The sequence below is a fragment of the Triticum urartu genome, chromosome 1A, assembly GCF_056163025.1.
Source record: "Triticum urartu cultivar PI428250 chromosome 1A, HENAU_Tu73, whole genome shotgun sequence".
In the NCBI taxonomy this organism is placed as follows: Eukaryota; Viridiplantae; Streptophyta; class Magnoliopsida; order Poales; family Poaceae; genus Triticum; species Triticum urartu.
Genome location: NC_141873.1, coordinates 484,895,361 through 484,966,040, shown reverse-complemented (window position 1 = coordinate 484,966,040; position 70,680 = coordinate 484,895,361). Strand labels below are relative to the sequence as shown.

The following is a 70,680-nucleotide window of genomic DNA, read 5'->3' as shown; positions in this document are numbered from 1 at the left end:
CTCCTCTGCCCTGCTTAGTGTGGCCGTGGGCGTGGCTCTGACTGCCCATGCACAAGTAAAGGGGTGCAAAAGGAGAGCCCCTACTTTTGTACAGCGACAGGAGCCCCCGGGCTTGGGCCACACATAAGCGTGATGCGTTGTTGGGCTAGGCCCAGAACGGTGCGCGGGCAGGTGGGGCGGATTTTTACCGCAGTAACTCTCCGCCCGCTGCGCTTCCCCATGACCCGTGTTGAACGCGCGACGTGGGGGGTCATGCGTGACGTGGGGATCATGCATGGGGCGGTTTCCGCATGCATGCGTCATGTCGTGGTAAAGAGGCGGCTCGCGCCTTCCCCATAAAAAGAGGAAAACACAGAGGCGCGGCTCATTTACTGAGTGGGCTCGGGTCGTGGTCTTCAAGGCGCCCGCGCCCCACGATCGCGGGGCGGAGAATGGTCGTCTCGTCCGTCCCCTCGATTTATGCTTGCCCACCATATGTCCCCCGTGCTCCGAAGATGGTAGGTGGTGGGTGTGGGCCTTGAATGACGAGGCGGAGAAACGGGCCGCTGCTGATTGGGGCAGCAGGTCGGCCTCGATTCTGTGCACCCCCGATGGTCAGATTGGCTGAGTTGGACGGCCGAGTCCCGACCCCGCCCCTTTATAAGAAGGGGGAGGGGGATGGCACCTCATAGTCTTTCATCATCCCTCTCCTTCCACCTCGGCCCCGCTCTTTCATCTGCCATGGCGAGAGGGGGCGCCGGTCCTTCGATGGTGGCGGCGAGGGTCTCTGCTCGACAGCGCGTCCCTCCTTCCCAAGAGCCCGCGGCGGCGGAGCCGGCCACGAGAGGAAGGGGGAGGGGGCGAGGCCGAGGCCGGCTTGGTGCTCGGGGAAGAGGGAGACGGGGCAGCGTGCCGGCCTTGCCTCCGCCAGTGATGCCTCCTCCAATGGAGGGCCACGTCGGGGACCAGCCTCGTGAGTTCTTCATCAGGCTGCGTCGGCCACCGCGCCATCGCCTTCGTCTCCCTGTGCCATTCGCTCGGGAGATGGAGCTCGATCCGCCCCAGACCCTGAGGTTGCATATGAGGGGCTGTGGGAACGGCGGCACGCGGGTCGATGTTGACTTTCCCGCCCCTCAGGTCATGTATCTTCGCCGCGGGTGGAAGACCTTCGCTCGTATACATAGCCTAACGGCGGGGCTCGTTCTCTATTTCAAATTAATGAAGAACGGCCTGCTCTTCATTAAGGTCTTTGGAGACTCTGGAACTCGCCTGAAGTTCTGCGTGGAGAGCTCCTTCGATGATGAAGACTCCTCCTCAAGCGGGAGTGATGAGGAGGACAGTGACAGCGACGATGAGAGCGTCGAGCGAGGGCACGTCGACCTCGTCTCCGACTGACCGCGTCGCCCCTCCCTCCACCGTGCGCTCTGCCGAGGGCCTTCCTCGTCAAGCTCTCCATCGGCGCGTTCCCTGTCTCCTACTTTTTGCCTTTACCTGCCGCACCTGGGAGGAAAAGGGCAAGAACGGGGATCACGGGGCGCTTATCTTTTCTAGTTTGTAAGCCTGCGGGCATTCGTTAGATTTCAAAATATATAATCCCCTTGCTCGTGTACCCATTCCGTAGGAATTGTACTTGTTTGCAACGTATGAATGAAAGGAAGGGTGTTTGCTGGGTTTCGTTTGTGCGTGGGCGAGGGCCACACTGAGGAACGCGTCCTCGTTTAAGATAAACATGGTATCCCGACAACAGGCCTTGCTGTCCTCCTGCTCTATGGCCCGACTAGCTCACGCTCTTAGTGGAGGTAGGGGACGAGTAGGATTAGGCCTTTCGCTCGCCCTCTTCCCATCGCACTACAACCAAGTTCCGATCCAAAGTAGAGTTTTTGGACATGGGACGGAGGGGGCAAGATGGTACGAGAGTGGGTGAAGCCTTATATTATCTGTTTTGGATGTTTATGGGCTTTATTATACACTTTTATATTATTTTTGGGACTAACCTATTAACCGAAGGCCCAGCCCAAATTGTTGTTTTCTTGCCTATTTCAGTGTTTCGAAGAAAAGGAATATCAAACGGAGTCCAGACGGAATGAAACCTTCGGGAGAGTTATTTTTGGAACAGAAGGAATCCAGGAGAGTTGGAGTAGACGTCAGGGAAGCTTCGAGGAAGCCACGAGGCAGGGAGGCGCACCCTACCCCCTGGGCGCGCCCCCCACCCTCGTGGGCCCCTCGTGGCTCCCTTGACTGACTTCTTTCACCTATATATGTCCATATACCCTAAAAACATCGGGGAGCATAATAGAACGGGAGTTCCGCTACCAGAAGCCTCTGTAGCCACCGAAAATCAATCTAGACCCATTTCGGCACCCTGCCGAAGGGGGGAATCCCTCTCCGGTGGCCATCTTCATCATCCCGGCGCTCCCCATGACGAGGAGGGAGTAGTTCTCCCTCGGGGCTGAGGGTATGTACCACTAGCTATGTGTTTGATCTCACTCTCTCTCGTGTTCTTGAGATGGTACGATCTTGATGTATCGCGAGCTTTGCTATTATAGTTGGATCTTATGATGTTTCTCCCCCTCTACTCTCTTGTAATGGATTGAGTTTTCCCTTTGAAGTGATCATATCGGATTGAGTCTTTAAGGATTTGAGAACACTTGATGTATGTCTTGCATGTGCTTATCTGTGGTGACAATGGGATATCACGTGATCCACTTGATGTATGTTTTGGTGATCAACTTGCGACTTCTGTGACCTCGTGAACTTATGCATAGGGGTTGGCACACGTTTTCATCTTGACTCGCCGGTAGAAACTTTGGGGCACTCTTTGAAGTTCTTTGTGATGGTTGAATAGATGAATCTGAGATTGTGTGATGCATATCGTATAATCATACCCACAGATACTTGAGGTGACATTGGAGTATCTAGGTGACATTAGGGTTTTGGTTGATTCGTGTCTTAAGGTGTTATTCTAGTACGAACTCTTGAATAGATCGACCCGAACGAATAACTTTGAGGTGGTTTCGTACCCTACAATAATCTCTTCGTTTGTTCTCCGCTATTAGTGACTTTGGAGTGACTCTTTGTTGCATGTTGTGGGATAGTTATATGATCCAATTATGTTATTATTGTTGAGAGAACTTGCACTAGTGAAAGTATGAACCCTAGGCCTTGTTTCAACGCATTGCAATACTGTTTGTGCTCACTTTTATCATTAGTTACCTTGCTATTTTTATATTTTCATATTACAAAAACCATTATCTACCATCCATATTGCACTTGTATCACCATCTCTTCGACGAACTAGTGCACCTATACAATTTACCATTGTATTGGGTGTGTCGGGGACACAAGAGACTCTTTGTTATTTGGTTGCAGGGTTGTTTGAGAGAGACCATCTTCATCCTACGCCTCCCACGGATTGATAAACCTTAGGTCATCCACTTGAGGGAAATTTGCTACTGTCCTACAAACCTCTACACTTGGAGGCACAACAACGTCTACAAGAAGAAGGTTGTGTAGTAGACATCAAGCTCTTTTCTGGCGCCGTTGCCGGGGAGGTGAGTGCTTGAAGGTATACCTTTAGATCTTGCAATCGAATCTTTTTGTTTGTTGTTTTGTCACTAGTTTATTTTATAAAAGAGACCAAAAAATGGAATTGAGTTTGCCTCATACGCTTCATCTTTTTAATATCTTTTGTGAGAATGATGGAAAGGAAAATTGTGCTCAAGTGCTAGAAGAAGAAGTCTCTAAAATGTTTGGCACTAAATCTTTGAATGATGAGCATGATTGCAATGTTGTTAGTATGAACTCCTTTAATATCCATAGTACTAATGATGATTGCACTAGTCATGATGAAAATGTCTCTTATAAGCATGTCAACTTTTGTGGAGTGCATAGAGTTTGCAAGTACACACCAAATAGGGAAGATAGATTTTGCAAGAGGCATAAGTATTTAGAAACCAAATGGTTGCAAGAGAGGCTAGATGTTTGTGCTGAAAATTTAAAATTTCTTCGCCATACTTGTGAACTTTGCAATGAACATGGTCATTTAAATCTCCAATGCAAATTGTTTCATGGTCGTATCGTGTCCAAAAATTGTGATGATTTGATTTCCCTTGCACATCATAATGAACTTAGTTTGCTTTTGGTTTATGAAGAAATGAAACGTATAACTAAGCATATTCCAGAATATAACCTTGAGAAATTCGTCGATATTGATCTAGAAGAAATTCTTATGTATTGTGCAGTGAATTGCATTAAAAATCCTTATATTGCCAATTACATAAAGAAAAGAAAACAAATAGAGGATGAAGAGAATACTAATGAAAGGGAAGAGGCTTCCCAATATCCTCCTATTATTTCTTATGATGAATCAGGTAACGAGGAGGAGCCTTCTATTCAACCAATCTCATCAATAAGGAGCTCAAAAAGAGGATTGAACCCACACATAATGTGAAGAAGAAAAAGAAAAGACGGAGAAGTAAAGGTGAAAAGGTATCCCTCCCAAATGATGTTGCCCCTATTACTCATTGTGATGATGATAGTTGCTATACTATTGGTGCTATCCATACTATTAATGATGAGAGTGATTATGCTTATAATATGAAAAGGCCCAAGCTTGGGGATGCTATGTTTGATGAGAATGACATGTTTGAGAATATATTTTCTGCAATTAATGTTTGTCCCAAGCTTGGGTATGCTATGTTTAATGAAGATGATATTTCTAGCCCCCCAAGTTTTGATATGCAAATTTGTTATGACGATAGCATGCCTCCTACTTATGATGATTATATTGATGAAAGTGGGTTTGGAAGAGTGTCAACTTTAGGAAGTAATGATCCCACTATTTTGGAGGATGTTTAATCTTATTGTGATAATTATGAAAGTGGATTTGGAGAGGTCATGACTTTATTTAGTAATGATTCCACTATCTTGGAAGAGGTTTCAATTGATTATGATGAGAACAAAGTTGCTACTTATGATGATTATTGTGATGATACTTATGCTATAAAAAGTAATGATGATTATATTTATAAAACTTGTCATGATTATGATTACCCCTTTTCTGAACATTACTCTTTTAATATGGAAACAATTTATAGTATTCGAGTTTGTTATGATACTCCCCCTATTCCGAATGAGAAGAATTTTGCTTATGTGGAGAGTAATAAAATTTCTATGCTTGTAGATCATGAAAAGAATGCTTTATGTGATAGTTATATTGTTGAATGTATTCATGAAGCTACTGAAAATTATTATGAGGGAGGAATATATGCTTGTAGGAATTGCAATAATATCAAGTTTCCTCTCTATGTGCTTAAAGTTTTGAAGTTATGCTTGTTTTGCCTTCCTATGCTAGTTGATTATTGTTCCATAAGTTGTTTGCTCACAAAATACCTATGCATATGAAGCGGGTTAGACTTAAATGTGCTAGTCATATTCTTCATGATGCTCTCTTTATAGTTCAATTCTTATCTTTGATGTGAGCATCATTGAAATCATCGTGCCTAGCTAGGGGCGTTAAACATTAGCGCTTGTTGGGAGGCAACCCAATTTTATTTTTGTTCCTTGCTTTTTTCTCCTGTTTAGTAATAAATAATTCATCTAGCCTCTGTTTAGATGTGGCTTTATGTTTTAATTAGTGTTTGTGCCAAGTAGAACCTTTGGGAAGACTTGGGTGAAGTCTTTGCAATCTTGCTGTAAAAATCAGAAACTTTTGCGCTCACGAGATTTGCTGCCATCTCTTACTGGAGAGTGCGATTAGGTTGATTCTTTTTGAAGATGATTAATAGACAAATTAATAAGGTCCACCAATTTATTTCATAATTTTTGGGGTTACAGAAGTATACGTTTGATACATATTACTACAGACTGTTCTGTTTTTGACAGATTCTGTTTTCATTGTGTTGTTTGCTTATTTTGATGAATCTATGAGTAGTATCGGAGGGTATGAACCATAGAGAAGTTGGAATACAGTAGATATTAAACCATTATGAATTTATAATGAGTTCACAACAGTACCTAAGTGGTGATTTATTTTCTTATACTAACGGAGCTTACGAGTTTTCTGTTAAGTTTTGTGTTGTGAAGTTTTCAAGTTTTGGGTAAAGATTCGATGGACTATGGAATAAGGAGTGGAAAGAGCCTAATCTTGGGGATTCCCAAGGCACCCAAAGGTAATATTCAAGGACAACCAAGAGCCTAAGCTTGGGGATGCCCCGGAAGGCATCCCCTCTTTCATCTTCGTTCATCGGTAACTTTACTTGGAGCTACATTTTTATTCATCACATGATATGTGTTTTGCTTGGAGCGTCAATTTATTTTGTTAGGATTTGCTTGCTGTTATTTAGTACAATGTTTTTAATCTTTTATTTCAATAAAAGTGGCATTGATAGCCTTTACTATGCCTATTTTACAAGTCTACATGTTGCTGTTTGAAAACAGAAAGTTTACCGGTGTTGCAAAGATTCCCTAGAAAAGTAAGAATGTGATAAAATGTTGAAACCTTTTGCATAATAAGCTCTGATAAATTTACTACAGTGGGAATTTTCTTTAATAATTTTTGGAGCTAGGGAAGTATGGATCTTGCTGCATTCTTTACAGACTGTCCTGTTTAGGCAGATTGTTGTTATGTTTGCATATGTTTGCTTGTTTGATGATTTTATTTGGGGATAGGACTACTAAATATGCAGAGGCATTTAGTATGCAATGTTCAATAATAATTTTAGTGATTTGCTACAGTAGACTATGATAAGGTTTTTGCATTGGCTTATACTAACTTATCTCACGAGTCCTTGTTGAGTTTTGTGTGGATGAAGCTTTTGAGATTTAGGCAGGCTGTGATATGATAGGAATTAAGGAGACACAAAAGCTCAAGCTTGGGGATGCCCAAGGCATCCCAAGATAATATTTCAAGAAGTCTCAAGTGTCTAAGCTTGGGGATGCCCCGGTTGGCATCCCACCTTTCTTCTTCGACAACTATCGGTTAGTATCGGTTGATCCTAAGTTTTTGCTTCTTCACATGATGAGTGCTATCCTTGAATTGTCATTTTATTTTGTTTTGCTTGCTGTTTGAATAATATATCAAGATCTGAAATCCTTAAATGGGAGAGCCTTCACATAGCTAAATAATTATTTAACTATTCATTGATCTTCACTTATATCTTTTTGGAGTAGTTTGTCATTTACTCGTGTGCTTCACTTATATCCTATGAGTAAATAGTTGAATGGTTTGAATATCATAAATCTGAAATTATATATGTTTCATATGAGTATCCCATGGGGAGTGATCACTTCCCATATAAGAAGTAGAGGTGGTAAATTTATTGAAGGTTAGCAAACATTGTATTGGTCACTTGAACAATTCATGAAAGAATATTGAGGGAAGAGAGATTTCACATATAAATATACTATATTGGACATCTTTTGTAATTGTGAGCACTCATTAAAATATGACATGTTAAAAGGTTGATATTGGACAAGTAAGACAACGTAATGGGTTATGTTTTCTTATATCTGAAATAAAGTATATTGTCATGGATCATTCAACATGCTGAGCTTGCCTTTCCCCCTCATGCTAGCCAAATTCTTTGCACCAAGTAGAGATACTACTTGTGCTTCCAAACATCCCTTAAACCAGTATTGCCATGAGAGTCCACCATACCTACCTATGGATTGAGTAAGATCCTTCAAGTAAGTTGTCATCGGTGCATGCAATAAAAATTGCTCTCTAAGTATGTATGATCTATTAGCGTGGATAAAATAAGCCTTATACGATCTTGTGATGTGGAAGTAATAAAAGTGACGAACTGCATAATAAAGGTCCCTATCACAAGTGGCAATATAAAGTGACGTTCTTTCGCATTAAGATTTTGTGCATCCAACTATAAAAGTGCATGACAACCTCTGCTTCCCTCTGCGGAGGGCCTATCTTTTATTCTTGTCTTATACCTTATGCAAGAGTCGTGGTGATCTTCACCTTTCCTTTTTACATTTTATCCTTTGGCAAGCACATTGTGTTGGAAAAATCTTGATATATATATCCAATTGGATGTAAGGCGTCATGAACTGTTATTGTTGACATTACCCTTGAGGTAAAAGGTTGGGAGGCGAATCTATAAGCCCATATCTTTCTCTGTGTCTGATTAAAACTTTGAACCCATAAATATCGCGTGAGTGTTAGCAATTGTGAAATACTAAATGATAGTTGAGTATGTGAAGTTTGCTGAATCAAAGCTCTGACATAGACTCTTCCTGAAAATAAGATGAATTGTAATTGTTTGATGACTAATAACACAGTTTGTTAGTTCTCAAGAAAGTTTATGATCTATACTTTAACATGTGAATAGTTTGTTACTTGATCATGAGAAGCTTTATGATATGAGCCATTGTTATGACATATAATGATGCTAGAAAAGGTGATTGAAATTACCATTGATCAAACTTGTGCACCTGCTAGCATTCACACTTCATAAATTCTTTCTTTTATCATTTACCTACTCGAGGACGAGCAGTAATTAAGCTTGGGGATGCTGATACGTCTCCAATGTATCTATAATTTATGAAGTATTCATGCTATTATATTATCTATTTTGGATGTTTATGGGATTTATTATACACTTTTATATTGTTTTTGAGACTGACCTATTAACCGGAGGCCCAGCCCAAATTGTTGTTTTCTTGCCTATTTCAGTGTTTCGAAGAAAAGGAATATCAAACGGAGTCCAAACGGAATGAACCCTTCGGGGGAGTTATTTTTGTAACGGAAGCAATTCAGGAGACTTGGAGACGTCAGGGAAGCTTCGAGGAAGCCACGAGGCAGGGAGGCGCGCCCTACCCCCTGGGCGCGCCCCCCACCCTCGTGGCCCCTTATGGCTCCCCTGGCCGACTTCTTTCGCCTATATATGTCCATATACCCTAAAAACATCGGGGAGCAGAATAGATCGGGAGTTTCGCCGCCAGAAGCCTCCGTAGCCACCGAAAACCAATCTATACCCGTTCCGGCACCCTGCCGGAGGGGGAATCCCTCTCCGGTGGCCATCTTCATCATCCCGGCGCTCCCCGTGACGAGGAGGGAGTAGTTCTCCCACGGGGCTGAGGGTATGTACCAGTAGCTATGTGTTTGATCTCTCTCTCTCTCTCGTGTTCTTGAGATGGTACGATCTTGATGTATCACGAGCTTTGCTATTATAGTTGGATCTTACGATGTTTCTCCCCCTCTACTCTCTTGTAATGGATTGAGTTTTCCCTTTGAAGTGATCTTATCAGATTGAGTCTTTAAGGATTTGAGAACACTTGCTGTATGTCTTGCATGTGCTTATCTATGGTGACAATGGGATATCACGTGATCCACTTGATGTATGTTTTGGTGATCAACTTGCGAGTTTCGTGACCTCATGAACTTATGCATAGGGGTTGGCACACGTTTTCGTCTTGACTCTCCGGTAGAAACTTTGGGGCACTCTTTGAAGTTCTTTGTGTTGGTTGAATAGATGAATCCGAGATTGTGTGATGCATATAATCATACCCACGGATACTTGAGGTGACATTGGAGTATCTATGTGACATTAGGGTTTTGGTTGATTTGTGTCTTAAGGTGTTATTCTAGTACGAACTCTTGAATAGATCGATCCGAAAGAATAACTTTGAGGTGGTTCCATACCCTACAATAATCTCTTCGTTTGTTCTCCGCTATTAGTGACTTTGGAGTGACTCTTTGTTGCATGTTGAGGGATAGTTATATGATCCAATTATGTTATTATTGTTGAGAGAACTTGCACTAGTGAAAGTATGAACCCTAGGCCTTGTTTCAATGCATTGCAATATTGTTTGTGCTCACTTTTATCATTAGTTACCTTGCTGTTTTTATATTTTCAGATTACAAAAACCATTATCTACCACCATATTGCACTTGTATCACCATCTCTTCGACGAACTAGTGCACCTATACAATTTACCATTGTATTGGGTGTGTTGGGGACACAAGAGACTCTTTGTTATTTGGTTGCAGGGTTGTTTGAGAGAGACCATCTTCATCCTACGCCTCCCATGGATTGATAAACCTTAGGTCATCCACTTGAGGGAAATTTGCTACTGTCCTACAAACCTCTGCACTTGGAGGCCCAACAACATCTACAAGAAGAAGGTTGTGTAGTAGACATCACAGCCCCCGGCAACCTTGGCCTACCGCGGTTACATCCTTGTGTCTGCAGCCCCCGGCAACCTTGGTTTGCCGGGGCCGGAGCGTCGGCCCGTTCTTTTTCCTCCCAATAGCTCAGCGGAAATGTCCATGTACCCTGCGAACCAAAGAAGATGGAAAGGAACAGAGTGACGCACACTCGACCTCTATGCTAGGGGTTAGCCGCCGCTAAGCACTATCAACCCTAACCGAGGGAGAGACTTAACCTAGCATGCATGCTAAAACTTAGGGTGCGAGCGCTTCATTTCTTTATGCTCAGGGTCTGCGCTTGGCTTTGTACAAAGGGTTACATGCCTTGCCGGCAAGGCTTGTACAAAAGGTGGTTTGCCGGGGGGCCAGGAAACCGCGCCTTATGGGTAAAACTTGCGAAGATGTTCGATGTTCCAGGAGTTGCTCACTGGAACGCCATCTTCGGTCTCCAGGCGGACTGCGCCAGGCCTAGTGACTCGTATTACCCGATAAGGGCCTTCCCACTTCGGCGTCAACTTGTTGGAATTCTTGGCCGACTAAACGTGCCGAAGAACAAGGTCGTCTTCCTCAAAGCTTCGGGCATGAACCTTGCGGCTATGATAGCGGCGCAAGGCTTGCTGGTAGCGCGCTGCTCGTATAGCCGCCCGAAGACGATCTTCCTCAAGGAGCGTTGCGTCATCTCGCCGCAATTGCTCTTGCTCAAGCTCATCATAAACGAGCACTCGAGGTGACCCGTATGTGAGTTCCGTGGGGAGAACTACTTCTGCCCCATAAACGAGGGAGAAGGGTGTCTGACCAGTGGCTCGATTTGGCGTCGTTCTGATTGACCAATGAACCGCCGGCAATTCATCAATCCAGCGTCGTCCGCACCTGCGTAGCCTGTCAAAAGTCCTTGTCTGGAGGCCTCGCAACACTTCAGCATTTGCCCTCTCAGCCTGGCCGTTGCTCCGTGGATGTGCAACAGAAGCAAAACAGACCTTACTGCCGAGGTCCTGGATGTACTGCATGAAGGCGTGGCTCGTGAACTGTGTGCCGTTGTCGGTGATGATTCTGTTTGGCACACCGAAATAGCAGACTAGCCCCTTGAAGAATTTGATGGCTGATTGTGTTGTCACCTTTCTCACTGTCTCCATCTCCGGCCACTTTGTGAACTTGTCGATTGCGACGTACAAGTACTCAAAGCCCCCGACAGGACGGGGAAAGGGGCCCAGTATGTCGAGCCCCCAGACTGAGAATGGCCAGGAGAGAGGGATTGTTTGGAGCGCTTGAGCTGGTTGATGAAGCTTCTTCGAATGGAACTGACACGCTTCACACTTGGTTACTAGTGCCGTTGCATCCTGGAGGGCGGTGGGCCAGAAGAAACCTTGCCGGAATGCCTTGCCGGCAAGGGCCCTTGACCCTATGTGGGAGCCACATATGCCTCCGTGTATCTCTATCAACAAGTCCAGTCCTTCCTCCTAGGGGATGCACTTCAATTTCACACCGTTTGGTCTTTTCTGTACAGTGCGTCATCGATGAACTGATACATGGCAGACCGATGGGCTATTTTCTCCGCTTTTTCCTGCTCCTCAGGGAGTTCCCCTGTTTGGAGGAATCAGACGGTATGTTGTGCCCATGCCGGAGCCTGAGGCTCGATGGCAAGGACTAAAGGCACTTCCTCTACCATGGGAACAATTGTCTCTACAGCTAGGACTTGACGCCCCGCCGGAGTTGGTTGCCCCATGGCTGGCTCAATGTCCACGGCAACATCCTTGCCGGCGGCTCCTGGGAGCTCGGCGGGAAGGTACTTGTCGGGGCCTGATTTCCTTCACTTGTTCTGCTCTATTTATGGTTCAACGGATGGTTGAGTAAGCTGAAGCACAAAAGTACCTGGTTCCATAGGTAGTTTGAAGGCGGCGCGCTTCGACAGGTAGTCGGTGATGTCGTTCTCCACTCGGGGAACATGCTCTGCCTGTATACCATCGAAGCGCTCCTCCAGCTTCCTCACCTCGTCTACGTAGGCCTCCATCAATGGGCTTTGATAATCTTTGTTGACTTGCCTGACAACAAGCTGCGAATCACCCCTCACGATGAGCTTCTTGATCCCGCGGTCTGCCACGATCCTGACACCGGCAAGCAACCCCTCGTATTCAGCAGTGTTGTTTGTGGACATCTCCCTGGGAAAGTGCATCTAGATTACATACTTGAGGTGCTCTCCGGTGGGTGTGACGAGCAACACACTAGCACCGGCGCCTTGCAGCGAGAAAGCCCCGTCAAAGTACATAATCCAGTTGCGACTTGCCTCCTTGCCAGGGAGGGTGGTCTCCTGGATCTCTTCGTCTAGCGTTGAGGTCCACTCGGCAATGAACTCTGCCAAGACTCTGCTCTGGATTGTCGAAGTACTTTCAAACTTCAAACCAAAGCTCGACAGCTCCATGGCCCACTCTAGAATCCTCTCGGTTGCGTCTGGGTTATGCAATATCCGTTGCAACGGGAGGCGGGTGACGTCAGTGATCTCGGGTGCTTGGAAGTAATGACGAAGCTTCCTCGAGGCCATAAGGAGGCCGAAAAGCAATTTCTACACACCAGAGTACCTTGACCTAGCCCCCTACAAGAGGGAGCTGACAAAGTAAACGGGGGGTTGTATCATTTTCTTCTTCTGCAGCAATTCGTCTGGTTGCGCAGGCCCTGCCCCGCCAGCGTCGGACCCTGCTGGGGACCTTGCCTCTTCGTCGACCTCCCTCTACGCCACTAGTGCGGCACTGACCACTTGGTTCGTTGCCGCCAGGTATAGCAGCAACGGTTCTTGTGGTTTGGGAGCAACCAGTATCGGTGTAGAGGAGAGGTATTTCTTCAGATCTTGCAGCGCTGCTTCGGCCTCTGGGATCCATTCTATTGGGCCCGCCTTTTTCAAGATTTTGAAAAAAGGAAGGGCACGCTCAACAGCATGGAGATGAATCTGCTCATGGTGGCAACGCAACCAGTGAGCCGACGCACGTCCTTGATCTGCTTGGGTGCCCTAATATGCTCAATAGCCTTGATCTTGTCTGGATTCGCCTCGATCCCATGCCGTGACACAAAGAACCCGAGAAGTTTGCCGGACGGAACACCGAAGACACACTTCTCAGGGTTCAACTTGAGGTTTATCTTGCGCAGATTCGCAAACGTCTCTTCCAAATCTTGTACAAGTGTCGCCCTATCTTTGGTTTTGACCACTATGTCATCCATATAAGCTTCCATATTTCTATGTAGCTGGGGCTCAAAACCAATCTAGACCGCCCTTGCAAACGTCAAGCCAGCACTCTTCAACTCAAAAGGCATCTGTAAAAAGCAATACATGCAACATGGGGTGATGAATGTTGTCTTCTCCTCGTCTTCTCTCGCCATGAAGATTTGGTGGTACCCCGAGTAGGCGTCAAGGAATGATAACAGGTCACACCCGGCCGTGGAGTCAACAATCTGGTCAATGCGCGGCAATGGGAAAGGGTCCTTGGGACAAGCCTTATTGATATCTGCGTAGTCAATACACAGCCTCCACTTCCCATTCGCCTTGCGCACCACCATCGGATTGGCCAACCACGTCGGATGGAGTACTCCTCTCACCAAGCCTGCCACTTCCAACTTCCTGATCTCCTCTGTAACAAACTCCTGTCATTCCAAAGCTTGCTTCCCGACCTTCTGCTTGACGGGTCGCGCATGACAGATAGCAAGATGGTGCTCAATCACCTCCCTGGGAACGCCGGGGATGTCGGATGCTTGCCATGCACACACATCGACATTCGCCCGCAGGAAGGTGACGAGTGCACTTTCCTATTTGTTGTCTAGGGTGGAGCTTATGGTGAAAGCCCCTCCCGTGCCATCCTCCTCGACGGAAACCCTCTTGGTCTCTGGTTGCGCAGCTCTGGATTTCTTGCTCTTGCCAGTGGAGCTCTCTGGCACATCCTCGACGGGAGCACAACACTCCGAAGAGGTGTGCTTGCCGGAGTGGGTGCGAGAGGTCTTGCTGGTCTTCTTCCATGCCGGGGCTCCAGCGGCAGGAGTGAGTGCCTTGGCGGTAGTCGCTGCAACTGCTTCCCGGTAGAGTTGGTCAACGCAGATCATTACATCCTTCTTATCGGAGGGGACGGTGATGATGGTCATCGGCCCCGGCATCTTCAGCGTGTTGTAGGCGTAATGCGACGCCGCCATGAACTTGGCTAGTGACGGGCGGCCGAGAATCCTGTTGTAGGGCAAGGGGATCTCGGCTACATCAAAAACAATCATCTCTGTCTTGTAGTTTAACTCGCCTCCAAATGTCACGGGCAGCGTGACCTCACCCTTCGGCTGACTCCTCCTCGGGTTGACCCCTTGAAACGTGCCCGTCTCTTCGAGGTCTCCATTAGGAATCTGCAGCCTTTTGATCACGATGGGCGAGATCAAGTTTAGACCGGCCCCGCCGTCAACTAGCATCTTCGTCACCTTGAGGTTGTGTATTGTTGGGGAGAGCAACAATGGCAAACACCCGACCGCAGTTGTGCGATCAGGGTGGTCCTTGGCGTCAAAAATGATAGGCGTGCTGGACCATTTCAGTGGCCTCTGAGCATCGAGTGATGGTTCCGTTGCTGTGATCTCACGTGCCCACTGCTTGAGCTGGCGGTGAGAAGAGTGCAGCGAGGCGCCACCGTTGACGCACATGGCCTCCGTAGCCTTCTGGAACTCGTGCTCGCCGGACTCGTCATCTTCGTCATGATCTTCATCTCCTTGCTTCTTGTCGCGGCCCCGAGCGGGCCTCTCTTGCTAATTATCCTTTCCGCGGCGGCCTCCTTGGCCGCCACGCTTCTTGCCAGACCCCTCGGCACCATCTTGGCCCTTCTCCTTGACCCGCCTCTCATACTCAGCTTTTTGCTTCTCGGCAAGCAGCTCGACTTGCCGGCAGTTCTGGAGGTCGTGGCCCTTGGTGCGGTGGATCCTGCAATATTGCTTGTTAGAGCCTCCTGGCTTGTCGGCAGCCGCCAAGGCCCGGCAAGCGGCACACCCGGCAATTTCTTTGCTGGGGTCGTTGCCTTGGCCTTCTTGGCAGTGCCGGTGTCCTCGGATCCCTCAACGGCAAGCACGGTCTTGCCCTTGCGCTTCTTGTTGCAGCGCGGCCCTTCTTCGTTGGGGTGGTTGTGTCTTTGTCAGTGGAGTCGGTTTCCGTGCCGGCGTCCTCGCTGGGGTACTTCCTCCCCTCTTCAGCCCGAGCGCACCTATCGGCTAGAACTTAAAGTTCGGCCACATCTCTGACCTTGTTCATCGCCAGCTCTTCACGCATCTTGCGGTTGCGCACATTCTGATGGAATGCGCTAATCACGACGACGGGATGAACATCTGGGATGGTGTATTGCACCCGGCTGAACCTCTGTATGTACTTGCGCAAGGTTTCACCTTCCTTCTAGGGGATGATATGCAAATCGCTCGCCTGGCCATGAGCTTGGTGGCCTCGGGTAAAGGCGCCAACGAACTCATGACACAAGTCCGACCAAGAAGAAATGGAATCGGCCAGCAAGTGCATCATCCATGACATGACATTGGGTTTGAGTGCCAGCGGGAAGTAATTGGCAAGCACCTTGTCGTCGCGGGCTCCAGCAGCTTGCATCGCGATGGTGTAGATGCTGAGGAACTCTGACGGGTGGGTCTTGCCGTTGTACTTCTCGCCAACGTCTGGCTTGAACGTGCGGTGGGAGGGCCACTAGAACTGTCGCAGCTCGCGGGTAAAGGCCGGGCAACCCACCTCGTAGGGTAGGTCGCCAGAGCCCCCCGGTACTGGGTGGTCCATAGTGGGGCCCCGCCTGCCTATCTGACTGGTGGCGTGCATCGTGCCGGTGCTCGATGGTGGTTCGAGCGTCTTCGCGGGCTCGCTCTCGAAGAACTTGGTGCTGATCGCGGTGGGTCTGTGGGTCGGACGACACTATGGAAATGTTATCACAAGCATCGTCACGATGGATCGACACCCGCGGTGGCTGGCGTGGAGGAAGAGAGTGCACCGTGGCCGCAGCGCCCCCGATCCTTTCACCATTGGCATGCGGCGGCTCGACGGAGCGCCGGCCAGTGGGCCCTGCCGGTCATGGCTCATCTTTGTTGGCAACGCCGACGAGGCTTCGGATGGTGGCTCTCCACTCATCGAGTTTTTCCGCAGCAGGAGGAAAGTCGAGGAGCAACTGCGCGCGTGCCAAGGCTTCTGCTGGTGTGGTGGTGGCGAAAGCTGCATGGACCGTGATGCGCTTCGACTTCTAACCACGTTAGAAGGAGCTCTATCATGGCCTGGCGGCTGCACGCCATTTTCGCCAGCACCTCGGCGCGCGTTCTGGCCTTCTACGTCCCACGAATGATGCACGAGACTCTTCCCACGATGGTGCCCAGGGTCACCAGCGTGGTGACGCTGCTCGTCGCGCACAACCAGGGAAGAGCGCATCGGGGGCGCCGGCGCAGGCGCCTCGGAAGTCGCCGCGCCACCCGTGGGTGGCACGACGCCGCCCCTGGAGGGCCCCGCGCCGCCTGCGGCGGGCCTGGCTCCGTCTTTGGATTTGGTGGCGTGTGGCCCGTCGTCTCGCGCACGAACGACGCTGCTCGCCAGGCTTTGGCTGCCCAAGCGATGCAGGTGTTCGCGAGCCGCGCCTCGGCTTCCGTCCGCGACCACCCCACCACTCGCCCGTACTGCTACGGGCCATTCGGCCCCCGACGAACCGATCGCTGTGATCGCATTCTTCTTGGGAGCCATGGCGATGAAGAACTGCTAAACTAACTGCTAGACCGGTTTCTCACAACTGCGCACCCCCTACCTGGCGCGCCAGAGATGTTAGTAGGAAACGACACCTATGGGGTCACTGGGATCCCTTCTACGGTTGGCGGGTGCGGGGTTGTGCAAAGAGCGGGTCTAGCAGTCAGCACACAAATCGTTTACCCAGGTTCGGGCCGCGGAGACGCGTAAAACCCTAGTTCTGCTTTGATGTATATTTAGGTGTTCTTGTGTTCTTGAACTAGCTGCGGTGGCTCTCTAGTCCAAAAGATCTGAATCCCCCTCCAATATGCCTCGGGCCTCCTTTTATAGACAAAAAGGGGTCGCCACAGTGGCACACAGGGGGTGGAAAGGTGTACAGGGGCTGAGTCTATCCCCTGGCATCGTCGGACAAATGCATTTAATGCGCTGCCGGCGTGCCCCTCTTGCTTTATTGGGGATGGCAAAGAAGCTCGTCCCAGCTGTCGTCGCCTCGCCTGGCTCCGACGCGCCTCCAAGCTGACGAGGCGTTGTAGCGCCACGTTGGCTGGTTGCTGGGCTGGCGCGGTCGTGGAGCCTTCACGAAGATCTACATGCTACCACGCATGTGCTTGCTGAGTTGGTGTAGAGGCCGCGCGCTGCCATGCAGATGCTTGCCCAGCTGGTCGAGCTGGCAGCTGTATGGGAGCGGCGGTGGAGTCTTGGCAGACGCGGGCCTGGCTGCGGCCCCGCGGGCGTTCTCGGCAAGGGTCTTGCCGAGGGACCGGCAAGGGTCTCGCTGCGGCACCGCGGTCGTCCCCGGCAAGGAACTGCCGGGGGTCTCGTGGATCTCCTTGGGAAGGATCTCACCAAGGATCATCGTCTTCTGGTTCTCATCTGATCTTGTGTATTTATGATCTCTACAAAGATCTGCATGCCACCACGGAGGTGCCTCCCGAGCCTTGGTTTCGACGTGACTGATGGTGTTGGAACCCCTTGGGCTCAAGGGTGGCGCGTTCTGCTGGCATCAGGCAAGTTGCCCCGGCAAGGTTCTTGCCGAGGCTGCGGAAGCCACCCCGGCAAGGGTCTTGCCTGGGGTAGTCCACCTCGCCCTCTTGCTCTGTTTGCGCCTATGGTCTTGGCGTTGCTTTGGTCGTCTTGTGCTCCGGCTTCCCTCCTCTGCCCTGCTTAGTGTGGCCATGGGCGTGGCTCTGACTGCCTGTGCACAAGTAAAGGGATGCAAAAGGAGGGCCCCTACTTTTGTACAACGACAGTTGTGATCCCCTATACTTGTGGGTTATCAATGACCGTCGGCAGCCACCAGTTCGTGTCCCTCCCGGTTCACTGGGACTGGCTTGTGACACAGGTGTCGACGCTTCCTACGACGGAGGCGCTCACCCAGAGTCAATGGCTGATGCCGGGCTAGGAGTGATGGAGAAGCATCCGCTCCTTCTACCATGGAGGGTGTGCCGAGAAGTGGACGATTGGTGGTGTTTCATACCTTTGGATGCTGGGGCGGCGACCTCGGGTGGTGCATCGCACGGTTGGCTCTTCGGTTGGTTCTATGGTGGCGCTGGCGGCTTTCCCTCTTGGTCGCACGGGCAGCGAGCCGACAACGTCAGGTGGCTCATGCTCGTCCTCTGTGAGTGGCACTGGCAGCACCCAGATCCGGATCTGGGAGTCTAAGCTCGTCGGGGTTGCCCCGAGAACTCATGGTGGCACGCGGTAGCTGCCGAGCGAAAGCTTCGCGCCTTGGCGCCGCTCACGGGCGCTGCCCTCTTCTTGAAGACGTCGTTGCAGGTCTTCTCTGTATCAGGGTTTCGAGTGAAAACCCTTCTCCGCTTCGGACTCGGCAGCGGCGATATTTCGCGCCCTCTTCCCTCCTTGGGGCGTTGTCGTGGAGTTTAGGTGTTCTAGGGTGTAGCGTGGCGTTGTACTCCGTCTTCTCTATGTTCTCTTTCAGTAGCGTAGTCACATGAGTTCTACATGTTTCGGTTACACCGGAATCTGCTTCGTACGAGGGCTACCTCTTCATCTTGTATCGTTTGGCTGTGTATTTTGATCGTTGTTGTTGCTTTATATTTGTACTCCGTCTTCTCTATATATCGTTGCTACCTCTTTATATCGTTGCTGTGTAGTCACATGAGTTCTATATATAAAGCGAAGCAAAAGTCTGTTTTAAGATATATTTTTCGATAAGTTTTGTGCTGACATACGGCAAATTATATTGTCGCAATATTCACAAACACATTAAATATTGTGAAAAAATTGAATTGAGACGGAGCTGCCATGCTTGTAAATTAAATTTGTCATCCTCAACCAACACTATTGCCACGTGTTCGCATTTTCCATGCTCCCAACACACTTTCGATGATTAAGTCGTTCCTTTTTTTTTGCAAGCAAGAACTACACCATCTCCAAAGTAAAAATGGCCGCAGATTCAAGACGGCGCAGATTCAAGACTATGCCATGCTTGATAAGAGTAATGCTACACATACACAGGTTTACACTGGTTTTACAAAGAGGTGGGTTTTGATTGGAGATTGCGTGTAACTCTTTGTCAGCGTGTAATTGCGTGTAACTCTTTGTATGTTTAGCATTACTAACACAAATGTTCGTGCGTTGCAACGGGAGAGATAATTGACGTGTCCACAGAAACATCCATAAGCACAACACAATAATAACTAAACAGTGTCATCTGGTGGCTGCAGGGAGGCGCATGCCAAAAGCTAGCAGAAATGAATATAAGTCATACATAAAAAACCATGCTACACATACGATACTTCTATATGAACTTTGTATGACTGTTCTGATATTAAAGGACTAATTTTCGAATCTTCCATAGAAGTTATTATTTTGGAAAGTTGGAGTACTCTTTGGGATTTGCACTACGCCATGAAAAAAAAATCAAAATTCGCATTGAGCAGCAATTTTTTTTCCGGATTTTGCACAGAGTCGTGAAAAAATCTAGCTAAAACGGTTGGGTTAAATAATGTATTTTAGCCCCTCTCTCACTTCACGGGACATCAATTCATTTGTGTCGGGTAAATACCATGACAGATGAAAAAAAATGGAGAAATTCAGCTCCGTTTATATATTTTTTAAAGCGAACATATCCGTGCGTTACAACGAAAGAAAATAAATAAATATAAGCTGATTAACCTGAAAAATAATTTATCATTCAAACAATTTCACAAGAAGCCAAAGAGTATTATAAGCAATCAAAAGTATCAAGGGCCATGAATGATGTCCAAACAACGGTTTAGTGCGCCTGAAATAAGTTGTCCTAAATCCCATACTTCCAAAACAAAACCATTAAAGAACTAAAGAACATTGAAAGAAGTGGCCACGGATATTCACAAGTCACATAAAACTCATAACAGTGACACTGCTAGCACATTGCACTTGAACAAAATGGACATCATTCTCGAACACTATGAATTCCGGTTGGATCAAACTAACAACACAAAAGTACAATGGCAAAAGTCCATGTTGAGAGTTACAACAGAGCATGCTACTTCAAAGTTATTCATAATCCGATCACATAGAATATAGTACTCATGTTGTAATTAATCGATGAGGTAAATCTTTTGCCACCGTTTTGAAAAAAGTACTCGTGTTGTACGACGGCGTATCACATAATAGATGAAGCACAGCCGTTGAATTCATGCTCTCCTTTTTCTAAAAAAATATCAATATCTCTCCTCTGCAATTGTATAGAAGAAATAATAAATAGCCAGTTCAATTTGCAAGAACTTTAAAATACGGATCATATTCTATCTAGCTACTGTATTGGCACCACACGCAAGCGAGCCAGACATGCGGGATCCATGTAGCCAGCACGTGACGGACTGCGTCGATCGGGGAGGAGGACTTCGTTCGTTGGAGTTCCCTGGGTAGCGGCAATGGCTTATTGAAATACCTAGGCGACTCGCAATTAGGTCTTGTCTTAGACACATAGGCATGCATCCTTTTTCCCTCGTTAATTGGCATGCGTGATTCCTCCCTTAGCCCTTCCTTTCTTTTCCCTTGTTAATTAGCACACGTGATTCCTCTAATCACGCAGCCTTCCTTCTCCCTCGTCAATTACCCCTTTTGTCGGTCTCTCTTCTTCCACACAATCATTTTCCCTGGTTGTATCTCTCTAGATCGTTTGAAATCCTCTTGATTCCTCAGACACCTCCTTGAGACCCAGGAACCTGGAAGACGTATATAAATTAGGAGGATTTAGTGGAAGGAAGCGAAATGAGACTATTAGTATATAAGTCAATGTTCTAATTTGGACAATCAATAGATCTAGCTTATTTGGCCGTAGTACTTAAGACAGAAGGGCTGGTCGTGAGTTCGAATATCCATATTGCACCTTCTTTTTGTTTTCCAAAAAAAGTAGGACCAGGCCCAGCTCGGTCCATAGGGGTGCCGGACGGACCAAACCAACATTTTGACCGGATGGGGTCGCTGCCCTGTTTCTTCGTTCTCCATGGCTGTAGCGAAATCGATCCGCTTTAGTACCACCTCACGTATATATTTTAAATTTAAACTAAAAGCATAAATTTATAAAAAAAAGCATATTGTGACGGTGACAAAGTCAATCTGTGCTTTATTATTAGAGAAAGATTGGTGACGATAACGCTACATCCACGTAAAGTAAAACTTCTTTCGTAAACTTCCTAATAATCCTGGTTATCTATGTTGCTAGTTACGTAATTCGCTCTACGTAGATCTAGCATTACTCGTGTCGTGGCAACTTCGGCAGCACTACCTTTTGTGCATGCCCAAGTACCATTCCCTGAACTCCAAAGGCACTACTCCAGCTAGTTCGTCGTGGACTACACGAAATTAACTCACAGCCAGCACACGACGAATCGGTTCGCATCCGGCGGAGACACAAACATGCAGGTGACGATCATGGTGGTGGTGGTGGACAGCACCAGCAAGAATGGCCGAGACGCCCCCTCCACGACGCCTCCCTCGCGGCTTAAAAAGTGCGTGGTGCTCCGCACGTCCAACCCCGCCTCCCTCCTTTCCCGCGCGCCAAACTTAGCCTCCCCATCTCCCTCTCCTACCCTCTCCTTCCTCCATCTCTCCTCTGTGGGAAGGCTTTGGATCCCTCGATCTCCAGGGCCTTCCTCCTCCCCCGACTGCCGTATCGCCCCACCACCACTACCCACATCCTCTCCATCGATCTCGGTCGATCCCCCGCACACCCTTCTCCGATCTGTTCATTCTCCCAGGCGATCCCGCGTCCTCCTCCACCACCAGCCCGTCTCGTCGATCTGACGGATCGAGGGACACGTGCGAGCCGGCCGTCCTCCGGTGGGTGCCCTGCTGCCTGCGCGCGCGCGCGTACGTACGTGTATCGCACATACATACGGTGCGGCGCGGCGGAACTGATGGCGTTCCATGAGGTCGAGGCGCCGCGGCGGTGCTGAGTCGACGCTCGATGATCGCCGGCACGCAGTGACGGCGGCGGCGGCTCCTCGGTCGTCGACCCTGCGTGTACCTTGGCGTTCTTGTCCCCCGCGAGGTCGCAGCACGGCGTGGACGGATCGGCAAGATGAGCTGCTTGCCGTGTTTCGGGAAGAAGAAGGATGGCAACGCCGAGGGAGGGGGCGGCGAGCAGGCGGGGGCGGGGCCCATGACGCCGCCTCCCGCCGTGCACGCGCCCGCGTCCTACCACGGCCCGGCTGCTGCCGCGCCCGTCTCCGTGGCAGCTCCGGCGAGCGTGACGCCGACCAAGCCGCCCGGCGGTGCGTCAGACTCAGACCTGGCCTCCTCTGCTTTTGTTTAGATTTCCTCGCGACATCGCTCCTGCAGATTCAGTGCTTAACGAAATCGATTAATGCATGCAGAGAGCGACGCCAACCCGGAGGACGCGCTGCGGCAGGCCATCGAGGTGAAGGCGTTCGCGTTCCGGGAGCTCGCGGCGGCCACCGATCACTTCACGCCGTACAACCTCGTCGGAGAAGGAGGCTTCTTCAGGGTGTACAAGGGCCAGCTAGAGAAGGAAGGGCAGGTAGGCATGCTTGCCCTAAACAAGAACCATATGATATGATCGCCATAGATATGTGCTTGCATACTGATTCGCTTGTGCGTTGGATGGGGGTGGATCAGGCCGTGGCCATCAAGCAGATGGACAAGCATGGCTTCCAAGGCAACATCGAGTTCCTGACCGAGGTCTCCAAGCTCAGCAAGCTTCACCACGAGAACCTCATCGACATCATCGGCTACTGCGCCGACGGCGACCAGCGGCTCCTCGTCTACGAGCACATGGACGGCGGCACCTTGGAAGACCACCTCTACGGTACTCTACGCCCGCTCGTGATAAATTGTCCGGCCGGTGAACCGTCAACTCAATCGGTTAAATTGCTGACCAAATTTTCCCACCAATCCGACAGACTTGCCGCCGGAGAAGAAGCCTATGGACTGGATGACAAGGATGAAGGTGGCCAACGGCGCCGCTCAGGGGCTCGAGTACCTGCACGAGAAAGCGGACCCGCCGGTGGTGTATGGCGACTTCAAGGCCTCCCAAGTCCTGCTCGACTCCAGCTTCACGCCCAAGCTCTCCGACTTCGGCCTCCAGCAGCTCGGCCAGTCCGGCGGTGGCAACATGCCGATGGCGTCGCCGATGATGGGTGCCTTCGGGTGCCTCGCGCCGGAGTACGACCGCGGCGGCCAGGTCAGCATGAAGTCCGACGTGTACAGCTTCGGGGTGGTGCTGCTGCAGCTCATCTCCGGCAGGCGGACCGTCGACACCAGCAAGCCCGTCGAGGAGCAGAACGTCGTCACCTGGGTACGTAATTCACCACCGCGTCCATCACCACGGCCATCGATCGGCGTCGACAATTTTTTGCTAATTAAGGTTGTGCGATCCGCGGTGCGGTCGTTGCAGGCACAACCGAAGTTCAAAGACCAGAAGAAATATCATGAGCTGGTGGACCCGCTTATCAAGAGGGAGTACCCGGCCAAAGCGTTGAACCAAGTGGTGGCCATGGCTTCCATGTGCTTGCAAGAAGAGGACTGCGTGCGGCCAATGATGGGCGACGTCGTCATGACGCTAGGCTTCCTCATGATGCTGCCGCCGGATCCGCCAGCCCCAGAGCCAGAGCCAGCCCCCGCCCCCGCCCCCGCCCCCGAGCCAGTCCCCGAGCCGGCACCCAAAAAGGACGACGAATCGCGTCGCTCTGGAAGCTCGTCGTCCTCTTCGGATGACGACGGCGGCGAGGAGGAAGAAGAGGAGGAAGAAGAAGAGCAAAGTTAAGGATAAATTAATTGGTCCGGGATCGGTTTTGGGGAAATGGTAATAATATGCTTCAGAATTTTAATGTCAAAGAACCATGTGATGTAGACCATGTGGTTTGTTTGATGTGTCTGATGTGTAAGTAGTGCTACACATGAATTGATTTTGGGGGGGTGGTTCAGGAAATGACCGTGACGATGGAACTTGAACGGCGGGGGTTCAGCAGTCAGGAGTAGACATGTTAAATATATATTTTTAATTACAGCAGAGCTGCTAATTTGATTCGTAAAGCATGAAAAGACAGACTTCGTTAGTTCAGTACATAATCATTCCTGATTTTTTTTGTCAGAAATCCTAGTCGGACATGACGGTAATGGACATACACAGATGCCTCTTTTTTTTTAGGAATGCCATCATGGCTAATTTTATTAAAATTAAATCACGCTTACATCGTCAATCAACAGCGGCAAAATAAAACTAGGTGGATCATCAGCCCACACACAACTATCTAGCCTACATTCATGTGCAAGTGTATGCGCTACCCGATTTGCTTTCCTTGAACAGTGCATAAATAAGATTCTGTCAAAAGAGCTCACCTGAATACGAATGTCTTTGAATATTGGAGCAGCAACTGTCGCAGAGAAACCGCCTTCCAGAAGAGTATCAATAACTCCTGCACAATCAGACTGAATAACTAATTTCTGACAGCCTGTTTGATTTACAAGATGAATACCATCTAGAACTGCTTGAGCTTCAGTTGTTGCCGCGTCTAGCGCAAAAGGAATGAGCTTGGATCCCGCGCCTACAAAACTTCCTTTATCATCTCTGATTACCACATCTGTAGCTCCTGACCTCATATTAGTATCGTACTTCGCATCAACATTTACAGAGACAAAGCCCTCAGACGCCCGATACCAAGTACTTGATCTTGGTTGAATCTCTTTCCCTTGTGCTTTCGAGAAACTAGATACCAAGACTTGAATTGACATCGCCGCTTGTGATAAAGATTGCACAGTTTCTGCATGGACTGTCTGTCTCCGTCTCCACCAAATATACCAAGCGGCCGTTATGATTGTTTCTCTCAAAAACTTTACTGATGCATCAACTGGGACCCTGAACTTTTCAGCCATCAGATAATCAAGCACTGCACTACCTGGCCGATCTATCTGACATGCTTCAGTAACCACCTCTATCAGGCCAATTTTCTGCCAAATACCTTTTGCTTCCTCACACTGAAAAATAACATGTTTTATGTCTTCACAATATCTCTTACAGACAGGACACGTACTGTTATTCATTATGTGGCGGTTAACCAGAACATCATAACAGGGAAGAATCCCATGCAAATATTTCCAAGTAAAAATTCCACTTTTGCTGGAACAGCGCACTTCTAAAGATCTCTCCAAATCGTGTTCAAACCTGAAGATCCCGTTTCATCAGATCTTTGCGAGACACCAAAAGTAGATTCCCACTCCATGTGGTAAGCAGAACGAACTGAAAATAAACCATTCTTACTGAATTGCCATGCCACAAAATCACCCATTCCATTCTGACTCAACGGAATTGCTAGGATTTTTCTTGCATCAATATCCCAAAAAATGGATTGAATTAAGTCAGCATCCCTGATACGTCTCCAACGTATCTATAATTTTTGATTGCTCCATGCTATATTATCTACTTTTTTGGACTATATTGGGCTTTATTTTCCACTTTTATATTATTTTTGGTACTAACCTATTAACCGGAGGCCCAGCCCAGAATTGCTGTTTTTTTGCCTATTTCAGTGTTTCGAAGAAACGGAATATCAAATGGAGTCCAAACGGAATAAAATCTTCGGGACCGTGATTTTCTCACCGAACGTGATCCTGAAGACTTGGACCCTACTCCAAGGAGTCAAAGAGGAGGTCACGAGGGTGGGGGTGCCCCCTGCCTCGTGGGCCCCTCGGTGCTCCTCAGACGTACTCCTTCCTCCTATATATACATACGTACCCCCAAACGATCAGAACAGGAGCCAAAAACCTAATTACACCGCCGCAACTTTCTGTATCCATGAGATCCCATCTTGGGGCCTATTCCGGAGCTCCGCCGGAAGAGGGCCGTCATCACGGAGGGCTTCTACATCATCATAGCCTCTCCGATGAAGTGTGAGTAGTTTACTTCAGACCTTCGGGTCCATAGTTAGTAGCTAGATGGCTTCTTCTCTCTTTTTGGATATCAATACAAAGTTCTCCCCCTCTCTTGTGGAGATCTATTCGATGTAATCTTCTTTTTGCGGTGTGTTTGTTGAGACCGATGAATTGTGGGTTTATGATCAAGTCTATCTATGAATAATATTTGAATCTTCTCTGAATTCTTTTATGTATGATTGATTATCTTTGCAAGTCTCTTCGAATTATCCGTTTGGTTTGGCCAACTAGATTGGTAGTTCTTGTCATGGGAGAAGTGCTTAGCTTTGGGTTCGATCTTGCGGTGTCCTTTCCCAGTGACAGAAGGGGCAGCAAGGCACGTATTGCATCGTTGCCATCGAGGATAACAAGATGGGGTTTCTTTCATATTGCATGAATTTATCTCTCTACATCATGTCATCTTGCTTAAGGCGTTACTCTGTTTTTAACTTAATACTCTAGATGCATGCTGGATAGCGGTCGATGAGTGGAGTAATAGTAGTAGATGCAGAATCGTTTCGGTCTACTTGTCACGGACGTGATGCCTATATACATGATCATGCCTAGATATTCTCATAACTATGCTCAATTCTGTCAATTGCTCAACAGTAATTTGTTCACCCACCGTAGAATACTTATGCTCTTGAGAGAAGCCACTAGTGAAACCTATGGCCCCCGGGTCTATTCTCATCATATCAATCTCCATCACTTTAATCTTGCTTTGCTTTTTTACTTTGCCTTTACTTTTTTACTTTGCATCTTTATACCAAAAATACCAAAAATATTATATCTATCAGATCTCACTCTCGTAAGTGACCGTGAAGGGATTGACAACCCCTAATCGCGTTGGTTGCGAGTAGCTATCGTTTTGTGCAGGTGCGAGGGACTTGAGCGTGGCCTCCTACTGGATTGATACCTTGGTTCTCAAAAACTGAGGGAAATACTTACGCTACTCCGCTGCATCATCCCTTCCTCTTCGGGAAAAACCAACGCAAGCTCAAGACGTAGCAAGAAGGATTTCTGGCGCCGTTGCCGGGGAGGTTCGCGCAAGTCAAGATTTGACTCCCGACAACGAGCCATTTCTGGCGCCGTTGCCGGGGAGTCTACGCAAAAATTCAACATACCAAGTACCCATCACAATCCCTATCTCTTGCATTACATTATTTATCATTTGTCTCTCGTTTTCCTCTCCCCCACTTCACCCTTGCTGTTTTATTCGCCCTCTCTCTCTATCCTCCCTCTCTATTTGCTTCTTTTGCCCGTTTGCTTTTGTTTGCTTGCGTGCTAGTTTGTTTGCTTGTCGCCATGACTAGTCTCATATCTTCCCCGTTGTCTCCCGAGAGTGAAGTTTTAAATTTTAAACAAAGGGAGGGAGAAAATCTAAAAGATGCTTGGTATAGAATTTGCAATGCTCAAAATAGATCTACCAGGAAGCAATCTACCTTAGTTCTTCTCCGCAATTTTTACGTAGGTGTTAATCCTTGGTATAGATATATCCTCGATACCATTACCGGAGGGAACTTCTTGGGTAGCCATACTTTTTGATTCTTATAATGCTATGCTAAATTTATTTGGCTCACCACCTCTTTTGGTTAATGGAACCATGTTAACTTTGGAGCATGTTATGCAAATACTTGAGATTATTGAAAATAAAGTTGCTACTATTGAATTAATTGAAAATCTAGATAGAAAGATCCACAATCAAATTACTCAATATGGATCTAAGGTAGGAATGACTCTGAAAAATATTAAGGAAAAGGGACCCATATTTAATGAGAATATAAACTTAGACTCTACTAGAATTGATAAACTTGAGGGTATCATTACAAACTTGGGAACCGCTTTTTCTTCCGTAAAGAATACTCCAAGTCCTCCTACTAAAAATGCCAAGCTTATGTATGTTCCTAAAAATAAGAGTGAATCATCTAGTAAGGAAACTGCGGATCTTAAATCTATAAGTATTCATCCCAATCTTTTTGCTATCATTAAGGAACCGATTGCTACAAATGAATTTTTCGATCTTGTGCCTAAAAGTTTGATAATCACTAGAAAGAAAGAAATTCCTAAGGAAAATAGATGCCTCATCGAAGAATTGCCTACCAAAGATAGCAATACCTAGACCTACCATCGCTTTTATGCCTAGCTAGGGGCGTTAAACGATAGCGCTTGTTGGGAGGCAACCCAATTTTATTTTTATTCCTTGCTTTTTGCTCCTGCTTAGTAATAAATAAATTATTTAGCCTCTATTTTTGTTGTGTTTTTTGTGTTTAATTAGTGTTTGTGCCAAGTAGAACCGTTGGGAAGACTTGGGGAAAGTCTTGTTGAACTTGCTGTAAAAAACAAAAACTTTAGCGCTCACGAGAACTGCTGTCATTTTTATTTGAAGAGTGTTATTTAGTTAATTCTTTTTGAAGATGATTAATAGATAAATTACTCACGTCAAGCAATTTATTTTAGAAATTTTGGGGTTCCAGATCTTGCGCTAGCTACAGATTACTACAGACTGTTCTGTTTTTGACAGATTCTGTTTTTCGTGTGTTGTTTGCTTATTTTGATGAATCTATGACTAGTAAAATAGTTTATAATCCATAGAGAAGTTGGAATGCAGTAGGTTTAACACCAATATAAATAAAGAATGAGTTCATTACAGTACCTTGAAGTGGTCTTTTGTTTTCTTTCGCTAACGGAGCTCACGAGTTTTCTATTTTGAGTTTTGTGTTGTGAAGTTTTCAAGTTTTGGATGAATTCTTTTGATGGATCATGGAACAAGGAGTGGCAAGAGCCTAAGATTGGGTATGCCCATGGCACCTCCAAGATAATCCAAGGACACCAAAAAGTCAAAGCTTGGGGATGCCCCGGAAGGCATCCCCTCTTTCGTCCACTTCCATCGGTAATTTACTTGGAGCTATATTTTTATTCACCAACATGATATGTGTTTTGCTTGGAGCGTCTTGTATTATTTGTGTCTTTGTGTCTTAGTATGCCACAATCATCCTTGATGTACACACCTTTTTGATAGAGTCATACATGAATTAAAATTTGATAGAATACTCTATGTGCTTCACTTGTATCTTTTGAGCTAAGTAGTTTTGCTCTATGTGCTTCACTTATATCTTTTGAGCGTTATAATTTTGCTCTATGTGCTTCACTTAGATCTTTTAAAGCACGGTGGTGGATTTGTTTTAAAGAAACTATTGATCTCTCATGCTTCACTTAAATTATTTTCACAGTCTCTTAATAGCATGGTAATTTGCTTAATAATAATATGCTTGGTATTCAAGATTTGTGAAACTTTATTTTGAGTGTGTTGAATACTAAGAAAAGATTGAAGCATGATAATTGTTTTGAGATATGGAGGTGATAATATTAAAGTCATGCTAGTTGAGTAGTTGTGAATTTAAAGAATACTTGTGTTAAAGTTTGTGATTCCCGTAGCATGCACGTATGGTGAACCGTTATGTGATGAAGTCGGAGCATGATTTATTTATTGATTGTCTTCCTTATGAGTGGCGGCCAGGGACGAGCGATGGTCTTTCCTACCAATCTATCCCTCTAGGAGCATGCGCGTAATACTTTGCTTTGATAACTTCTAGATTTTTGCAATAAGTATATGAGTTCTTTATGACTAATGTTGAGTCCATGGATTATACGCACTCTCACCCTTCCACCTTTGCTAGCCTCTCTAATACCGCGCACTCTTCGCCGGTATCATACACCTACCATATACCTTCCTCAAAACAACCACCATACCTACCTATTATGGCATTTCCATAGCCATTCCGAGATATATTGCCATGCAACTCTCCACTGTTCCGTTTATCATGACACATTCATCATTGTCATATTGCATATCCCGGTACACCGCCGGATGCATTCATATAGAGTCATATTTTGTTCTAAGTATCGAGTTGTAATTATTGAGTTGTAAGAAAAATAAAAGTGTGATGATCATCATTATTAGAGCATTGTCCCAGTGAGGAAAGAATGATGGAGACTATGATTCCCCCATAAGTCGGGATGAGACTCCGGACGAAAAATAAATAAAAGAGGCCAAAGAAGCCCAAATAAAAAGAGAAAAAAAAGAGGCCATAAAAAAAGAGAAAAGGCCCAAATAAAAAAATAAAAAATGAGAGAAAAAGAGAGAAGGGACAATGTTACTATCCTTTTACCACACTTGTGCTTCAAAGTAGCACCATGATTTTCATGATAGAGAGTCTCCTATGTTATCACTTTCATATACTAGTGAGAATTTTTCATTATAGAACTTGGCTTGTATATTTCAATGATGGGCTTCATCAAAATGCCCTAGGTCTTCATGAGCCAGCAAGCTGGATGCACACCCACCTAGTTTCTTTTGTTGAGCTTTCGTATACTCATAGCTCTAGTGCATCCATTGCATGGCAATCCCTACTCACTCACATTGATATCTATTGATGGGAATCTCCATAGCCCGTTGATACGCCTAGTTGATGTGAGACTATCTTCCCCTCCTTTTTGTCTTCTCCACAACCACCATTTTATTCCACCTATAGTGCTATATCCATGGCTCACGCTCATGTATTGCGTGAAGATTGAAAAAGTTTTGAAAAAGTTAGAGTATGAAACAATTGATTGGCTTGTCATCGGGGTTGTGCATGATTTAAATACTTTGTGTGCTGAAGATAGAGCATAGCCAGACTATATGATTTTGTAGGGATAACTTTCTTTGGCCATGTTATTTTGAGAAGACATAATTGCTTTGTTAGTATTATTATTTTTATGTCAATATAAACTTTTGTCTTGAATCTTTCGAATCTGAATATTCATATCACAATTAAGAAGATTTGCATTGAAATTATGCCAAGTAGCACTCCGCATCAAAATTTCTCTTTTTATCATTTACCTACTCGAGGACGAGCAGGAATTAAGCTTGGGGATGCCTGATACGTCTCCAACGTATCTATAATTTTTGATTGCTCCATGCTATATTATCTACTATTTTGGACTATATTGGGCTTTATTTTCCACTTTTATATTATTTTTGGGACTAACCTCTTAACCGGAGGCCAAGGCCCAGAATTGCTATTTTTTGCCTATTTTCAGTGTTTCGAAGAAACGGAATATCAAACGGAGTCCAAACGGAATAAAATCTTCGGGGACGTGATTTTCTCACCGAACGTGATCCAGGAGACTTGGACCCTACTCCAAGGAGTCAAAGAGGAGGTCACGAGGGTGGGGGCACCCCCCTAGGGCGCGCCCCCTGCCTCGTGGGCCCCTCGGTGCTCCTCCGACGTACTCCTTCCTCCTATATATACATACGTACCCCCAAACGATCAGAACAGGAGCCAAAAACCTAATTCCACCGCCGCAACTTTCTGTATCCACGAGATCCCATCTTGGGGCCTGTTCCGAAGCTCCGTCGGAAGAGGGTCGTCATCACGGAGGGCTTCCACATCATCATAGCCTCTCCGATGAAGTGTGAGTAGTTTACTTCAGACCTTCGGGTCCATAGTTAGTAGCTAGATGGCTTCTTCTCTCTTTTTGGATCTCAATACAAAGTTCTCCCCCTCTCTTGTGGAGATCTATTCGATGTAATCTTCTTTTTGCGGTGTGTTTGTTGAGACCGATGAATTGTGGGTTTATGATCAAGTCTATCTATGAATAATATTTGAATCTTCTCTGAATTCTTTTATGTATGATTGGTTATCTTTGCAAGTCTCTTCGAATTATCCGTTTGGTTTGGCCAACTAGATTGGTAGTTCTTGCCATGGGAGAAGTGCTTAGCTTTGGGTTCGATCTTGCAGTGTTCTTTCCCAGTGACAGAAGGGGTAGCAAGGCAGGCATTGCATTGTTGCCATCGAGGATAACAAGATGAGGTTTATTTCATATTGCATGAATTTATCTCTCTACATCATGTCATCTTGCTTAAGGCGTTACTATATTTTTAACTTAATACTCTAGATGCATGCTGGATAGCGGTCGATGAGTGGAGTAATAGTAGTAGATGCAGAATCGTTTCGGGCTACTTGTCACGGACGTGATGCCTATATACATGATCATGCCTAGATATTCTCATAACTATGCTCAATTCTGTCAATTGCTCAACAGTAATTTGTTCACCCACCGTAGAATACTTATGCTCTTGAGAGAAGCCACTAGTGAAACTTATGGCCCCCGGGTCTATTCTCATCATATTAATCTCCATCGCTCTAATCTTGCTTTGCTTTTTACTTTGCCTTTACTTTTTACTTTGCATCTTTATACCAAAAATATCAAAAATATTATATCTATCAGATCTCACTCTCGTAAGTGACGGTGAAGGGATTGACAACCCCTAATCGTGTTGATTGCGAGTAGCTATCGTTTTGTGCAGGTACGAGGGACTTAAGCGTGGCTTCCTACTGGATTGATACCTTGGTTCTCAAAAACTGAGGGAAATACTTACGCTACTCTGCTGCATCATCCCTTCCTCTTCGGGGAAAACCAATGCAAGCTCAAGACGTAGCAATCCCATACTCCTGAACTAGGATCAATCAGTTCCTGGACATGTTTTAGCAAACAGTGACCTTTGGGCGTCAAAATCCTCCCGTTATTACTTTACGGTAGCCATGCATCCTCCCAAATATCAATTTGTTGACCATCTCCGACACGCCAGATCGCTCCCTTATTAAATGTATTGAGCCCTGACAATATACTCTGCCAAGTAAAAGATGAACCTGATTTAAGTTTAGCATTAAGTATCTTGCCATCAGGATAGTACTTACTTCTCAAAACTCTTGCGCATAAGTTGTCCGGAGCCTCAATTAATCTCCATATTTGTTTAGCTAACATAGCTAAATTAAAACAGTGAGGATCTCTGAACCCCATTCCTCCTATCTCTTTTGGAACACAAATCTTCCACCAGGAAAACCAGTGCATCTTCTTATTACTGATGTCATCGCCCCACCAACACTGCGCTATTGCATCCGTGATTCCTTTACATATTTTTTTTGGAATCCTGAATACAGACATTGCATATGTCGGAAGAGCTTGGGCTACAGCTTTAAGCAGAACCTCTTTACCTCCAATGGATAATGTTTTCTCTTTCCAACCTTGAACTAGTTGACAAACTCTATCCACCAAATATTGAAATTTGTCACTGCTGTCTGCTCCAACTAACAAGGGTAGACCCAAATATTTTTCTGACAATGCCTCCACTAAAATATTAAGAGTTGTGCACACCTCAACCCTTTTATCAACAGAAGTATTTGGACTGAAATATATGCTGCATTTAGCTTCACTTACCATTTGACCGGACGCGTTGCAATATGATTGCAGAATACCCTTTAATGTATTTGCATTAGCCACATCTGCTTTCATCAAAATTAAAGAATCGTCGGCAAATAGAAGGTGTGATACCGAGGGAGCATCATGACAGACCTTCACCCCTTTGATTGCTCCTCTTTCTTCAGCATCCGACAATAAGGCTGATAAACCCTCTGCCACCAACAAAAATAAATATGGGCTAAGTGGATCACCCTGTCGGAGCCCCCGTGGTGGGATCAATCTTTATGTTATCTGTGAATTAAATCTCACTGAATATGTAACATCAAATCCCATTCTGAACATATTTCCTTCAAGAAAGCACCATTCCACACGGTCATATGTTTTGCGCATATCCAATTTTACCGCACAAAGACCATGATTACCCTTCTTCCTTTTAATTCTATGGACACTCTCATAAGCAACCAAAACATTATCAGTTATGAGTCTACCCGGGACAAAAGCACTCTGAGCCTCTCCAATCACCTCGGGTAATATACCTTTCAGCCTTTTAGCCAACATTTTACTTATAACTTTGTAGACCACATTGCACAAAGATATTGGCCGAAATGAGATAATTTCTCTGGTTTGTCCACCTTTGGAATTAACACTATTACTGTGTCGTTCCATCCTTCTGGTATAACTGCAGTATTAACTGCCTCCAATACCTCCTTCACCAAATCCTCTTCTAACATTACCCAGAAACGCTTATAAAAAGCTGCATGCAGTCCATCGGGACCCGGTGCCTTTAGATCACCTATATCAAAAAGAGCTTTTCTCACCTCCTCAGATGTAAATGGTGCGAGAAGGTGATCGTTCATGGCCGGTGTCACTCGAGGTTTTACTTTATCTAGAACCTCCCCATTTGCTACATTAACTTCGGACGTAAAAAAGCCCGAAAAATAATCATTAATCAGAATGGCTAAAGAATCACCTTCAACTATGTTACCATTATCATCAAGCAACATTTTAATTAGGTTTCTTTTCTTCCTTGCTGTAGCAAAATGATGAAAAAATTGGTGTTCTTGTCACCATGTCTCAGCCAAATCGCCCGCCCCCTTTGCAACCAGAATATTTCTTCCCGCTCAAACAGATCCTCTAATATCACCAAGATTTGTCTTTGTCTCTCCAAAGCTTCATCTATCATAGGGCCCCTTCTTAACTCTTCTAATCCTCTAAAATGATTAGTAGCTTGTTTATTCTGTGATACATCTGCCTTAAAGTACTATGTGTCCACAACAATTGGACGGTGATCTGATTTTGTCATACTCTCATTAACCAACGCAGCAAAAGGAAATAAATTTCTCCATTCTGACGAAGACATCGATATGTCCAGCCTTTCCCTAATTTTGCCACGTCTCCATGTATACTTATCACCCACAAATTCCATATCACTTAGGCCGCAATGATCTAGACAGTCCTGGAAATATTGCATAAATCTCATGGGCATTGGATTGCCTCCTTCCTTCTTTGAATTTAATAGAATTTCATTAAAGTCTCCTAGCACAAGCCATGGAATTTTAACCAACTCATGTAAGTCACGTAAATTTGTCCTTGCCGACACCATCCATGAACCCTAACGTTGCCGATCTGAAGGACCGACAAACACACGATGCCATCAACTCCGAGACGCCGCCATGAAGGGCACCGTCGGGGTGGGAGTGAAGTTCCCGTGGAGTTGAGGCAGATTTATTCGCCCGGGCGCTGCTCCCATCACCCCAACGGTGTACCACGACCTATAAATCCAAACCCTAACTACAGAGCGGAGGAACGGGATCCCCATCCCTCCTTTCACCGGAGCAGCAGCCGGAGGGAGAGGGGTCTAGCGCCCTGGCCGGTAGAGATCGATGGAAGAAGATTGCCTTCCTAGTCGTCTGGCTCGTGGCGGCGGCTAGCGTAGGGAAGCGGACCCATGCGAACTAGAACCTTTTTTTTGCGGGGGTAAAAGGAGTATATTACTCAAGAGCAAAGAAGTTTATCCCTACACAAAGTAGGGATGTTACGAGGGCCGGAATGGATCCATACCATAGTTCGTTCCTCTGTCCTCCTGAAGTTTGCTAACGTGTGACTTACATTATTCGGCTATCTAGAAATATGAGTAACACAACACTCCATTAGACCCATGAGACGCTTCACCTCAGAAATTATCATGGCATATTGAGACTGGCCCTGGCCTCAGGCATTGATCATCTGTACTGCTTGTAGACTACACGCGGACTAGAACCTGAAAGCTTAAGTTTGGGTGCTGATATTGTACGAGTACTTGTATTGTAGGCTCGTTCATGCTCCGTGTCACAAAAACATATTAAAAAAAAGGATCGCAATCACAACAAAAATCATATTAAATAATAAATCGCAACAATGTTTGAATTCGCAAAATAGAAGAAAACGCATAACCCCCACGAGAAGCCGCCCAACAGCCCAAAATTTTGGAGCTCCCGCCTGTTCTGTAGAAATTTGCGACCCACCGCGCCACACACCGATCGGCACCGCCCGCCAGGTCATCGATCCGCGGCAACTCTCCCCCGGATCGCCGTTTCGACCGTCCGATCCATCCGAATCGGACGGCAGGCACATGCCTCATCCCACCCCTCGCCTCCTTTAAAATCCCCTTCCCCCTTCTCGCAAATCACAGCACCCATCACCACTCCTCCCCCAATCCCACTCGCGCAGCAGCTCCAAGAGGATCGTCAGCCATGTCCGGGCGCGGCAAGGGAGGCAAGGGGCTCGGCAAGGGAGGCGCCAAGCGCCACCGGAAGGTGCTGCGCGACAACATCCAGGGCATCACCAAGCCGGCGATCCGGCGCCTGGCGAGGAGGGGCGGCGTGAAGCGCATCTCGGGGCTCATCTACGAGGAGACCCGCGGCGTGCTCAAGATCTTCCTCGAGAACGTCATCCGCGACGCCGTCACCTACACGGAGCACGCCCGCCGCAAGACCGTCACCGCCATGGACGTCGTCTACGCCCTCAAGCGCCAGGGCCGCACCCTCTACGGCTTCGGCGGCTAGGCCGCTAGTCCCCGCTGCCAGATGGTCGTCAGTCTTCGTCGCCGCCTGCAGATTCCGATGTGTTAGTCCACCCGTTCCTAGTAGTGTCGCCCTCCCTCAAGAAATCTCAGATGGAAAACGCCTTGTTTCCCCATTTCCTCTGTATGTTTAGCTGAATCATGAAATTATGTAATGAAGATGTTTGCATCCGGAGTTTGAACTGAAACCTGCATCCCTTGTCGTGAATTCTGTGCAAATGCTGCGTTCCTCTTTTTTTGTGTGTAACGATGTGGCACATTTCAGATACTTTTCTTTAGTTTGATCTGTCGTCGATCCTTGACCCGTAGTACAGATTAACATATTGGCAGGGCAAATCAGGTTATCGATTAGTTAAATCCAAGAGCACCATTTCCTCTGGATTTATTTGCAGCACTCTGTTAAGTAGCTAGCTTATCAGCAGAATGATCCATTTCAGTTTTGCTAATTTTGCAATGCTTTAGGAGTGACACAAGAACATCTTGAATCATGGGAACAGCAGCTCCTGGTGTGCTTTTCGGCAGTATAGCTTAGATCCAGTAGCCTGGAAATTCGTTAACAGTAAGTGTCATCTGATCATCTACTGCTTGTGATCCAATGCTTGTGAGTTTGATATTATCTATTTCGGATTATTTGTTTCAGACTTGACATGATTACGGTAAGAATGCTTTCTTCTTTTATGTGATTTCAGATAAAAAGGGGCAAATTGTACAGTGATCAGTGAATCTTGTAATCCTAAAAACAAATAATCTTGATGATTGATAATCTTTTGGGTCAAGGGCCTTGTAAATTGTCTACCAATCTCTTGAGAACACATAATACAGATTGCAAAATCATCATTCCGTCAGAACAGTAATGGGCTTTGTAATACAATTTACTTAAGGGAATCTGCTCCTTAGTGGCATGTACAACTTCAGGAAGTTCGACCGGGATTAGTCTGCATTTCGTACATCAATTTCTAGATTGAGTTGCTATGCTCCACCAAATCCAGAGTGGTGGAGAAATTTGCTGTCTGACTTGTAATGTGTACTCACAACGACCAATTTATGATGTGGTTCGTGTTAACTGCTCATTGGAGATTAAACCGACATTTTGATTGATTACAGATTTCAGTCTATATAAGAAGTCTGCTCATTGGAGATTAAACCTACATTTTGATTGATTATACTCAATATACAGATTTCAGTCTTTTCTGTTTGATGTCAACAGCTTTGACAATCCCACATGAACAACTTCAGGAACGCCTTTATGAAACCGAACACCTAATACAAGAAGGCGACATAATATCACAAACGATCTAAATGGACGGACATACAAGTAGTTTAGACAACAAAGACCCTCTCATTTTGCAAGACCAGCACAACCAACAACTGGCTCTCCAGCTAAAACTATACATGTACACTAGTATGAAAAAGAATGGAAAAATCACTATCAAGTATGGGCAGCAGCAAGATTACCGAAGTATTCCCTCTGTAAAGAAATATAAGAGCGTTGATCTATATGCTCTTATATTTGTTTACGGAGGGAGTAGAATAGAAACGACAAGTTCCGTGGAAAGCTCCGAGCAGTATGAAGCTGTTGGTGCTGCGTCTACCCGATTTGTAGTATCCCAGTCCGGTACAGAGTAGAACAACCATGCTTTTCAAGGCACCCAATACAGCGGTTTAGGTTGCTGTTATAGAGTGAAGGGAACACCAGAGTCGTCGTGTTCTCACATAAATGACAATTCAGTGTTTTTATGTACGCCGTTACAAGTTTAAATAATGTTTTCATATAAATTACACCCACTTCATCTTCTCTAACTCTAGTATTTCTCGGAGATCATGATCGCTTGGAAGAAACAGAGCGCAAATGATGATCCACGTCACTTCACTTTCTGGGAACCGGCACGCTCTCTCTACGAGCAATCTACTTGGAGCTATAGCTGGCCAAATGGGCTGGTTTTTTTTGGGCCGGCCCGTGAGCACGCCGGCACGGCCTGCCTTGGGCCAGACACGGCACAGGCTAAACGGGCCGGGCCCGGCACGCGGCACGCCCTGGGCCGTGTCTGGGCCTGGAGGCTGGGCACGCAGGCCGGCACGACACGACCCGATTAAGTTTTATTTTTATTTTTTTATACATCTATATATAGCCCAACATGTAAAAATAAATTAAAAACGCTCAATTCGTCAAATAATAGGTTAAAAATATGCGGCTCACCGTGCTAAACGGGCCAACGTGCTGGCCCGTTTACTAACTGGGCCGTGCCTGGGCCTGGGGGCGCAGCACGCAGGCCGGCACGGCACGACCCGTATAGTAATCGTGCCCTGGCGGGCCAGGCACGATTACGATGGGCCGGCCCGGCCCGTTTGGCCAGGTATGCTTGGAGCCCCTACTCAGCAGCCAGAACTTGCTAGAAAAAGGCAAAAGATTCAGTATCCCTCTAGCCACTGGTGTCAGTGGACACCAACGATTTCTGAAAACCCTTCAGGCCTCGTTTGATTGGGGAGATTTTGCAGCCTCGGAGTGGAGGGGATCCGAGGGTATTTGGTTAATCCTTCTCTTCCATCCAATCCTCTCAATTACCCACTAATTCCTCCCTCCTCATAAACCCCTCTATTTGGTTAAACCTCCTACAACAACAGCAGCAAAGCAAGCGTCCAGTTCCATGGATGTCTCGAAGGGTTTTCTGTATCACATGGATTGAGGGGGATTCATGGTGAACGGAGAGGATTGACCTTCTCAATCCCCACGTGTCAAATGGGCTGATAAGGATTTCTAAGGATTTTGAACCCTGCGAGGGTATTCCCCTCAAACCTTCCCAAACCTCCTCCACCAAACAAGACCTCACTGATTCAATCTAATCACCGTGATTTTTTGAGAACGTCATCGACAATCTGAGGCACTGCTTAGGCACACTCCGGTGCCGCTTCATTTTTCGCGCCGTCGCGCACGAGCACCACAGAAGCGAAACTGAATTCGTACCACCAAGGAAACGCACAGACAGCGCGGCAACGCGCAGAAAAGGTTTCGAGCTGGCGCCCCACGGAACCAAAATTTTCAGGCGCACCCCCGCCAAGCCTCCCGCCACGTCACGGATCCGCGGCATCCATACCCGGATCGCGGTCTCGGCCTTCCCAATTCCGTGGTCACGCATCGCCTTCCTCCCGCCCCTTTTAACCCCCCTCCCCGCTTCCCCCAAATCGCAGCACCACACCCACAAGCCACCACCGCGCCTCGACCTCCATCCGCTCTCTCAGCTCGAACCAAGGCGAGTTCGTCGGCGACCATGTCCGGGCGCGGCAAGGGAGGCAAGGGGCTGGGCAAGGGCGGCGCCAAGCGGCACAGGAAGGTGCTGCGCGACAACATCCAGGGCATCACCAAGCCGGCGATCCGGCGCCTGGCTCGGAGGGGCGGCGTGAAGCGCATCTCGGGGCTCATCTACGAGGAGACCCGCGGCGTGCTCAAGATCTTCCTCGAGAACGTCATCCGCGACGCCGTCACCTACACGGAGCACGCCCGCCGCAAGACCGTCACCGCCATGGACGTCGTCTACGCGCTCAAGCGCCAGGGCCGCACCCTCTACGGCTTCGGCGGATAGGCGCCCCCCTTCGTCAGCAACTCTGCCCCGCTGTGGCCGCAGACGGGAGAAGTCTGCCATGTCTTATGTTCAGTAGCTGTAGCCGGAACAATGTCACCTGTTCTCCCATCTGTCTATCGCAGAATCTCTCTAGTTACCTTGTAGCTCCATGAGCCCAGTCGTGAAATCGAATATATCGTCTTACCGTGCAAATTCCGCGAGTTCGTCGAGATGTTATGATTTATTTACTGTCCGTTCTTGATTGAGTTCCTACGGTTCTCTGAATCTCCCCACAGCTCTGTGTTAACTGAATCTCTGGAGAGTCGTTTCTCCGAAGAAGGCAGAGTCGCTAACAGCAGCCGGGCTCAAATAGACCAGGCCACAGGCCCACTTATAGCTTCCAAGGCCCACGGCCCGTTCACGCAAGCGCCGCGGTTATTCATTCCGTCTCCGGCACGTTCTCCTCTGCTCCGTCTCCGACGAACTCGTTGCGACACCCAACCAAACCGCGACGCAACGCATCCAAAAAGGGCAACCAACAAAGTTCGCTGCTCCTTTCTCCCACATCTCGCTTTCCGCATCCTCCTCTCCCCACCTTCGCTTTCTGCATCCCCGCTTCCGCCCAAAAAAATCCCCCCTCAATCCCGCCCACTCGATTTCCCCCTGAATCCCCCCCGCCGAACCAACCCGTTGACCCGATCTCCCCGTGTTTTTTTTCAATTCAATTCGTCCGCCGCCGATTTTCCCCCGCTCGTCGTCGAACTGAATCGCGCCGTCCGTGGCGCGGCGGCGGCGGTTGACCCTTTCGCGCTAGGGTTCGGGCTCGGGGACGATGGCCAGCCACGGAGCTGCGCCGGCCGCCGGATCCGACGCCGCGCGCGTCGAGGTATGCCACGTGACCCGCCTGTTGATTTCTATTTTAGTATTTTTTTCAGAGAAAGTGTATTAGGGATGGTTTGGTTCCTGCCATAAGCCCCGTGCATTGGCTTGTTCTTGTCTATTTGGTCTCGGTCCGCTGTAACCAATTCGTAGCTATGGTAATCACTGCGGTTGTAGAGGGTTCAGCCTTGTGATGATATGCTGTGCAATTAATTGCGTGCATGAGATGTGCTCCAACTAAGCTGACGATTGTGGCTTGGAAAATAAAACGATTCTAGCTGATTTTGAGTAACTCATGCAAGTGTTGTTTTGTCGTGTTTTGTGCCAATTTTCCCCTTACATGAGGCGTGACATAAGATATTATTCAATGGCCTTGCTGCAGTATAGTGTGTATAAGCACGTCGTAGGCTGGTGCTGCTTAATCAGTTAATCTTAATTTCACCAATGCTGCGATGCACAACCAAACCATTTTATACCCTACGCAAAACCGAACTTGCCTTTTAGATTAACGCCGCACTGAGGATAACCCTTTTGTAGTTGGTCATTGGTGCATATTAGAATCTATCTGAATGATGATTAATTTTCTTAATGGCAGGTCAGCGGCACAGGCCAGACAAACCAGCCTGCTTATCCGCCTTTAGTTTCTGGGGATCATTCATGGTCCTCTACAACTGGCGCAGCAGCAGCAGGTTCGTGGAACTACCCAGTGGCCAATCAAAGTCAAGACGCAGTATACTATGATCCGCAAAGGGATGTATCGGTTTCAGGAGATAATCAAAATGTGGCGAGCAGTGCGCCTCCTGCTGTACAGTCGACTATGGGCTTGACAAATGCAAGTCATTCTCATGTGCCTTACTCAAGTTCACTTCAGCATGGCTACAATCCTGCAGAATATGCAAACTATTACTATAACTACCCACAAGCAACAAATAGTTGTTCTGTGCAGCAAGGAGGAGCAAACCAACATTCAGGTGCAGCTTATCAGCCTCTTACTTCATTTCAGAATTCTGGGTCTTACGTTGATCCTGCAAGTAACACATATTACAATGCTGGTGGTCACCAGACTGCGCCAGGATATGCAACCACCAACTATTATTATCAGACCGACACTCGTAATGATGGAAGCTCAGCAAACAATTATGCCCAGTCATACCAGAACTACCCATCCTCCGATACCAATGCAGCCCAAAGTTCCAGTACAGTGCCTGCCAATTCTTTCTTATATCAGCAACAGTACAACCAGTGGCCATACTATTACAATCACTCTGTGCCAACTCCTGCTGGCAATCCAGTTGCTGGGAGCAGCAACATAGATAATACAGTCGTTAACACCACTTCTGGTTACTCTTATCCTAGTATGGAGCCACCTCCGCCGGGTACTACACCATGGAAAAGTAATTCAGGTGCTTCTGTTGCACCTCCTGTACAGGTATGTTGCTTCCTTCCACTGTAAATTGTTAGTTACCATATATAGCCTTTTCCATCAGATTCTGCCAATTGTTTCTCACAAGTTTTAGTCTGTCTAGCCATGTTCGTTATTCTGGACAATGATTTCTCATAAGCTTTAGTTTGTCTAGCCATGTTTGTTACTCTGGAAACAAAAAATGACTACCTGTTCTATTGGGACTTAAAAAAAGGTGGTTAAAAGGGGAAGTTCCCTCCCTTACCTGTATGTTGTTAGGTAGAAAAATGAGACACCCTGCGGACCGAATGCGGGTGGGTGAGGTTACAACCGTCCACTCTTGCCAACCGAGTACTTGCTCGGTTCTCAATTCTATTGGGACTACTGCAATGTCCCTTCCATTTTTTATAAAATGCCCCTTCTTGTTTGAGAGTTATGTTGTCTGTAGGTCTTTAGGGCCTTTGACATGCTATTTTTGAACCCCTTGAAGTGCGAACTGATAAATAGTAGTATGGCATGTGAATTGTAGCATGTTATTTGCATTTTTTCCACCATGGTAAGAGATTTGCTTTTCACCTAAGTTTTACTACTTTACAGGCTCCAAGCGTTCCAGAACCTCAAAATCAGTACGTCCAACAAGCGCAAGTAACTCCAGGGTTCCAAAACCAGTATGCCTATCAGGCACCAGGTGTCCCAGTGTCTCAGAACTACTACGCCAGCCAGGCACCAGCATACCCACAAAACAATATGAATGTGAATCAAGTACCTTTGAACAACCATGGTGATCAACAGAAGAGTGTAGGTTCAAAAGGTTTAAGCTCAAATATTTTCTCAATCAACCATGTTTTCTGATAAACCTTCAGCCAAATATGCAGGGTTCTTTGACGACAGGTATTTACAGTAGCGAAAACAAAACACAGATTCCGACCATTCCTCGAATTGCTCCTGGTTTCTCTATGGTAATACCAAAGAGTGAGAAGAAAATTGTAGGTGCTGATTTGGCAAAGAAACCTGCCTATGTTAGTGTTTCTGTGCCGAAGAATGATGACAAAGCAGTTCAAAATGGTTCAGACGCTGTAATTTTCTCCTCTCCTTTTTTTTGGTCATCGTTAGTACCTGTTATGGGTTTAGTCTTTGTTTTTGAATCACAAGGTAAGTTATTACCATATATGAAGGCCTAAAGTGCATCTTAATTGGTTAATCCCGACCGTCTTACTTAAATAATGCTGTAAATCTTATGTTTATAACAACACAACTGCGCTAGGTCATATTTTGTGGTATTCGTATTCACCAACATTTTTTTTCATCCCATGTTTAGAGATCTCTCCCTTTTTCGCTGCGTAATTATGCCATGAGGAATCTTAGCCGTTGCAAGGATGAGGCCCAGAGGGCTGCTTGCCAAACCATGATACAACAGGTGAAGTCTCTTTTTATTGGCTTTTGTTAGTTTCCACCATTTGTAAAAGTCGCCATCATTTTATCAATGTCAGTCAGATGGGATAGTTATCTGCCTACACGCCTGTAATAAACCAATGCCTACTCAAGCATTGATGCTATTAAATTAGGACCTCAACTTTCTTAGGTTGCAACAAAACGCAGTTCTATTTTCTAAGCACATCTAAGGACTTGCATTGTACATGCCCTTAGCCATAACAGAGTTGATGTGCTATCCACCCTATATTAATGATATATGCATAATGAAATTGGCATGTTTGATGTCTCAGTGACTACATATGCTGCTATTCACGAGCAAATGCCTGATGTCAGTCCTGTAACTGAAGTTGCTTCAGTTACTGGGCATCTGATTGATTACCGTGTTTCATTTTTTTTCCTTTATTGATTCTCTTGCTTCTGCTACATCATTTGAATGGTTGAAGTTGTTTGATTGGTTTTGTCATATCAGTTTCTCTCTTTTCTTTATGTTTATTTTCAGATCACAAGCAAAGCTATTAGCAATGGAACCCTCCTTACTAAGAATTGGGACACTGAACCGCTGATTCCTTTGCCAGAGAATCTTTTGACCATGACCGAAACAAGGTATGTGCTTCTCTTATATGCCCATCCCTGCCAAAATATAAATAAATTAAATCTGTAAGGTGACAATGCAGTGTTGTTGAGACCTAAATGCATCAGGTAGGGCAATATTGTGGTCTGTTTCTTTGGATTTTTGTGGTACCATACTGCTGTGCTTTGAAAACCTCTATAATGATTGCATTTTTCAGATCATACCATTTCCATATTTTGGTATCATCTTGGACTGACACCCTAGAGAAGTGCTGCAAACTAAGAAAATACCAGAGCATTTTATTATTTTAATAATTGTATAATGACCACTAGATGAGCTTCGGCACTTCTTGGATATTTGTAACACTGATAATTCAAGCAAGAACTGTACAGTGGAGCTAGGGAAGTATTACTTAGTTAATAACAATGAAAATATAAATAAATTAAATCTGTAAGGTGACAATGCAGTGTTGTTGAGACCTAAATGCATCAGGTAGGGCAATATTGTGATCTGTTTCTTTGGATTTTTGTGGTACCATACTGCTGTGCTTTGAAAACCTCTATAATGATTGCATTTTTCAGATCATACCATTTCCATATTTTGGTATCATCTTGGACTGACACCCTAGAGAAGTGCTGCAAACTAAGAAAATACCAGAGCATTTTATTATTTTAATAATTGTATAATGACCACTAGATGAGCTTCGGCACTTCTTGGATATTTGTAACACTGATAATTCAAGCAAGAACTGTACAGTGGAGCTAGGGAAGTATTACTTAGTTAATAACAATGAAAATATAAATAAATTAAATCTGTAAGGTGACAATGCAGTGTTGTTGAGACCTAAATGCATCAGGTAGGGCAATATTGTGGTCTGTTTCTTTGGATTTTTGTGGTACCATACTGCTGTGCTTTGAAAACCTCTATAATGATTGCATTTTTCAGATCATACCATTTCCATATTTTGGTATCATCTTGGACTGACACCCTAGAGAAGTGCTGCAAACTAAGAAAATACCAGAGCATTTTATTATTTTAATAATTGTATAATGACCACTAGATGAGCTTCGGCACTTCTTGGATATTTGTAACACTGATAATTCAAGCAAGAACTGTACAGTGGAGCTAGGGAAGTATTACTTAGTTAATAACAATGAAAATCTAACCTTGTCTGATTGCGGATCATATTGGTCCTAATGGCTAATGGAATAAAAGAGAAGATAAACAGATTATGGTACATTTCAAGGGTTTACTGGAAATTATTTCCTTAACTGCCGAAGGGTATCCATGCAAGATTTATAAATTGGCATATTATTTATGTGCTTGGTAAACGGCAAGCCATCTAGTTCCATTATTAGGCCTTCTTTCTGTTTCTGCGGTTCCCAGGATCATAGCTTTCTGATTTTTTTTATCCTTTACACCAGTGCAAACAATTCAAGTTCCTTGCCAACATCTTCTACCCCTAAAAGACGGCTGAAAAGTAGGTGGGAGCCTGTTCCGGAAGAAAAGGTTACTGAAAAGGTGGAGCCACTAGCAAAAGCATTGATGAATGGATATGTCCACAATAATTTGAAAGCCCAAAATACGATGGTGAGAACTGGCATGCTGCTCTTGTTAAAATTTTGCCATCAAACAGAACGTACAGAATGGAATCTGCACTGCTATCTGTTGCCTTTAATTTCCAAACTGTCATTATCGATTTATGCATTATCACATGCTTGCATTTATGCTTTAGCGAGCTCTTTCTCTGAAATACCTAATTGCCTGTTATGCAGGGTAACAGTTGGAATTTAGGGAAGTCTCTCCAGTCTCCACATGCACCTTCAAGCAAAATCAGCCACCGGCTTTCCAAGAAGCAAAAGATGGGTAGTTATTCAAGTGTGGTACAAAATGGAAACACTTCAAGTGATAGTGATAAGGAGAAGGACCTGACCAAATATTACGCCAATGCATCAGCATTAGCAAACTCACCAGAGGAAAAGAAACGCAGGGAGCACAGATCTAAGCGTTTTGAGAAGAGTAAGGATTCACCATCAAAGTCAAGAAATTCTGCAGTGAATAAAGATGCCATGGCTCGTATACATACAAGAAGACCCATTTCAGCTCTTGTTACTGGAAGTTATAAAGATGGCAGCAGCTTGGCCGTCGAGGATATGGACTGGGATGCACTGACAGTCAAGGGAACATGTCAAGAAATTGAGAAGCGATATTTACGCCTCACGTCAGCGCCTGATCCTTCCACGGTAATAACACTCACTAATTGTCTTTCATAACTCTAAACCGAAAGGCATTGATAGCATCAGTGCAACATTTTATTTCTAGATGGCAGTCTATCCATTCTACTGTTTGTTTGCTTATTTATCTGAATACGTTCTTTGCAGGTAAGACCAGAACATGTCTTGGAGAAGGCGCTTTCCATGGTTGAAACATCTCAAAAGAATTATCTTTACAAGTGTGATCAACTGAAATCTATTCGCCAAGATCTTACGGTTCAGAGGATCCAGAATGAACTGACTGTGAAGGTAGTCTTCGTTCTTCATGGCATCCAGTTGCCTGGAACTGTGGACCTCATTATATCAGTAACTTGATAAATGCACAATGTCTATATGTCTATTTAAGTTGCTAGTCAGGATACCATACTCGATATACTCCCTCCATTTCTGTATACAAGTCCACTTCATATTTTTTATGCCTACCTTCCCCGGACCCTGCGCAAGCAGGAGCTACGTGCACCGGGCTAACCTTTGACCATTAATTTTACCAACAAAAAGTGAGTTATATGCAGCATGTCATTGGATGCACATTCCAAAGAACTTTCCGATGATATATTTTTGATGACATATAACCCATATTTTATTGAGCAAAATTACAAGTCAAAGTTTAACATGAAAAACGAAGTGTCCTTGTATACAGAAATGGAGGGAGTATTAGTTATCTGGTGCAGACGACCAAAAGAAAATATTTGTTAATGTTCTGCACTGGAAATAAGTTAAGCAATCCATTGTCTTCTAACCTTCAGATTTCTTATTTCAGGTTTATGAAACTCATGCGCGTTTAGCACTGCAAGCTGGTGATCTACCTGAATTTAACCAGGTCAGTTTGTCTTGTCTTATCTGATTCTTTCGAAGTATCAAACAGTGGTGCACATGTTCTGTTTGCTAGCCATTGCAACCAACTTTTTATAGTGTTGTACGGAATGCCCAAGAAGGGTTTTTCTTTCCTATTAGTAGCAATCAGAAGTTTGGTTACACTTTATTAGAGCTTTTCTAGTTATCAGGTTCATCTAGTGTATGCTTTACTAAAAAGAAAGAAAAATATTGCTTTTCTGGTAATGGTTCAGGAATACTTATTGACATTAGAACTTGATGATGTGGCTTTGTAATGAACATATTTGTAATTCAACTGCTGCATGAGTGACATAATTTAAACTATTTCTATGTGCAACCTTTTGCAGTGCCAGTCACAACTGAAGAGGCTATATAGAGAGGGAAACAATGGTTGTTATTTTGAATTCTCTGCCTACAATTTGCTCTGCGTCATGCTACACTCTAATAACAAACGTGACCTGTTGTCATCAATGGCAAGGTATCATTTTGTAAACAGTACCATAGCAACCTATTTAGTTCATAAGTGGACTAAATTTGATATATACATTATTTTCAGCTTGTCAAAAGAAGCCAAACAAGATGGAGCTGTCAAGCATGCCCTTGCAGTTCATGCTGCTGTTTCATCTGGCAATTATGTAATATTTTTCAAATTATACAAACAAGGGCCCAACTTGAACTCTTGCCTCATGGGTAAGGGCAATTTACCACCTTCCAAGTTAATTCAATGCACTTCTGTTTCCGTAAGAGGTTTTGATGTCTGTAGCTCTCTTCAACAGATCTATATGTGGAGAGGATGCGTTTCGAGGCTATAAAATGTATGTCTAGATCATATCGTCCCACGGTACCTGTGGGGTATGTTGCACAGGTTTTGGGATTCTTACTAGATGGGGAGGACAGATTGGAAGAATGTGAAATATGGTTAAAAGCACATGGTGCCGTTCTTTCAGTAGATAACAGTGGAGAATTGCAGATAGACACAAAGGTAATGATCTCTCTCTGGACAATGTAATATACTATACACTCCTTAATGCTATTCCTTGAAGGTATGTTTCACTTCAGTTGTGCAAAGTTGGATTATTGTCTTGTCATAGTGTGCAGGGGGGTGATCTATAACATACTTAATGCAGAACATGCTAATGAAGTGCTTTACAGTGTTGTGCTGAAATGTTGCTAACCTTGTCCAATACTAGAGAACAGTATATTTGTTTTAGGAAATGTAAACTATTTGTTTAATCTATTTTGATGTTCTAATCCTGCATGTTTTTCCCGGCATTACGTTGCATTGCTCCACAGGCTTCTTCTAGTACGCTTTTCATGCCGGAGCCAGAGAATGCGGTTGCACATGGTGACGCGTCACTTGCAGTTAACGACTTCTTTGCACGTACATTGTAGAAGGTGTACACTCATCGGCGTGTTGGTGCATATGGATGCATTGCACATGCTCGGATGAGAATACGCTGTTATGTGCCACAGGAACATGAAATGGATCAGCTTGAGAAGCCCAAGAGTGCTTCTTTGCCTAGAAGGTTGGAGCGAGGATAGAAAGCCACACTGGACTATGGGCATGTCCACTCGATGGCTGCAGTTGCACAGCTCCGGTGAGCTGCCGCAAGGCAAATTCGGAGCATTGACCAACACCAGCGACGGCTACCTGCTGACAGCCACATTTATCTGTCGGGCCGCTATCTGAGTGAAATGTTTACAGAAACCTCATATTTGTTTGTAAAAGTTTTAGAACAACTATAATTTTGTGTTTTGTATCAGGCAATTTATACACTAGGTGTAGGGGAAAAGATAGGGACGAGAAAGATTCGGAAATTTATTTGTAAAACAGACACACAGCCAATCCTCTTAATTTATGAAAACATCTCTTCTTTTTGCCAACGGAATCTGTTGAATGTTGAAGTTTCGGACATGTTGATAAATTCTGCTGAAGCTATTGGACTGTGATAAAAGACGTACGGTGCTGCCGCCGCTTAGAAAATGAAGAGTTTGGTGGAGCATCAAAGCTCAAAAGGCGCAGCAGAACAGGAACAGGAAGATCCTAGACCTGAGGTGTTGCCGTTTGTTGCTAACCACTGGCCTAATTGCCGGCACCCAACCTATTTTACTCACTGTCTTCATTTAGGAGTGCCTTTTTAGGGCAGTGTCGCTAGCTCCTGCTCTCTCATTCTACTCGTCAGCAGCTACTGTATCTTATGCACTGCCGAATATCCATGTCTGAGCGCGAGCTCATCTACACCACATGAACAGTAAAAAACTAAAAACAATCTGACTTCTTTTTGCATGGAAGATGTTGCGTAAGTTTTATCTTTTTTGCTGACAGCTACTCAGATGTCCAAATGAAAAAAATTTGGCACGGACCTCACACTCTGAAACATCTTCCATGCCATTTTTTTTTCGTTTTTTATTAATTTTTCTAGTATTTGTTTTGATTTTACTGTTCATGATGGGTGTAGATGAGCTCTTAATGATCCATGCACTGCTATCATCTTCTGATTTCTGAGATGTACGTAGTTTCCGGTCAGGAATGGATCATTCGGAGCTCACCGACGGCATGCCATGTCCATGTCGATATCCTCCTCCCTTCCGTGCACTGTCCCCTCAAACTTTCATTTGTGTTCATGCTTGTTTTAAGCCGTTAGGTGCTTGGATCATTGGAACAGAAACGGGAAAAGCTGGACAGTGATGCATTACCAAGCAAGTTGTGTACCATGCGCTAGACACGCCCAACTGGAACCAGTAACGTGCTTTGCTTCATTTTAGCTTCCACGAGGATCTCAAACAATGCCCAACCACAATGCATTCCAGAAATGCAAATCTGTAGATAGCATTACACCTAATCCGGAAGATGTTTCAGGGCACTGAAAAAAGGACTGTTCTTCATCAACAGACCTTTCTTCATGGAGCCTTCATTGATGTTGCTGGCTTTTCCTTTTTCAAGTAGACTTCTTTTCCCTTCCATTTAGGATGAAAGGGGACCTTTCCTCCCCAGCCCCGCTTCATTTTAACCCCAATTTAGAAAATAAAATAAAATACGTACTACTCCCTCTTTAAACTACTCCCTCCGTTCCTAAATACAATATAAGTTTGGTTCATAGTGGAATCTCTCCAAAGACTTATATTTAGGAACGGAGGGTGTAATATAAGATCTTTTAGATCACTGCAGAGGGAGTACTTTTTTTTTTCTTTGAAAAGGAGGATAACCCCATAAAAATGAATAATGGGGTTTCCGTTGCAATGAGTGGCAAATCATAAGATACATCACCACATCAAGTTGAGTTAACAGACAAACAAAAGGATCAGCAATGGTCAAAGAATGAAATGACTGATCACCACACAAAATTGCAGCAAATTTCAAACATTGCCTGAACAGTAACACCTGCTCAATTAATTCCCTGCGCACTTTTCAAGCAAGAACCTCTTTGCACGTATCCAGTTTAGTATCCTGCGTCTCATCGGCAAAATTTGAAGCTACAAGGGAAGAGGAACAAATATAATCTTACAGCCCTGCGGTACATACAAGACGATGAGCTATACCTGCTACCTGGTATCTGTATAAATAGTGTGCTAAAGTCTCAGAGGGGAGATCAGATCAGATAAACAGGTTACCAAGAGAGCAATCAAGGCACAATTGCAGCTCACGGCATTGTTGCGGAAAATTACAAATGCTCAGAGCTCGAATTCCTCTTCCCGGAGCACCATCTCCGCGGCCTCCTCGTCGTCGTCGTCGAGAGAGAAGTACTTGCTCCTCTCGGCCGGCCTGAATGTGTAGAACATGTACATGTAGAACGCCATTGATGCCACTTCCTCGGCCAGGATGCTCACCCACCGGTACTGGTAACTGGCAATGGTCCTCAGCGCAAACACCACGATCCTGGTGAAGTACAAGTACCCAATGACCACAGTGTAGAACTGCCGGAACAGAGTGAGCTTGGACAGGTTCCGCGCCGCCTTGCCGTCGGTCTTGGACGTCTCCCGGAGCGACCGCATGGACCAGACGACCGGGAAGAGCACGGCGCAGCAGCAGGCGACGTCGACGAAGAGCAGGATCTGGTTCCATGTCACCCAGCTCTGCATGAACGGCCCGGTCTCCCCGATGACCGCGTCGGCGATGTTGGCCATGACCTGCAGCGGGATCACCACCATGAGCACCTTCTTCTCCCGGTCCTGCAGGAATGGCCTCAGGAAGGACCAGCCCGTGCCGACCAGCACGATGACCGCGAAGAGGATGACGCCCTTGATGAGCTGGAAGAGGTAGAAGGCCACGTCCCAGCCGTGCGGCGTGCCGGTGACGCGGATGTAGTGCTGGTCCTCGGCGGCGGAGAGGCAGTAGAGCAGGCGCGCCACGAGGAGCGCGGACATGAGGTGGTGGATTTGGTTGGCCGCCACGCGGTCGCGGGAGAGCGTGAGGTAGGCCCAGCCGGCGAGGAACGCGGCGTAGCCGAAGGCGAAGAAGCCGTAGATGGCCGGGACGGGCGCCTGGCCGACGGGGAGGTAGTCCTTGGAGCCGTCCGGGTTGGCGTTGTACATCTCGGTGCGGACGTTCATGGAGACGAGCGACTCCGGCGCGCAGTTGGCGAAGTAGAGGCTGTACTCGTCGGGGTGGGTGACCGGGAAGGACTTGTTGTAGTGCCCGCCCTCCATGTCAAAGAAGGTGAAGAGCTTCTTGACGTAGGGGCTGGAGAGGACGCACCCGGACAGGTCGGGCTCGTCGGCGCCGGTCGGGTCGTCCGGCTCCGCGCGCTTCTCCGCCGGCGGCCGCGACTCGGAGGCGGCCTGCAGGAGGGACTCGTCGGCGAGGAGGAAGAACCCGATCTGCTTGGGGTCCGCCCGCGCGAAGGAGGAGGAGACGGCGGCGCCGGAGAGGATGATGCGGACGGCGCCGGTCTTGGAGAAGCCGAACTTCTCGAACAGGATGGTGTGGCGCGGGTCCTCCCGGAAGGACTCCGCCCGGATCTCCGCCGCGGCGGGGGAGGCGAGGAGGAGGGCCCCCGCGGCGGCGAGGAGCAGCGGCAGCAGGAGGCGAGCTCCGGCGTCGGCCATGGCGAGATCTGTCGCCTGTGGGGGGCGGAATGCGTGGGAGTGTGTCGGTGTGCGCGTGGGCGGTGGGTGGAGCGGGGCAGCGGAGCACGGCCGTCTTATGTGGCGGAAGGGCGGGGGTTGGATGTGCCTCGCGATTGGTGAGAGTTCGGTAGGAGGTTGACTTGGGCAGTCGTAGCCGACGGTGCGATGGGAAAGTTTTTTGTACACTTCGGGGCATCACATTCACGACTGAACGGCTTGTGTAGCATTATGAGAATTTGAGATCCACCAAGTGTCATTTCCTTTTAGATCTACCTATTCTTATAGTTCTACTACCTTCGTCTGGGTTTATTAGTTATCTTTATATTTTATGTCAAATTTTGATCATAGATTTGATAATAAAATAAAATTTTATGTCACAAAAGTTATTTTGTTGGATTCATATTCGAAAGTGATTTTCGACGTTACTATTTTTGTGGCATAGAACTTAATTTTTTTGGTAGTTAAATCAAAGGTTAAAGTTTGACCCAAAATGCAAGAGGGACTAATAAACAGGACGGAGGTAGTATGAATCATCACTTTAAGAAATCTTTTCTCATATGCCCATACTCTCCCACATGGCTTTGATTCAACACAACTGGGTGGTTTTAAGGTTTGTACCCCGTTTCACAGAGGTTTTGGAGTAAGTCGGCGAGATCAACGAAAAACAACCCCCGCTTCATCTACGCTAAAAGTACTGCACGCTGCCACACCGCTTCCTTTTTTATCGGTGTGAAAATGAAAACATGTTATTCAAAGTGTTTGTTTGGCTTGATGGTCTGGTTGGCTATTAGTGCTGTGGTCTTTGGTTCCTTGCAGGGATAAGGTACTTTTCCCTCGTAGTTTCGTGTGCGCACGAATGTACCTTATCATGTCCTTGGTGGACCTAGAGTAATCTAAGTGTCTTGATTTTGCTAATTCTAACCCTGGAAAAGTGTTACCTAATTGCATTGATGTTGTAGATGTTGGGGAACGCAACATGCAATTTCAAAAAAATTCTATGCTCACGCAAAATCTATTTAGGAGATGCATACCAACGAGAGGGGGAGAGTGTGTCCATGTACCCTCGTAGCCCGAAAGCGGAAGCGTTTGACAACGTGGTTGATGTAGTCGAACTTCTTCTCGTTCCGACCGATCAAGCACCGAACGTACAACACCTCCGAGTTCTGTACACGTCCAGCTCGATGATGTCCCTTAAACTCTTGATCCAGCAAAGTGTCGAAGGAGAGTTTCGTCAGCACGACGGCGTGGTAACGGTGATGGTGAAATGATCCGCGCAGGGCCTCACCTAAGCACTACGAAAATATGACTGGAAACTTAAACTGTGGAGGAGGGCGCCGCACACGGCTAACAGATGTTTGTGTGTACTCTAGGCGCCCCCTCCCCATATATATATATAGGTTGGGGGGGGGGGGGGAGGCAGCTAGGGGGCGCCCAAGTAGGCCGAATCCTACTTGGGCTCCCACCCCAATTTGCCCCCCTTCCTTGTTTTGGCACTAGGAGAAGGAAGGAGGAGGCGCCCCCTTTCCTTTCTCCCTTGAGAAGGGGAAGGAAAGAGGGGCTAGCCCTCCTCCCTTGCCTTCCCTAGGGCTGGCCGGCCTGGTGGAGGGGCGCACCAGCCCCCAGTGGGCTGGTATGCCCCTCCCTAGGCCCATTAAGCCCATATAGCTTGCCGGGGGTTGTCCGGAACCCCTTCCGATGACTCGATACGTATCCGGTACCCTAGGAACACTTTCGGTGTCCAAATACTACCGTCCTATATGTGAATCTTTACCTCTCAACCATTTTGAGACTCCTCGTCATGTCCGTGATCTCATCCGGGACTCCGAACAACATTCAGTCACCAAATCATATAACTTATATAATACAAAATCGTCATCGAACATTAAGCGTGCGGACCCTGCGGGTTCGAGAACTATGTAGACATGACCGAGACACCTCTCCGATCAATAACCAACAACGGAACCTGGATGCTCACATTGGTTCCTACATATTCTATGAAGATCTTTATCGGTTAAACCGTAATAACAACATACGTTATTCCCTTTGTCATCGGTATGTTATTTGCCCGAGATTCGATCGTCGGTATCTTCATACCTAGTTCAATCTCGTTACCGGCAAGTCTCTTTACTCGTTCCGTAATGCATCATCCCGTAACTAATTCATTAGTCATATTGCTTGCAAGGCTTATCATGATGTGCATTACCGAGAGGGTCCAGAGATACTTCTCCGATACTTGGAGTGACAAATCCTAATCTCGATCTATGCCAACCCAACAAACACCTTCGGAGATACATGTAGAGCATCTTTATAATCATCCAGTTATGTTGTGACGTTTGATAGCACATAAGGTATTCCTCCGGTATCCGGGAGTTGCATAATCTCATAGTCGAAGAAATATGTATTTGACATGAAGAAAGCAATAGCAATAAAACTTAACGATCATTATGCTAAGCTAATGGATGGGTCTTGTCCATCACATCATTCTCCTATGATGTGATCCCATTCATCAAATGACTACACATGTCTATGGCTAGGAAACTTAACCATCTTTGATTAACGAGCTAGTCTAGTAGAGGCTTACTAGGGACACTGTGTTTTGTCTATGTATCCACACATGTATCAAGTTTCCGATTAATACAATTCTAGCATGAATAATAAACATTTATCATGATATAAGGAAATATAAATAACAACTTTATTATTGCCTCTAGGGCATATTTCCTTCAGCGGAATCATTCGCTCATGAGATGCATGTTAAGGTTTGAGATAAAAGCGAAATCTGTCATGAATTCAATCATGTTACAATTTAGTCCCGAGGCTTGGTCCCACAAATGTTAGCTAGATCTTATGAGTTCCATTGGTCCTTCCTCCCCATTGAAGCCATTGGATTACATTCAAATATTCTACTCTTTGGACTATAGTTAAAAGTGTAAAAAGTTAATTTTGTGTGGACACTTGTGATTGTTTAAGGTTATGCTTATGCCAAACACAAGTTAGAGTTTCTGATTAAATTACGACGTCATGGGGAATGATGACTAACCCTACCGAGTGAGGACTTTTAACTTGGTAAGATTTGTTAATGAAAAGAATAATGGTGACATTAACCATCAATGGTCTTTAGTGATTAATCATTGGATTAATAAGTGGGAATTGTTGGAGAGCGGACTTTTGGTGCTCGACCACCATGGTGGGGGGTATTTTCAAAAAAAAAAATCAAAAATCCCATTTAAAAGTGTCAAAAAATTAGAAAATATTCTGTGGAAACATATATGTGTACCACATGAACGTTTGAAAATTCGCTTGAAAAAGTTGTGATTTGTAGGCTTTACAAAGAAAATTCCGGCCCAATAACATAATATGCTGGCCCATCTAGAAATACGTATTTGGTCTTTTTTGTGTGCACCATGTATGAAAATATAATGTTATGAAATTTTGCATATACGTCGTATACATGTGTGTGTTAAAAAAAGAAATCGAACATTTTTGCTTTGTGGAAAATTGTATTTTGAAACCGTCCACCATGGTGGTCGGTTACCGTTGGCATTTTATTTGTCTATGGATGCGTGTCGGCCATCCAATCATGCCCCATACATTTCAAATGAATTTGAATAAAACAAACGAATTTCAAGCAAACCAGATAATTTTTATTTAAACCAGACCAAATCATTACATTTTCAACATATTTCAACTAAACAAAAGCGCATGAGACTTTTTAAACCTACTCTAAAGGACTGCCGGCCGTGTACGTGGCCGTGTCCCACATCTTGTGTTCTCCATGTCCGGCAAGCTCACCGGACGCGAGCTCCGAGAAGTGAAGCAGCGGGAGGTGAAGAAAAGGAGTGTCGTTCATGGGACCCAAGCTATGACGACCTCCCATGTGCTACACTTCCTCACCTGAGTCCATCGTGTCACAACCTCAGAAGTGGGCGGGCCAGCCTTGTGGTCATGGCGGTGGGACGCGAACCGTGGTGGTGGCGTGGGCGATGCGAAGCTGGCGTCATCCGTGTCTCCTGCGCCTCCTCTTCATCCACCTCTACCCATGGATCGTGACGGCCTGACCACGTATATATAATGTTGGGGAACACAGTAATTTCAAAAAAATTCCTACGCACATGCAAGATCTATCATGGTGATGCATATCAACGAGAGGGGAAGAGTGTTATCCACGTACCCTCGTAGACCGTAAGCGAAAGCGTTATGACAACGCGGTTGATGTAGTCGTACGTCTTCATGATCCAACCAATCCTAGTACCGAAAGTACGACACCTCCACGATCTGGACACGTTCGGCTCGGTGACGTCCCACGAACTCTCGATCCAGCTGAGTGTCGAGGGAGAGCTTCGTCAGCACGACGGCGTGGTGACGGTGATGATGAAGCTACCGGCGCAGGGCTTCGCCTAAGCACTACGACGATATGACTGAGGTGGATTATGGTGGAGGGGGGCACCGCACACGGCTAAGGGATCAATGATCAACTTGTGTGTTCTAGGGTGTCCCCTGCCCCCGTATATAAAGGAGCAAAGGAAGGAGGCCAGCCGGCCCTTGGGGCATGCCAGGAGAGGAGAAGTCCTCCTCCTAGTAGGAGTAGGACTCCCCTTTCCTAGTCCTACTAGGAGGAGGAAGGGGGAAGGAAGGAGAGGGAGAGAAGAGAAGGAAAGGGGGGTGCGCGGCCCTCTATCTCTCCACTAAGGCCCATGTGGCCCATTAGTTCCCCCGGGGGTTCCGATAACCCCCCGACACTCCGATAATTATCCGGTGTCCGAATATAGTCATCCAATATATCAATCTTTATGTCTTGACCATTTCGAGACTCCTCATTATGTCCGTGATCATATCCGTGACTCCGAACTATCTCTGGTACATAAAAACACATAAACTCATAATACCGATCATCACCAAACATTAAGCGTGCGGACCCTACGGGTTCGAGAACTATGTAGACATGACCGAGACACGTCGCCGATCAATAACTAATAGCGGAAACTGGATGTTCATATTGGCTCCCACATATTCTACGAAGATCTTTATCGGTCAAACCGCATAACAATATACGTTGTTCCCTTTGTCATCGGTATGTTACTTGCCCGAGATTCGATCATCGGTATCTCAATACCTAGTTCAATCTCGTTACCGGCAAGTCTCTTTACTCGTTCCGTAATGCATCATCTCATAACTAACTCATTAGTCACATTGCTTGCAAGGCTTATAGTGATGTGCATTACCGAGAGGGCCCAGAGATACCTCTCCGATACTCGGAGTGACAAATCCTAATCTCGATCTATGCCAACTCAACAAACACCATCGGAGACACCTTAGAGCATCTTTATAGTCACCCAGTTACGTTGTGACGTTTGATAGCACACTAAGTGTTCTTCCGGTATTCGGGAGTTGCATGATCTCATAGTCATAGGAACATGTATAAGTTATGGAGAAAGCAATAGCAACAAACTGAACGATCATTTATGCTAAGCTAATGGATGTGTCTTGTACATCACATCATTCTCTAATGATGTGATCCTGTTCATCAAATGATAACACATGTCTATGGTCAGGAAACTTAACCATCTTTGATTAACGAGCTAGTCAAGTAGAGGCATACTAGGGACACTCTGTTTTGTCTATGTATTCACACATGTACTGAGTTTTCGGTTAATACAATTCTAGCATGAATAATAAACAGTTATCATGATATAAGGAAATATAAATAATAAATTTATTATTGCCTCTAAGGCATATTTCCTTCACTCTCCCACTTGCACTAGAGTAAATAATCTAGTTCACATTGCCATGTGATTTAACACCAATACTTCACATCTTTATGTGATTAATTCATATCTCCATGTGACTAATACCCAAAGGGTTTACTAGAGTCAATAATCTAGTTCACATTGCTATTTGATTAACACCCAAAGAGTGATCATGTTTTGCTTGTGAGAGAAGTTTAGTCAATGGGTCTGCCACATTCAGAGCCGTATGTATTTTGCAAATTTTCTATGTCTACAATGCTCTGCACGGAGCTACTCTAGCTAATCGCTCCCACTTTCAATATGTACCTAGATCGAGACTTAGAGTCATCCATATCAGTGTCAAAGCTAGCATCGACGTAGCTCCTTACGACGAACTCTTTGTCACCTCCATAACCGAGAAAAATTTCCTTGTTCCACTAAGGATAATTTTGACCGCTGTTCGGCAATCCACTCCTGGATCACAATTGTACCCTCTTGTCAAACTCATGGTGAGGTACACAATAGGTCTGGTACACAGCATATCATACTTTATAGAACCTATGACCGAGGCATAGGGAATGACTTTTCGTTCTCTTTCTATTTTCTGCTGTGGTTGGGTTTTGAGTCTTTACTCAACTTCACACCTTGCAACACAGGCAAGAACTCCTTCTTTGACTGTTCCATTTTGAACTACTTCAAAAACTTGTTAAGGTATGTACTCATTGAAAATTTTTATCAAGCATCGTGTTCTATCTCTATAGATCTTGATGCTCAATATGTAAGCAGCTTCACCAAGGTCTTTTTTGAAAAACTCCTTTCAAACACTCCTTTATGCTTTCTAGAAAATTCTACATTATTTCCGATCAACAATATGTCATTCACATATACTTATCAGTAATGTTGTAGTGCTCCCACTCACTTTCTTGTAAATACAGACTTCACCGCAAGTCTGTATAAAACTATAGGCTTTGATCAACTTATCAAAGCGTATATTCCAACTCCGAGACGCTTGCACCAGTCCATAGATGGATCGCTGGAGCTTGCACATTTTGTTAGCACTTCTAGGATTGACAAAACCTTCTGGTTGCATCATATACAGCTCTTCTTTAAGAAACCCATTAAGGAATGTAGTTTTGACATCCATTTGCCAGATTTCATAAAATGTGGCAATTTGTTAACATGTTTCGGACAGACTTAAGCATCGCTATGAATGAGAAAATCTCATCGTAGTCAACACCTTGAACTTGTCAAAAACTGTTTTTTGACAATTCGAGCTTTGTAGATAGTAACACTACTATCAGCGTCCGTTTTTCTCTTGAAGATCCATTTATTCTCTATGGCTTGCCGATCATTGGGCAAGTCCACCAAAGTCCATACTTTATTCTCATACATGGATCCTATCTCAGATTACATGGCCTCAAGCCATTTTGCGGAATCTGAGCTCATCATCGCTTCCTCATAGTCCGTAAGTTCATCATTGTCTAGTAACATGACTTCCAGTACAGGATTACCGTACCACTCTGGTGCAGATCGTGCTCTGGTTGACCTACGAATTTCTGTAGTAACTTGATCTGAAGTTTCATGATCATCATCATTAACTTCCTCTCTAGTTGGTGTAGGCATCACAGGAACATATTTCTCTGATGAACTACTTTCCAATTCAAGAGAAGGTACAATTACCTCATCAAGTTCTACTTTCCTCCCACTCACTTCTTTTGAGAGAAACTCATTCTCTAGAAAGGATCCATTCTTAGCAACGAATACCTTGCCTTCGGATCTGTGATAGAAGGTGTACCCAACAATTTCTTTTGGGTACCCTATGAAGACACACTTCTCTGATTTGGGTTCGAGCTTATCACTTTGAAACTTTTTCACATAAGCATCACAACCCCAAAAATTAAGAAACGATAGCTTAGGGATACCCTATGAAGACACATGAAGACACATGTGTTTGAACATTTTTAACCCCAAAAACAGTTTCTTTTGGGTACCCTATGAAGATACATGTGTTTGAACATTTTTGTTTGAATATGTGTTAAACATTTTATTCAAATATGTCTTGATTTTTTAAAATGCTGTCAACAATTTTGAAAAGTTGCACCAATATTCTCTAAACAGGGCACGAACATTTTCTATGCATCTTTGACATTTTTAAATACACGATTAACATTTTTTCATAATGTATGCTCTGATGTCTATTTTTTTTTCATACTCCCTGTACATTTTGTCGTATACATATTAAACATTATTTTTATACACATTCAACATTTTTAAGTGTGTAACTTTTGTGACACTGCAGAGAGATTTTGTATGCATCTTTGACATTTTTAAATAAATGGTTAACATTTTTTTAAGTGTGCAGTTTTTATGTCTACATTTTACATATGCATCAAGAATATTTTTTGTACACGTTTATCAATTTAGAAGTTCATGATTAAAATTTCTAAATAGAATGTTTAACTTTTTTCAAATACATGTTTTGATGTCTACTTTGTGCCATACACATTGTACATTTGTCGTGTACGTCTGAAGTATTTTTTTATATACATGTTTAACTTTTTAAAATACATAATTAACATTTTTTAAACACATCTGTTTGAAAATTGTTGTTTGAATATGTGTTAAAAAATTTCTTGTTTGCTGTCAACATTTTTTTAAGGTTGCATCAATAGTTTTTCAACACCGCACAAACATATTTTTTCAAACTTATGTATTTCTGAAATTATATGTGTTTCTTTTGAGAATATATAAAAAAGGAAAACCAGAAATGAGTTTCTTTTTAAAATAAAAAACCGAAAATGAGTAAACGAACGATACTAAAGAAGCCAACTAGCGAAAAACGAATCAAATGATCTGCGCTACTGGGCCGGCCCAGTATGACGTCGCTTCAGGCGAGTACAATATCTCACCGTGCTATCGAGACGCAAACATTCATATAAATATATCGCATAACTCACCCTATGAACGCACGCACGCACACTCTACGCTTATGAGCACGTCCGAGAGACTGAGGCGACATATCATCTTGAGATTTTACAAAATCACCGTAGGCGCTTCGCAGCCGACAGGAGCGTCCCATTCCACTGAACGCCCATCGCCGGAAATCGTGGAATCTCTACTCCTAATATCTCAGTTGGTAGGTCGCGTTCCGGGTTTAATTTTCGTCCCACCTCACCCGGTCTTTTTTGGTACCTGCTCCCACCTCCCGCTCAGCCGCGATGAACCAAGAAAAACCCTCAGGGCCGAGTCCCACATCCGCCCCCACGCGCCTAACCTCCCTTCGCACCCATCTGACACGAACAAACCGGCGAAAATTAACCAGTGAAAAAAACCCGGCAAAAATTAACCAGCGAAAAAAATCGCAAACTAATCCCCCGCACATACGAGCGAGGTCTCGTGCCCTCGAGCGAGAAACAGACGCCCGAGTCTGTGCCCTCATTCGCCTGCCGCCGCTCTTCATCCCTTCACCGCCGCCGCTCCATCCCTTCGCCGCCGCCCTGGCACTGATCCGCCGCTGGTCTCCACTGATCCGGTGCATGTCCAGTTGAGGACCCTCCGCCGAACGCTTCCAGGATCCGTCGCCGATACCTTTCAGGACCCGTCGCCGATACCTTTCAGGACCCGTCGCCGAAGACGTCCAGGATCCGGCTATCCCTTTCACCAGCCACCGCCGGAGGCGTCCAGGATCCCGCGCCAGAGACACTCACGTCCAGGTATCACATTTCAAACAACCATATCATGAACTGATAAGAAATTAGGTATAATGTTACAGCCATCACATTTCATACACCCACCGCCAGTTCCATACTGCAAAGTAATACCAGTTCCATATGCATCACATCACACTGCACCTTCTATGTAGAATATGAAGATCTTGCAAGCTATCAGCCAACCAAAATTGCAAAGTAAAACAACAGCACGTAAGGTTCAGAATAAGTAAAACAGCTAATCTTTTTGCATTTTTCAACCATAACCGAAATAACAAATTGACCAAACATAATAAGTGAAGCAAATGTACAGAGAGAATAGCATGATTTCGTGAAGCAATGGTTTAGCTATAGTGTCAACCAGGAAAGCAAATAGATGCACTATGCATTTTGGATCAATGAGACATTTGGAACCATGCGATGGCTGCACCTTCTATGTAGAAGCAATTAGGATAATCTGAAGATCTCGCAAGCTTCCAGCCTAGCAAAACATATCTCTGACAAAACTGCAAACCATAAGGTTCAGCACGTGCTGTTCAGAACAAGTTCACACGGAAACACAATAAACAGGACACTAATCTTTTTACATTTTCAACCATAACCGAATTATCAAACTGAGACAACAAAATAAGTGAAGCAAATGTACAGAGAGAATAGCAGGATTTTGTGAAAAGATGGTTTAGCTAGTGTCAACCAGGAAAGTTTTTCGCCGAACAATAAGATGCACTATGCATTTTGGATCAATGGTTTATAATAAAGCAATTGCGCTTAGTTCAAGGTAGATCCAAAAAGATACACTAAACCAGAAAAGTAACCTGTTCCATGATAGTTAAAATGAAACCAGAAAAGTAACCTATTCCATTATAGTTAAAATTAAATTGGAGCATGCAAATTATATGGCTTTCACAGATCTGAAGAAAAGGTTTAGTTAAAATGAAGGGAGCAAAGGATTACCAGAATTATAATGGAAGATGGATGCATGATAAACATTTAAACAACAGTTTGTAGGCCAAAATAAGTAATAATCCAGTGAGTGCGTGCATTGATGACACATACAAAACATCTAATCTAAGGTTGATTGCGTTAATTACCTATATTTTTATTGGCTGCAAAAGTTACAACTTACTAATCTAAGGTTGTAATGCATGCAGTTTACTGCCTGTGCATTGTCGAAGACACAAACCAAGAACATCATATGAAAAAGAGAGGACCAAACAAGTGAAACATTGCATTACAGATTTCAGAACTGCAGAAAACAAGATGAATTTGTTTATAATAGTCTCATCATCTTATGTCTGTGGGAGCATAGATGGAGCTATATGCCTTGACCAATTTCCTAATAACACAATTTTCCCGAGTATTATAGCATCACGGTTAACAAAAGTGATGTCTGCACTCAGCTCTAGAACAAACAGATTTCATAATAGGCGTTCTACTGAGCAAGGAAACTGATTTCAGAAACCAGAATTTCCATGTTGACAATATATGTGGTCAGGCATCAAAACAGTTTGAAAGTTAGTGCATTCTTTATCCTTAATCATACATGCCGACCGGTCTATTTTCTTGTTCCTAGATTTCCTTGCTAAATGTGTATAGTTCCTTTCTGCCAGCTAAACGTCAATATGTTGGATGATGTTGTGGAGAGGGCCACCGATAGGGGGTTTGCATTTCCAAAGTCAAAGGTCGCCATCGCCTTGACCTGCCTGGACCTCCTGACCTTTCACAACGCTCAAACAGGAAACACATGTTGGAGGAGGAGACCACAGGCTAATTGTAAGCATCAACTATTTGTTAGCTATCAATCTTGTCCTTTGAGCATCTATACCTTATTTCCTAAACCATTATGCATGAGCTTTGCAGGATGATTTGGATCAGTGGATCAGAGGATGACATGAACAGGTATTTCCATTCGATCATACCCAAAATGATAACGTATACCCTCACTTAACATGCATGTGCTTGTGTGGAGTGCCTGCAAAATTAATAGCTCAAGTCTCTCAACATGCAGATGTGGAGAGGCTTCTCCTAGCGTCATTGCAACTGTGATGTGCATTTCCTTGCTTTCGGCTCTGATCAAGTTTGTAGCGTCTGGGAATGTGCATATGAAAATCCACACGTAATAGTATTGTAATGCGATTTGGCTGCTATAATTTTTTCACACTGGTTTCTAAAGATGTTCAAGTTATCTCATATAATATATCGAATTATAATGGATAAGTTAAGTGTACATACTGATTTGAAGATCCTTTTGCTGTCATACACATATTACTGCAGGACCATAGCGGACCATTGCAATGCGGCAAATCAAATCTCAATACTCGGCACTCTTCTATGTGGATCAGTAAGTTGTTTATCTACTTTCACTTTTAAATTGCTTGTTGAACACACTTGATTCACTTTGTGCCTGTTATTTTAATCTTGCTAAGTGCATACAGAAAAAATTCTACTTGCCCCTTGTCATGCACAAAATCGAATAAACATTGCAAATTACTTTACGCGAATCTGATCCTGTAGTTAAATATTAGTTGGTCTAAGAAATGAGATGAAGTTTGTCCCTAGAATATATAATGGACTGAAAACAAAACCCAAAATGTGAAAATTCAAACACCCAAAATAAATTACTTGCATACCTTATTGAGATGATTTTTTTTGAAGTTTATGCGTTTACCAGCTTGGTGAATGAATCACTTGAGCTCATGGTACTTGTCTCACTTCTCACTCCAACTGACTTCTTACTCCTGAAAGCAAACATAATTGAAGGTCAAATAGTATACACAGGAATAAACACATCATTCATCTACTTTATACTCCCTCCGTTCCAAAATAGATGACCCAACTTTATACTAACTTTGTACTAAAGTTAGTACAAAGTTGAGTCATCTATTTTGGAACAGAGGGAGTATTTCCTAGATTCAGTGTAGTACAAAGGTATAATCGAAAAAAGTAAATGTGCCGAGTCAAGAAAAAATGCAGATAAAGAGAATAGTAAAAGACAGAGCTCGCCTAAGAAATAAGACTGCTTATGAATATGAGTTGTGACAAAAGAAAAGCAGGTAGGTATGCAGGGGTGATTTATTACAGGTGAATAACCACATGATGAAGAATATATTTTAGTAGAGATGAAGAATGCCTACATCTGTAGTATCAGTCCTTTATTTTATCCATTTTAGTAGGGATCTCTACTTCTAATGTCTTAATTGGTAGTCTCTGCGGTTAATTTTTGTCCCACCTATCATGGTTTTTTTTCGTCCCTCATCCCACCTCACTGTTAGCCGCGTCAAACCAAAAAAACACGTCCCGATGCCCCCATGCAGTACAGGGCCGCACCTCCCATCGCACCCATCTACAAGCGAAGGAAAAAGAACCTATGAAAATTAACCAACGAAAAAAAACATACAAAAATTAACCAGCGAAAAAAACCCTAAACCAATCGCACGCACGACTCTCCTGCCCTCCACTCGCACGCCTGACTACGCCCGACTCACTGCCCTCGTTCGCGGCCGCCCTCCATCCCTTCGCTGCCGCCCTCGCACATCAAGATCCGCTTGAGGAGACGTCGCCGATCCGTTTAGAACCCACCGCCGATCACATTCAGGATGGAGGCGGCGATCCCCTTCTGGAGCCGCACGCCGATCCCCTAATCCGCCGCTGAACCCTTTGAGGTCACATCCATGATGCGGCGACGATCCCCTTCAGGAACCCTGAGCCGGCGCTGATCCCCAGACAGCGAGGTATTATTTGAACACAGCTTACACATATATCATACAACCATCGCATGTTCAAATATCCACATTATGACAAAGAGACATCTGTTAAGAACCTATATTTAACGCACCAGAATGGAAAGGGTGCACTCTATATATGCACTTTTGTTCGTTGCAAAGATTGTTCCTTGACTACATGTTTCACGTTCCAACAATGCATGTATGTCAATCAGTACCAAGTAGAACCATCGACAGCAAAATCACACCTTCCAGTGATGCATGTAGGTAGTACAATACCTTGCCAGGTTGGGAGAAGAAAACATCGTCAAATATTTGACCTGAAAGAATGTTTTGAATCAGTGTGATGCTTATCCAGAATCCACGGCCACACACACAAAAAGATACTTCCAAAGAAAGTTTGCACATGCAACGCACATCTTCATTTTCATATGCCTGAGTAAACCATGACAAACATGCACTAAAAGGTGGGCATATGGTCTGTATATTTTATCAGCACTATTTTTTCACTCGCTCTAAAAAGGTATATATATGTATATATAGTAATTTCCTTTTACATTTTATTTCTTAAACTGCTAATAAGATCATGACTCATCAAGATTGATGCTTATTCATCTCATTTTCACTTGATCAATAAACGCAAAGCCCTGTTCATATCAGTACACTATCATGTATTTCATTATATGTAACCTCATCACGTGGTATCTCATCTAACTTGATCACATGGTTCCCAAAAAGCAAAGTTTTATTTCAGTTCAAAGTTTGAATTTTGCAGGAAAGCCAAGCTTCTGGATATAAGAGCACAATGAAAGTAGAAAACATTCACAATTTCTGAACCTTTCACCTCTGATATGTATGAAAGGAAATAAAGCTAGGCAATACCTTTCTAGCTACGAGTTTACATTGCTGTTCACTTTTTGCTCTAGTGCAAACCTGATAACACAGCAACGGTATACTTTGCATCAGTATGTAATTAGGAGGATAAGACCACTAAGACAATAACTCTCTGGTATAACTATCAAATTCACTTTCCTGTAAAATGTTAACAAAGGCCACTGAATCAAAACATTTTTGCAGGTTTCCATTAAGGTGAATGGAATCAACTGATACCCAAGGAATTTTAATTGAAGTATAGTATCAATCCAATCTCGACAAATCTTTGCTTAACTTTTCAATGGCCGAATAGAGGGACTTTCTACTGATTAAAAAGATTTAATTCTGACATGTAGATAATAAGAAAAATATGTAGTGAACCCCAAACACTTAGTGTCCATGGGGGATTTGCATTGAATTTCAACACTCAACTGACTACAACATGAATATCTACTCATATGCGCGTACAGTATCAGCTCCAACATCATTAGATAATCTAACTACAAAAGAACATATTGTGCATCAGATGTACATGAACTTGGCCTTACCATTTTTCCTGAAGCAGATATCAATGTGGTAGTTTTTGGTTCTCTTATCCGCATGATAACTGTAGCAAACCGTTGTTCAAAATAGAATGTCAGCAAAGCAAAGCATAATATATATGCTTCTGAACAGATTTGCATGCATCAGAACAACAAAAGACAGAGCAAATGTCCAGATTTCACATATGTGCATTTCACATTGACAAGCCCATCTATTTTATGCCTAAAAAGAAGGCCAGGTGATCAATTTAAAAACGGCATTATCAGTTATGCCTACATTGTTCCATTTTCCTCACCTCAGACTGACAGTGAATAGGCACATGATGATCTTGCTTTAGTTACTGCATGCATGTGGTTGTCATTTACACCTGAACTTGATTGCCTAAAACCCAATAGGAAGTTCTGATTTATTGTCTTCTACTCCCTCCGTCACAAAATAAGTGTCTCAACTTTGTACTAACTTTAGTACAAAGTTGTACTAAGCTTGAGACACTTATTTTGGGACAGTGGGAGTATTATTTTAGTCGTTGTTTAGGTGAACTCGGCTTGCGTTCTTGTTTACATTAATCTTGAGTTAAAGCCTTCTATTACAGGAGCATTGTATTTTGCTGGAGATTAATGCCCATATAGTCAAATGCCATGCCAGCTTTCAGGGTGTGATTTAAATTGAATCTAAAACAACCTTATCTGGGTTCCTATAGTAATCTGTTTGTTTTCAGAGGAAGTGATCTCAGAGGAGTGAAAAATGCATGTAGCAATGTTTCAGAACAAGGATATGCATTGTCCAATGCTTAACTGGTTTCATTCACTAATATAGAAAAACTGCTGCATCTGTTCTCTCCCGACATATCTGGACAGAATCAATACTTACCCAAACATCTGATACCCAACCCATCCATTGAACTAAAAACAATCCCCCACCCCCAAATGCCTTCGTTAAAAAGGAAATAGACAACATGATATCCGCACCCCGCAATCACAGAAACAAAAAATCGCTACACCAGAGAGGCCTACGCACTCGCGTGTCTCCCTCCTCTCTCGCTCGCTCAACTCGATCCCCACACCACCGCCTCCGCCGCCCACGTCTCTTGTCTCTCTCAAGACCCAGCACCGCTCCCCTCTCTCTGGCAATCGCCAACGCGCCCTCTTCGCCCACGAGCATTCCTACCGATGCGACCGCGACAACAGCCACGCTGCCCCACCACGCAACACTTGCATTGGACAGGGCCGGCCTTGGGATCAATCAAAGTAAATTATGTAGCCTCGTACCTGGAGGAAACGGGTGAATATTCTGCAGGTGCTGTCGCAAGGGACAGTAGAGGGCATGTTGTTATTTCTATCTGTCAGAATACGTCACCTAGCCGTAGTGTTGAGGAGGCCGAAGCAAAAGCAACCCTTATTTGGTTGCACGCACTCTCGAGGATCTACAGGAGCCCCGTGATTTTGGAACTTGACTGCCAAATTTGGATTAAGGAATTGATGACAGGGAAGCAGTCCCTCTCCCCCTGCTATGGACTGCTAAGAGACATCAAGCAAGCACCGACAAACTTCTCGGATCATAGTATCAGTAGTGTGGGGAGATTGTGCAATGCCCTTGCTGATGGGCTTGGAGCGTTGGCCAGGAATTCGGAAGACCAGGAGAGGATTGCTGACGTACCGGACTGCCTCACCCGCTTATGATCTCTGAATTTGTGGTTTCAGCAGAGTAGCTTTACTACTCTGAATCTCAAAAGAAAAAGGTTGTGCCTCTTCGTGGGATAATCATGGCAATTTCAAGGGGTAAAATGCAGGGGGAATTACCTGTAGGGGATGGAGCCAACGGCGGCCGCGTTGGACCCCGACCATCGAACGCGGAGACGGCGCCCCCGCCGGCCTCAAAGTTGTCGTCGCTGTCTGCTTCCTCGTCCTCGAAGAGCCTCCATGGCGCCGGACCCCGGCCACCCCTGCGTCAAGCCACCGACAACCGAAGCCAACAAGACCTCGCGCCCCTGTCCCATGAGATGAGCCCCTCCTGTGGTCTTGCGCCGCCGTCGTCCCGCGAGTCACAGGCCACCTCGCCGGAGATGAGCACCGCCGCGGATCCGGCCAGAACGGGACCGAATTGAGCACCCACACCCGGATCAACGCGTCCCTGTGTCTGTCGCCGTCGGATGCGCCGCACCCAGCTCGTGGGAGCTCCAAACCCCGCGCTGCACCTCTCCTGCATCCCCAGCCTGCACTTACCCCCGTGCTCGAGGCCGCCGCCATTGGGCCGCTCCTCTTACTTGAGCGTCCGTCGCTATGGACCTATCGTCCTCCTCCAGCCGAGGCCGTCGCGGGACCAGCCATGACCTTCGTCGTGCGGAAACCGCCGATGCATGCGACGGATGCGGTGGTCGGCGGGCAGAGTCGCGCGGTTGCGGCAGGAGCTTGTGGTCACGCGCAGCGGATGCGGCGGGGGAGGGGAGACCGGGAGAGGGGCGAGAGAGGTTGAGTGAGTGGAGAGGAGAGGTGAGAGTACTGGGGGAGATAAGGTTGCGTTCCGTTCGGTGCCGAACGAAATAAACTTTTTTTTGGAATTCCTAATTTTTTAGGCTTAGATTGGGTGCTGGTTGGGCCGTGCTGGATAGCTAATTTGGGCTTTGGATAGGCAACGTTTGCTCTACGAAAATAGATAGATAAATAAAGTATATATACCTCAAAAAATAAATAATGTATATATATTAAACATGGTTCATACAAATAAATATTTTATATACTTTTTAGATATATTGAGAGTATCACAAAAAATATTGAGAGAAGAAACCGAATATACTTGGTTTATGTTGGTTTGCTTGCATGTTTTTATCTTTTGTTGGACAATTTTCCATAGCCTATATAAATAATTTAAAATGATTTAGGAAATTTTAGATAAGTACTTATTTATATATGAACATTATTGTTGGTTGCTTTCCACGAGAGAAATGCAACATCTTTTTTAATAATATGAAAAAGCTGTTCTTTTTTACAAAATAAAACAGTTGTGTTAGTTTCACTTTTATTATTATTATACATTATATATGTTTATGTGATGCAGTATAAAATAGTGTTTATATTTCATGAGATAGAAAGTGACGGATTCCGACATACACACTGATGTAACGATGATAAACCGGACTGAAACACCACGAGAGGAGGTGCATGTAGCTAATCATTCTTTGTATGTATGTTAAACATGATAATACAAAGTGTGTATTTTTATATATATTTTTCTCAAATATAGGAGACATATATATGGATTTTGGAGATGCACAAAAAGAATCCATCGACAAGGGTTCCGAAGCGACGTCGTTGAAAGGGGCCGAAAATTCATGAGTTTTTTTACAACATAATGATGCGGAAACGGTGATATCTCACAACAAACCCAAAAAATGCCAATTTAAATGTTATCGCACAAGGTATTTTTCAATATTATTATTGATCTTTCCTTTGTCATATTACCTTTTGTATTCCACTAATTTGGATCATTTTTGTATCATGTCGACAATCTATGTTTATACCTCTAGAGATATTGCAGTCATCGTATCAATCA

The 70,680-nt window shown here is 45.1% G+C and overlaps 5 protein-coding genes and 1 long non-coding RNA gene across 14 annotated transcripts; 4 read left to right on the top strand and 2 right to left on the bottom strand.

Annotated features, from left to right (window-relative positions):
* Positions 1-21,941: 21,941 nt before the first annotated feature.
* Positions 21,942-24,390, top strand: LOC125535940 (putative serine/threonine-protein kinase PBL23). Its single transcript, XM_048699023.2, has 5 exons — positions 21,942-22,582; positions 22,685-22,848; positions 22,947-23,136; positions 23,231-23,625; positions 23,725-24,390. The coding sequence occupies exons 1-5, from the start codon at positions 22,390-22,392 to the stop codon at positions 24,091-24,093; spliced, it is 1,311 nt and encodes a 436-aa protein (XP_048554980.1). The 5' UTR covers positions 21,942-22,389; the 3' UTR covers positions 24,094-24,390.
* Positions 24,391-36,134: 11,744 nt separating this feature from the next.
* On the top strand, positions 36,135-36,751 carry LOC147991833 (histone H4). The gene has a single exon (XM_087526484.1). It carries the CDS (start codon positions 36,215-36,217, stop codon positions 36,524-36,526), a length of 312 nt encoding a protein of 103 aa, XP_087382610.1. The 5' UTR covers positions 36,135-36,214; the 3' UTR covers positions 36,527-36,751.
* Positions 36,752-39,709: 2,958 nt separating this feature from the next.
* On the top strand, positions 39,710-40,313 carry LOC125532936 (histone H4). Its single transcript, XM_048696784.2, has one exon. The coding sequence runs from the start codon at positions 39,810-39,812 to the stop codon at positions 40,119-40,121; it is 312 nt and encodes a 103-aa protein (XP_048552741.2). The 5' UTR covers positions 39,710-39,809; the 3' UTR covers positions 40,122-40,313.
* A 249-nt stretch (positions 40,314-40,562) lies between these two features.
* Positions 40,563-49,377, top strand: SAC3A (SAC3/GANP/Nin1/mts3/eIF-3 p25 family). Of its 3 annotated transcripts, none has more exons than XM_087526482.1 (14): positions 40,563-40,986; positions 41,575-42,408; positions 42,979-43,179; positions 43,257-43,457; positions 43,700-43,798; positions 44,315-44,418; positions 45,811-45,976; positions 46,162-46,629; positions 46,768-46,908; positions 47,420-47,479; positions 47,841-47,971; positions 48,050-48,183; positions 48,270-48,475; positions 48,787-49,377. In XM_087526482.1, the coding sequence occupies exons 1-14, from the start codon at positions 40,933-40,935 to the stop codon at positions 48,883-48,885; spliced, it is 2,898 nt and encodes a 965-aa protein (XP_087382608.1). In that variant the 5' UTR covers positions 40,563-40,932; the 3' UTR covers positions 48,886-49,377. The 3 variants fall into 3 exon arrangements, with proteins under 3 accessions (XP_087382608.1, XP_048541959.1, XP_087382609.1); XM_048686002.2 differs by having other exon boundaries at positions 43,245-43,457; XM_087526483.1 differs by lacking the exon at positions 40,563-40,986 and having other exon boundaries at positions 41,695-41,950; positions 42,043-42,408; positions 43,245-43,457.
* A 1,441-nt stretch (positions 49,378-50,818) lies between these two features.
* Positions 50,819-52,628, bottom strand: LOC125520944 (protein CANDIDATE G PROTEIN-COUPLED RECEPTOR 7). The gene has a single exon (XM_048685987.2). The coding sequence runs from the start codon at positions 52,537-52,539 to the stop codon at positions 51,166-51,168; it is 1,374 nt and encodes a 457-aa protein (XP_048541944.1). The 5' UTR covers positions 52,540-52,628; the 3' UTR covers positions 50,819-51,165.
* A 9,394-nt stretch (positions 52,629-62,022) lies between these two features.
* LOC125520921 (uncharacterized) lies at positions 62,023-69,618 on the bottom strand. Of its 7 annotated transcripts, none has more exons than XR_015605021.1 (7): positions 68,931-69,618; positions 67,137-67,195; positions 66,598-66,648; positions 65,995-66,035; positions 64,624-64,731; positions 62,424-62,499; positions 62,023-62,184 (listed from the first exon to the last, which is right to left on the bottom strand). It is a non-coding gene; the product is annotated as an uncharacterized LOC125520921 (long non-coding RNA). The 7 variants fall into 7 exon arrangements; XR_015605037.1 differs by having other exon boundaries at positions 62,424-62,490; XR_007288903.2 differs by lacking the exon at positions 62,023-62,184 and having other exon boundaries at positions 62,208-62,499.
* Between the last annotated feature and the right edge of the window lie 1,062 nt (positions 69,619-70,680).

Excerpts from the sequence above, each read along its gene's own strand:
- LOC125535940 (XM_048699023.2), top strand. The coding sequence starts at position 22,390 with ATGAGCTGCTTGCCGTGTTTCGGGAAGAAGAAGGATGGCAACGCCGAG. Across the intron at positions 22,849-22,946 it reads AGCTAGAGAAGGAAGGGCAG|GCCGTGGCCATCAAGCAGAT; the intron begins GTAGGCATGCTT and ends GGGGTGGATCAG. Across the intron at positions 23,626-23,724 it reads AGCAGAACGTCGTCACCTGG|GCACAACCGAAGTTCAAAGA; the intron begins GTACGTAATTCA and ends CGGTCGTTGCAG.
- LOC125532936 (XM_048696784.2), top strand. The coding sequence starts at position 39,810 with ATGTCCGGGCGCGGCAAGGGAGGCAAGGGGCTGGGCAAGGGCGGCGCC.
- SAC3A (XM_048686002.2), top strand. The coding sequence starts at position 40,933 with ATGGCCAGCCACGGAGCTGCGCCGGCCGCCGGATCCGACGCCGCGCGC. Across the intron at positions 43,180-43,244 it reads ATGGTGATCAACAGAAGAGT|CCAAATATGCAGGGTTCTTT; the intron begins GTAGGTTCAAAA and ends ATAAACCTTCAG. Across the intron at positions 48,184-48,269 it reads CTTGAACTCTTGCCTCATGG|ATCTATATGTGGAGAGGATG; the intron begins GTAAGGGCAATT and ends TCTCTTCAACAG.
- LOC147991833 (XM_087526484.1), top strand. The coding sequence starts at position 36,215 with ATGTCCGGGCGCGGCAAGGGAGGCAAGGGGCTCGGCAAGGGAGGCGCC.
- LOC125520944 (XM_048685987.2), bottom strand. The coding sequence starts at position 52,539 with ATGGCCGACGCCGGAGCTCGCCTCCTGCTGCCGCTGCTCCTCGCCGCC.